We start from the raw sequence: 72,089 nt of genomic DNA on the forward strand, positions 1-72,089 counted from the left end.
TGTGTCTGCATCCGCCTGCAAGATGAAATCCTTTTTACCACAATTTAGGGGCCAAGCAGTGCAGTTACGAGAATTATAGCAGCACTTCATGTAGACCCGTCGTTACTCAAAAGCGGCGGGACAGCCTCCAAGTAGGTCCATCTTTTATACACAGAGGGGAAATTGCATATTGATTGCAATCTGTGTTCGCGTTTGCGAGTGTGTGTTTACTAGCATATGTGTGTAGAAGTGTTTGTTTGTGTGTGGGTGTGTGTGCGTGAGAGAGAGACAGAGTTGGAAGTTTAGATGACAGTCCAAAAATTAGTGTGAAAGAGCAAGAGGCAGGAAGAGAGACCGGGAGTAAAGAAATGAGGGAGGCGAAGAAGATAAACTTTTGCACTCTGGGACAGAGATTTGAAAGACTTTAACATTGACTAATGTGACAGAATTAAAGGGAGAGGTCTTTCTTGAGTTTACGATATCGCCAGGCGAGAGGGACCAAGGACCGCCTACCAGAAACAGGAATATAAAGGAGGAATGGCAGGAATGGCGCTGATGGGTTTTGCAGTGGGGTTAATCACTTATCCTCACATTACCTTGGATAAAACAACAAATTCTCCTAGTGACTGAGTTTGTTGCTTTTAGACCGGAATATTGGAATCCTAAAAGAGTACAAAGGGACATTTCCTTCCACATTAGCTTGTTTTTATTTCCTGAATAAATCCAGTAATACTCCAACTTGCATATAAAATGTCATAAAGGGTGGAGCCGAATGCAGACTCTAAGGCAGACTTGAGAAATAGAAAAATGCAACAAGAACCAAAGGCCCAAGAAATAACTGTGCATGTAAAAATCCAAACTTCAAATGCCAGAATATAAAAAATCCCGATGCTCACTCGTAACTCAAATGTACGACCCAAAGACTTGAACGGTCAGGCCCCGATATTTTTTAAAGACCTTTTTATCCTAATAGGACAGTTCAGATTGGAGGCTTACCTGTGGTAAGATTCAAAAAGCAGAACGGGAATACTCAAACCACCGTGTTTTACAGAAGACCCTCACTGTTTTACCTGACCTCATTCGCACATATTGTCAATGATTTAACCTGATATTTCACATGCAGATTCATCACTTCAGTCCACTTCACGTCTAACTTGGCATACCTCAACCTTTTCTCCCTGTTTCCCTTCCTTCAGAATGGCTTCTTGACTCTTATTTTGTTCTCCTTTGACTAGTTTCCTTTGTCTTTTTTAAGGACACATCAAGCTGCCAAGATGTAAAAATGAATGGTAAATGGCATGTACTTGTATAGCACTTTTTTTACTTGGTCCCTAAGGACCCCAAAGCGCTTCACACTACATCCAGTCATCCACCCATTCACACACACATTCACACACTGGTGATGGCAAGCTACATTGTAGCCACAGCTGCCCTGGGGCGCACTGACAGAGGCGAGGCTGCCGGACACTGGCGCCACCGGGCCCTCTGACCACCACCAGTAGGCAATGGGTGAAGTGTCTTGCCCAAGGACACAATGACCGAGACTGTCGGAGCCGGGACTCGAACCGGCAACCTTCCAATTACAAGACGAACCTCCAAAGTTTCGGCTAATAGCTCTTTGTGAATCACCTTGTTGGTGCAAAAATATTGATTTTATGCCTGGCAAATTGTGTTATCGTTGGCATTTTTTAAAGATTCAGCTAAAGAAACAAGTAAAAAATTCATAGAGATACAATTTAAAACTGATTCTTTTCCAAGTTTTGTGTTATGTGTAGACACAATGGAGTGTTCTTCCCATGTGTTAGGTGCCTTTTTATACTTGAATTATTCATGTATCAGTGACCTTCAGTAAACCTGACAACTATTGTTCAAGACTACTTTTAAAACATTACAAGAAAGTCTGGCCACATAGAAGTAAAACATACAGATATCATATGAAAATAATCAGCATAGGATGGATATTTACTAGCTTAATTAGCATTGTTGCAAGGCCTAACAAAAGACAAATAAGGATTATTTTTGAACTGTAAGTCATGGAAATCTACTCTAATAGAGCCCAATAATAAAAATATGGAGCTGGAGAGGACTGGAATAGGTCATTTTTTAATAAAAGTTGACTTTAATGTTAACAAACTATAACATCATTATCATTTATTACTCGTTTATGCCATCAAATTGATCCTTTAATGTGAAGGCTTGGCTGATGATAAGAGTATGACTGCACCTCAGTATTCAACATGGTAGCCTTGATTGTGGATCAACAAACACTTACAAGTAAGTTGAATCCAGTTCTGTGATTCAAGGGCCACCAAACTGCAAACTCTAGTGGATTTCTTTTCAAGAACTAATGCATAAAAAACCCTCTTTGTGTCCTGAAGTGAATCCACTGATCACACTGACAGAAAACTGATCGTCACCTGAAATGCAGCTGTTACAAATGCACACCGAGGGTGAGAGACAACGAGCAGCACAAAGGGAGAGAGAGAGAAAGGGACGGGGAGCTTGGCTGATGGAGTGATGGAGAGCTGGAGAGGTTTGAGGGGGTGGAAGAGTGGAGGAGTCTGTTTTCACTCTAATCTGTTTACTTTGCAATTTGTGTTTTCAGAGCGAGTCCATTCATTCTGCTTAACCTGACACTTCACTCACCAACAGGAAGAGTGTGTGTGTGGGTGTGTGTGTGGGTGTGTGTGTGCATGAGTGAGATGGAGAGAGACGAATCTCATTTAAACCTCCCTTTTATTGAGATGTGTTTGCCTGCATTTAAATGTGTGTGTGTGTATGTGTGTGTGTGTGTCAGACACCACATTTACGTCTTGTCTTTTTGTAATTGCATATGCCTGTGTGTGTGTGTGTGTGTGTGTGTGTGTGTGTCATGTGAGCATCCATTAGCTGAGCACGGTTGGACTGTAATTATTCAGCAGTGAAGCCATTAGCTGAGGCAACAAACAACAGGCCGTCCTTTGTATTATACTTCCTGTGTCTATATTCCAAATTATTCACTCATCAATGCTCAATACTCATTATGAGGGCAATTACTATTCTATAGTGTAGAATATACTACTGTACATCGTGTGAAACTGAAAATTAAGATGGGTATGTGTTTGTACAGTGTACAGAGTAATTAGCTCTGTGTTTTTATGTCCCACTGACAGATGAGACTAATATACAGGATAATTGATATGTGCATTTACACTATGCTGGCAAATGGAAGGAACAGGAAAATGTACCATTAGACCCTTTAATTACTACTGATGTATTTTTGTATGACATATTTAATATTCTATTAGTTTTTACTTTTTTTTTAAATTACAAGAAACTGTTGTGTTAGCCAAAAACCTTAACTTAAATAATAATGTTTAGCATTTTCTGTGTTTGTCTTGAGACAGACTGGCGATCAGTCCGGGGTGTACCCCGCCTCTGGTTCTATGATACCTGGGATATGCTCAAGCCCGTGCACCACCGTGAATTAGATAAGTGTAAGGGATATATTACTATTACTGCTATTACTTGTATTTACTTGTACTTAATTAAAGGATATGTGTATCACCACTTCCACTAATGAGTCAGAGTTCAGACACATAACAACACATAAGCCACATTTAAACCAAAGCATTCCATCATGGGGAAAATGACATTCCCACTGTTTTATCCACGCTTCAGCTGTTGGACAGACTAGAACTTCCTTTTTTTATAGAGATGCTCACCCTTGCTTATGATCAGTGAGCCAAGTGCATTTGATTATCAGCACCTGGCTGCTAGCTACTCTGTAAATTGCTGTTGAAGCAGCAAGTTGTTCACGGGACTGCACAGAGTCCTCTGAGAACTTGTCACAAGTGTACATCCACATGATAGTTTGTCTAAAAAGAAAAACAAACAGAACAATCTTATGAGGAGAAAATATAACAACAGAAGCTTTTATAAAAGATGGTGATGTAACAAGAGATGTTTCTTATGAATGGCATTAACTAGTTCATGTAATAAAGACTACTGGTTAACATGGATGGAAGAAGTCTGTGAAGGTTCTCAGTCATCCAGGTCATTGATGTGGACTTCTTTCAGTTTCTTGAAGACGTTTCATCCGAGAAGCTTCTTCAGTTCTAAGAGTCCCAGTCTTTTAAGTCCTATGGGAGTGTCCCTAAGAGGGTCATGGACCCCCTATTGATCCTCTGCCTAATCACACAAGCCGAGGTATTAAAACGGGTGTGGGTCACAATCAGCCATGTTTTCAGGTCTTTTTGTAAACCCATCCCACCCTATCATGTGACTTACTGAGATCAAATGACCCAAGATGTGAGTGGGCCCAGACGCCATAACGCCCACTCACAAGCTTCTCGGATGAGAGGTGAAAGGTCTTCAAGAAACTGGAAGAAGTCCAGATGCTTTACTGTCCAAGCTCCTTAGACATGGGTGGAAGAGTTTAAAATGACTCAAAGAGAACAGATTCAACATGTTTTGTGTTTGTAGAAGCTGTGGTCTTCTTCTCCACGACAGTGTTATCAGAGTACACTCACTGATGTAATCAAATATTTAGACTTCCAGTGTTAACTATTTAAAGGTGTACGGTACCTAAAGCATACACTGGGCAATTATGTGTTTAGTTAAGTGCTGTTAATGGATTTCTTGATGAAATACTTTGCTAGCAAAAAAATTGACTGTGTAAGCAATCTTAGCGTTACCGTTATTTAATATTTTGCACATTTTCCAAATGTGTATCATCATCTGACTGAAATTAAGATAAAAACCAGATAACTTTTTTTAACCTCCAGGCCATCAAATGAGCAGAAATAACCGTTCTTGAGGCCTGATGATTTTTTTCCTCACTGAGATGTCTGAACAGACTTGTGTAGCAGCTAAACTCCCCTTGAATCTTTCACATTATATATATTTCATGCTGCTGTCTGGCTGGACTTGCATGTTTCTCAGAGTTTCACAGGTACAGTAGACAACAGGACTCTCACCTAAGGCGGTGGACGTGTCGAGGAGCTATAATCTGAACACTTGCTGCCACGGGAATCAAAAGAAACCTGAGGGAAGGAAGAGACAAGGTGAAGGACACAGCAGAAGCAGATCTACCTCACCCCCCCCTCCAAAAAAAGAGAGGGGGGAAGAAAAGTAAAACCTCTGTTCTTTGAAAGCAGTGAGCGCTGTCAAAACAGAGGCCGGTCAAACAGCTGCTTTTGTCAACAGGCATTGTGGAGTGGAGCATCTTTCTGTCGAAACATCAGTCAGAGCAGCGAGGATAAACTCCGGCGTGACGCTGCTCGCGCTCAGCGTTACTCGCATGCAGCTCAGAGACTCTGACAGGCTGCTTTCTTCGCTTCACTCCGGTCCTCTTCACTCTGCTTCTTTACCATCACATGGCTGTTTGTTATATGGAGTGTGTCAACTCTGATGATGAAAACCTTGAGCTTTCTTTTTTTTTGTTGACAGGTGGCGGGAGGGCAGGCCGGAGTTTCATTTGACTGCTCTGCTGTTTGGTTTGGTATCTGACCAATCAACAGATCCTCTCTGACTGGTAATCCTTACTGTGTCTGGGTCATTCATAATCACAAATCAACACATAATCTTCAGCTGAAACTTTATCCTTTTTTAGTCAGTCTCAATGCTCCCACCATGTTTATGTTTAGAGACGGACACACAAACCTTGATCATCATGCTGTACGTTGGCTAGCTTGCTAATATGAGGAGAGAGAAACATCTAGCAGTTCAGCATTACGATACTTTTCATTGCACCGAGTGACGTCAGACCAAAGCCAAGTAGAGACAGACAGCCAAAGATAAGCATATCAGTTATTTGAGTTTTAAATAACACTTTGAAAGACAGCTGTTAGTTTTTTTAATATCATAGAAATATTTATAAAATATAATGAAAAAATAAGTAAAGATAACAGGATCAATGTCAGCACTTTCATAGAAAATTTGAAATATAAATCCAAGGATGCCAAATATAATAAATCGTGTTTGTTTTTATTTATCAGTGTTTATTTATTCATGTTTTTGAAAATGTCCAAGACAAAATGCCATCCTGAGGAAATGCCACCTTATTGTCAAGATTAATAATTAATATGAATGATAAGATAGCAAGTGGGGGGAAATGCACCTGGAAACTGAGAGGATGTTAAAGCACTGGTGTTTGCTGTGGTAAGGAGAGAGCTGAAAAAGAGAGACTGCTGAATCTGCCTTCTATGTACCTACACCATGACCATGAGCTGTGCGTGAGACCGGAGGCAAGAGATCATAGACACCACAGACGCAAGCAGCTGAAACTGGCTTCCTCCAAACAGTGTCTGGGCTCAGCTTTAGAGACAAGGTGAGGAGACACTTGAGCTGAGAGTAGACTCACTGCTCCTCCACACCAACAGGAGCCAGTTGAGTGGTTCCAGCATTTGACCGGGTTGCCTCTCAGGTGAGGAGTTTCAAGTATGTCCAGCTGAGAGGAGACCTCAGGGCAGAGCCAGGACAACCTGGATACGTGCTTCTTGGCTAGCCTGGGAAAACTTTGGCATTCCTCTGGAAATGCTGTAGGAGGTGGCTGAGGGAAGTCTGAGCATCCCTGCTTAGACTGCTGCCCTCCCCAACTTGGACTCAGATGATCAGGAGAAATGAACAGACGTATTGTGAAGACTCTTAATGTTAGTGTCATTCATGACTTTTTGCACTGGCGCAGCAATCTGGGTTCGTTCAGAAAGAAATGTCCGCTCACCTTTCTGACATAACATTAGAGATAAACCAAGGGTTCCCTGTCTTCATCACTGCTACTTGACATGTATCATAAACTGCTTACTTACTGCACAGCTAGGGGCTTTTGCTAATAGGCAGAAAGCAAACGACAGCCACTTTGGCTCTTTTTGAGTAGTGGATAACCAACAAGTTAGCATATTGCAAGGTGTATAATCAACCACTGTAACCTGTTAATTTAATATCAGCCAGTCGATACTATTTCATCACCAATAGTTGTTCACACTAGTTCCACTCTGTTCAGTTTTTTGTGTTTTTGTTCTGGAGAAAAAGGACAAGAAGTATGTTTGCAGTGAAGGTAAAGAAAAGGTGCTGAAATTTGTTTAGAGCAAAATCTGACCATGCACCAAGGAAACAAAAAAACTCCTGCAGGTAACAACTTTTTGTTGCTGTAGTATATTTCATCTTTGAGTGCTTTGAACTGGTTTACTGTGAGTCCGATGGGCTGTGCAGAAGCTATGAAACCACCCGATTCTGTTGACGTGTTTCTTCCTGCTGGAGTGGAAGCGCTATGTCAGACCCGAGACAGGAGCCGGGCCTCAGATCTGAACACAAATCCTTCAACGGGACATGAACAGATGGATATTCAGCTTAAGGCGGCACTCCGAGCTGAAGGTCTCTCAGAATGAAGCGCACTGTCACCTCTAGAGAAATGTTGATGCGAACTGTTTGAGAGTTGCAGCAGGTGAAGGATTCGAGCATCTGTCAGGACGAAGCTTCCCTCTGACTGACAAGTCGACTCGCGCTTAGTTCAAAAGACCGAATGAATAAAAAACAACTTTCGAATTTGAATTTTGTTCTCTCAATTGCAAATGATTATTTTTTGCCCAAGATTACGTTACACGAGCAGTGCCTGCAAAAGTGCACACATCTTAAAACTTTGATAGGTGAGGGTTATGAGGGCTAAGAAAGTAATTTCTAAAAACTAAGATAAAAAAAGGTTTCAGGAAATATAAAGTTAGTCTCCAAATAAATAAAATCAGCTGATCCTGAAGCAGTGGGAGGGACTGATTTTACAAGGAATGACTCATCTGGCAGTGGGGTGATGGATTTTAGCTGATAGAGCCCGGGCTGTGGCCTCTTACAGCTACTTTCTTTTTGGTGTTGCTGTCATTGTTGTGCATGTATACAAGAGACTAATCAGAGTTAAATCTGGCGAGGCTTTAAATATATTTGCATCAAGCCTCTTTATATGCTGGTGTAGGTCCATTACGGTGTCTTTGGGGCCCTGGCATATACGCTCTTATTCTTTTGCCAGCTCTGCATAAATCCACAAAGCGAAATGAGTGTGTGCGTCTGTTTGTGTGTGTCTGTATTCACTGAAATTCAAATGTTGAATCCCCCTGTACTGCCTCTGTAAAGTTCCCTCTATGGGTCTGATAGCAGCCTCCGATCTCTGTTTGTCCTTTCCTGTGCCGCCCAGTGAAATGTCAGCCAGGCCAGATTGGATTGCTTTTATTTAAACCATAAAATTTATGTTTTTCACTTTCACTTCAATCACTCCAGTAGACATCCTGATTTTCTTTCTTTTTTTTCTCGCCTTCATTGTCAGGTGGACACTTTGGGGAAAAAGGCTGTCGAGCAGCTGAAAGAATCCACGGCCTTGAGCCAGAGAGTCAGTGGTAACAACAGCGCCTGATTGGCTGACAGCCGCGTCCTCCAGCCACTGTGCTTATCCATGCTCATGAAGGGAGGAAAACACCCCCCCACTCCGTCCCACCCCTCCAACACCACGCTGTGACAGGCTTAGTGGTGATATGAGAGGATGTGTTATCTGCTGACTTCCAAATTCATAAATCTTTGAGATCAGACGAAATTGAAGCGGCTTGAAAAGCTCGAAGGGGAGATTGACACGTCTGAGTGGCTCTGTGGGCGCGCCGCTGCAAACTGAATGCTAATGTGCCATCATTCATATGTTTGTATGTACTCGATGTGTGTCTGAGTATGTGTTTTCATAACTCACATGCATTGAGTTTCATACTGCCTACATATGCATGCATATGTATTAGGGTTAACTCTCCACTTGTACACACACCAGAAACTTTGCATTTTTACACACTCATTTGTGAGTGAGTGCTAAAAATCAAAAAACAGCTTGATGTGAATATTTTGCCTTATTACAGCCCACTAGTTTCTCTCTTCCTTGAGGTGTCAGAACACACATAATCCAAAGAGTACTGAGGAGACTTTTTTGCTAAACTTTTCCTCTGTGCTGCCTGAATTTCTAATAGCAGTGCTAAGATGCTAGTTTTGTTTGTTTTTTGATCCCATACTGTAGAAGATTTAGGGGATAATCTTACTATAATGAATCATTATTCACTGGATCGTAATTCATTAGAAAAACACATTTTTTATAGCTTTGCATGATCCATGTTGAAAAAAGAAAAACAAATCGTATCTGTTACTGTGGTGAATCCCATTTGCTTGTCTAAAAGTGCCGCCATTTTGGATTGATAACTTGGGGTATGTTGGTCTGCTCCGGCTTTTTCAGTAGATAATCCGAGTTAAAGGGGTGTTTCACAAAAAATATCCAGCTGGAAGCTCAGAAATGCACCATTAAGGCTGAGTGAATACAGAGCCCAGCCCAGAGGCAGAGCCTGATCTTAAGCAGGTGGCAAAGGACAAGCAGTATTACAGCCTCCACTTATTCCCGCACATGTAGAATCACTTTGGAAAGACCTTTGGGATTTCTTTGGAATTGGAGTTTCCTTGATGTGCAATAGTAACAAGTGCAATTTTTCCTACTATAACAAAGCATTTTATTCTATTTTGTATAGCATGTTATCCTATAATATTGTGTTTTTCTTAATTTTTACTGCTCTTAACTTTCTGCCGTGACCCAAAAAATTCCCACACGTGAGACTAATAAAGGTTTATCTTATCTTATCTTTGGACTTGTTTTCAACTTTGCTTTATGATCATATTTAAAAATCAAAGGAAACACTGCTTGTACATACTCATTAGGACAGAGATTTACATCAGGGTTGTGGCTGGTAATTATATGACAGTGCATTTCAGACCATGTTAGTAACACTTTGTCTATTATCCTGTCTTTTTTCTCTCACCCCGACCAGTCGCAACAGATGGCCCCGCCCCTCCCTGAGCCTGGTTCTGCTGGAGGTTTCTTCCTGTTAAAAGGGAGTTGTTCCTTCCCACTGTCACCAAAGTGCTTGCTCATAGGGAGTCATATGATTGTTTGGTTTTTCCTGTGTAGGGTAGGGTCTACCTTACAATGCAAAGAGCGACTGTTGTTGTAATTCTATTTAAAATTGAATTGAATTGAATAAAAAATGCCACAAGTGGTGAACTGTAACAAAATACTTTCTCCACAAACAAAATAATGTAATGCATGCAATTAAAAAGTAACGAGGGATGTGTAATACATTACTTCTGAGAAGTAACCCCAACACTGTGGTGCTATTACTTATTCACAGTTTTATTCATTATTCCTTGATGCAGATTTTTCCCTTCTATAATTCCCTGCTATTGTTCCTTTTCTTGGCCAGGGCACTCTTAAAAGAATCTCAAGTAGGTTGTCACTCAAAGTCTTTTCATTCCAGCTGGCGCTCTGGCATTCATCTACACTTAATTTTCTTACCGAGTGATTGACAGGTTGTTGCTTTTCACTATAAAATACTCACTAGAACCCAGGATTCAGTGTCCTGGTCAAACAGCAGGCAAATGAAAGGAAAAGGCACATGAGGCTGTCACGTGCCATCAGAGACAGCCTCAGCGTTCCTCTGCAGCAATTCTCCAAGTGTGTGGAGCTCTTGAATGTGAGAATATACACTGTATATGTGCATGCGTTGAGGCAGCAGCATGTTGGGTGAAGATTGAGTCTGAGATAGAGTGTGAGACGCGAGTGGTCTCTGCCTCCAGATAAATACAAACACGTACGCTTTCTCTCTAATTCATTTTCCTTCCTCTGATTTATCTTGGTTTCCTCCGTCTTGTCTGCTCATGCCCAGATAAAATCCCCCAAATTGCATCACCCTCCCCTCTGTAACTCTGCTGCCTCTTGTTTCCGGCCACAGTGTAGTGCAACAAAAATTAATAATACATCTGGTATCTCTTAGATTTGAGTTATAATACCATTTATACAGCCGACAATTCTTTTGATGTAATTATTTTGTGTGTCTGGGCTGAAACAACCAGAGATGACACACATATCACACACAGCTGCAGCGGCCGGGCGCTCTGCCACCGACACGACCGGAGAACGCACTCCAAGAAAGTCACCGCTTTGTAAAAGTTCCTGCACTTTAGTGAAACTGTTCGACACCGAACAGAAACGTGTTGTGTTACCTTTTATTTTCACTGCAACAACTAGAACATGTACCTGAAGAAGTGGAAGACATCAGTAACACCATTTTAAAATTACATTCACTGCTATATTAACAAAGTACAGATTAATAGAAAAGATCAATTTCCCAGACTTGGGGTGGATTTCCTGGTTGCATTTAGGGATGGGTACCGGTTCTGACATAAACGGTAGTAACCAGACCGAAAAGCAGCCACATTTCAGGGCTTTATTTTGGTGCTTTTTTTTTTTTTACTGAGATGTCATACACTTTGAATTCTAGCCAATCATTTTTCCTTTCCAAGCGTAGTAGGCGGGTCCAGGTACGTACGTTCTTTTAGAGCAGAGCTACAGATTAAAAATGCCCAAGGCGAAGCGGTCAAAAGTCTGGCTGTACTTCACAGCAAAAGATGCAAACTCAGCAGCCTGCAACAAGTGCTTTAAGGTGATACTGTGCAAAGGAGGTAACACCTCGAATCTGATGAAACACTTGGCGACGCATAATGTTTTTTTAAAAGCCGAGAAATGCGCCGTATTTGATACTTTGCTGTGAGACCTCACACCGAGCACATCTACTACGGGTGTGGTGCCTGTTATCGTACCCGGAGTTGGCAACATTCCCCAAGAACCCGAAGAGGAGAGTCCTGGCCCGTAGCCCTGACAGTGTAGCAGAAATGATGAGGATGATGATGGCAGCAGCAGCCGTTCTTCTCTGCGTGAGTAGCTTAATGTTGTTCGTGTGTAATTTACGTTAAGTATAGGGGTGGGTTCTGATTATCGATTAAAATCGATTCTATCTTGGATGACGTGATATTGATTCATTAAAATCCTGAATCGATTTTTTAATATAAATTTATTTTGCCCGAAATGCCAGAATCTCAGGTTAAACCTCACAAAATTTCAACAACCACCAAACAGCTAAAACAGTAAATGAGAGCAGTTACACGGATTCTGCACAAAGACATAAACACAAAGCGCGGACCTGCCGACGGATCAGAATCAGTGAGATGTCGCCTTTCTCACCCGACGGCACGGACACGGTCGGGGCTGAAAGCCGACAGCTCGCTGATTCTGATGTTTCGGCGGGTCCGCGCTTTGTGTTTACGTCCTTTTTGTGCTGATTCTGAAGCTGCAGGTTTTATCTCTCTCCAAACAATATTGACTGAACCAGCAGCAAAAGAAGATCCAAACTACGGTTCACATAAAAATCGCCATGAATTCCCTCTGACTTTTGCTGTTTTGCTTCCAACACGATAAAATCACACGTCATGCACAGCTCTCTCTCTCTCTCGTTTTTCTGTGTTTTATCTTCAGCTACTTTGACACAAAGGAATCTGCTGTGATGCTCACACCTTTGATAAAGTCTCGCAAGTGTCAGTTTTCTTTTTATAGATATAAAAATATGGAAATGTACTGATGCATGATCTGAAATATAATATTTCCGACTGTCTGAGGCAAAATTTCCCAGATTCAAATTGAATCAAATTGTGGATCGAATCGATTCGGGACCTTGTGAATCGGAATCGAATCAATTCTAGAAATCAGTGACGATACCCAGCCCTAGTTGAGTAGGCTAACCACGTTATTAAATTAATGCATGTAAGGTGAACTAGCAAACACTGACACTGTCTTCTTGTTTGATGGCAGATACTCCCTTCACCCTGGCCAAAAAGGCTAAAATGACATAAGAAAAAGTGGAAAACAATGTAAAAAAACACAAAAACCTCTCATGTTTAGACATGAGACGTTTTTGTGTTTTTTACATTGTTTAAGCACTGCTTCCAGCCAAGAGTGATATCATATATGCCCTATAGCTGCAGAAAAGGCTAACATCGTTATATTTTTACAAAAAAAACAACAAAACATGAGAGGTTTTTGGACGAAGTTTGTGTTCTCCATTCTTTAAGCCAGTGGTTCCCAAACTTTTTTCGCTGGGCCCCCCTTTGTTTTACAGAAAAATGTTCGCGCCCCCCCCCTCGCACGCACACACACTAACACATCCTCCAATCACACACACCCATATTTTGCTCAATTGCGGTTTATTTCACACCTCAAACATTTAGTAAACAATTAAGCAAAAACAAGTAATCTGCAGGTAGTAATAAAATAAACTACTAACTCTTTTACGCTACGTCCGCACCTACATGGGTATTTTTGAAAACGCAGCTGTTTCGTCCACACATAAACGGCGAAAATGGAGATTTTTTAAAACTATTTTTTTGCGTTTACGTGTGGACGAGGAATAGAGTTCATGTGCCTTTTTTCACGTCAGCTGTGCGCCACGTTATTGTTTACATGAGAGGAATTGCAGAATGGCAGATAGTCAGATTAACAGTATTTTGTCTCTATCTTCAGGTTTTACACGCTTACATATAAACACGCAGTTACTGTCTATTTAGAAAGGCAGAGGCGTCACGGTGTGATTATTTTACATGTAGTTGTTTTTTTCCTGTGTAATAATATTCAACATTGCTATCAATACATTTTTCAAAAAAAATGCCTCTCTGTGCAAAATGGGTTTAAAAACATGAACAACTGTGGGATACTGTTTGTCCGTGATTTAGACAGGGGGAACAAATCCTGGCAGGATCAGCCTGATATTATTTGTATCCCACAGTAACTTTACTGTATAAAGAGCTAACATCTTCAACATGTCAGGAGTAGTTAGTCATTACAACAAGTGTTTGTGAACTAAAAATCAAGAATGTTGGATACTGTTTGTCCGTGATTTGAACAGCCCGCGGAACGTGAAAAAACGTCGGCATGTTACGCCTCGGGAGTGAGAATGGGCTGGCTCCCGACAAAGGGAAAACCAATTCTGCAGGGGAGACCTACCTTGGCACTTGTGCAGGTGAAGCCAAAGGGAAGATGTGCTTCGCTATATTTTCTAGTCTTTGGCTTAGAATGAAGTTGATTTGGAAACATATTCAGCGATGCTTCATCTCCTGCTTTGCGTTTGTGTAGGCGCCCCATGCTAGCAGCATTGTTTTTTTTCCCTTTTCATGCCGCGCCCCCCCTGCAATGGCTCCCTAGGGGGCGGGCCCCACACTTTGGGAACGTCTGCTTTAAGCACTGGTTCGAGCACCGTTTAAGCACCGACACCGTTTCAAAAGTACCATTTTGGCACCGGTATCGGATAAAACCTAAACAATACCCATCCCTATTTGCATTGGTGTTTTGTGGGTCACGGTAGCAGAAAATAACAGGAAAGAGGTGGAAAAAGTGTAAGAAAACCTGCGAGATCTCCAGAAGAAGTTTAAATAAAAGGACACTTTTATAGAATATAATATTCCAACATAACACACATATAATATTGATACCCTATCCAGAGTGTGCTATGTAATGGTAGTTTCATAAAAACGCTGAGTACCTTCCTTTAAAGAGAAATATTTGAAATTGCTTCTTTTTTTTTTTATTTGTCAGAAGTACCTCAGTCACTTTGTTACAGAAGTGAATTTTTCAAGTTTCCATGAGGTTTGCAGCTTTCTATGTACCTGCAAAGTCAAAGTAGAGTCAAAGTGTTGATGTTTCACAAACGCTCTCTTCTATCGGCACATTTTACCATCTCAGATCTGCGATATATGATTGCTGTGAAAGGTTACACCCAAAAGGTGTGATTTATTATCGTAGAGCTGTATATATATTGTTTCCTGTTACCTTTACAACCAAGTATAAGCTATACCTCTGATACCATGCTGCCATAGTTTTGAAAGGAAAACATTGCAGTTCAAAGATTCAAACACTTTATTTAGATCAATAAAATTCAGTTGTATGGTGCCTTTTTTCAGGATATTTTCTATAACATCCAGAATAGCCATTTCTGTAGATCTTTCTGAAAAGTCTCTTACTCTTTCCTTTTCTGGATGGCTGTTTTTGCACCAGTGCAAACTAAATGTTATCAACAAGATCAACCTAAGTAGTGTAACTGAAATATGAATGAGGAAAATGTAATGAAATCAATGAAATGTAATCCAAAATGAGCCTGTACTGTGTTTAAATGTATAATACAGTTTCCTTCAATCCGTTAAAGATCTGATTTGTACACAGTGCTGTTACCCGTGCCAGTTCTAACCACTTAACAAAGACACCAGGCTGCTAAAAAGTGCAACGTGACATCACAGCAAAGTGTATAACATCCATTCTTCCTGGCTTAAAATATATTATCTCCCCCTGCTGGTAATGCAGCTTCTGCATGCGTGTCCATTTTTGCATGCGTGTTTTGGAGAGGGACCGTGTTGCCATGATACAGGGATGAAAGGTGACCACACAATTTCATCTTGACCGGTTGATTATATAAACCCAAATACAACACAGTTCATCCATATCGGTAAAATTCTTTCATTGCAAATACTTTATAGTTGATATGTTGTTTTGTGCTGCGACCAGTGTGTGTAGAACTGATAGAGAAACAGCATCAATGCAGTCATGAAACCATCTTCATCCACTTTTTAAATGTTTTAATTGCAGTAGAAGTGGAGGAAAAATCCACATCGTTTGTTTGTAACTGCAGATTTGAGAAGATGTTTGTTCACATTGTGCTTCATGACACAAACAAGATTATAATTTCCTAAAGTATATTTTTCCGTTTGTTGAGCTACGGCTTCGTGTTCTCCCTCAGACTGGCAAAGCTGTTTCAGAGCTCTGAGACCAGTCAGAGTGTATTTATTAACCAGCATGCCCTCCTGCCTGTGTTCCAGCCCATCTCTCCTTTTTCTGTGTAACTACACGCACCAAAGCGGTCGGTGTGATTGAACTGAAACAGTCTGCTCATCTGTCGTTGCACTCACATGGTTAAAACACGGCCCGGGGTATTTCTGCAGGTCTCCGTCCGATATCATCGTCGTCATCATCTATCTCCATGATTGTCACGTCACCCTTCACTGCCCTGATATTAGTCACGGACTGCTTTGTTTTAGAAAGACATTTTTCATCTTTCATTTTGCATCTCAGTTAACGCAGCACAGATCTTTTATTCATATATTTCTTTATCTGTCTGTGAATGATATCACATCAGGTTAAGACTGAAAATACCCTGCCGCCTTTGCTTCCTTATGTTTGAAAAATGTTGAGTTAAGCTCCGCAGTGCCAATCTTCTTTTGATGAATTGGTATTTTTTCCCAAAAACAACATATGAGCCCAACACACACCACAGGCCAAAGTCAAATATTTACAGCACGTTTGTGTAGTAGAGAAAGTTTCGTGACCCGATCAGTCAACCAATCAATGTCTTACACAATCTTCCTGTCTTTGCCTTTCATATAGACTGACAAACCGGAGAAATTGAAATAAATAAGAAAATGATGATATGAGAAGTTAAAAATATGCTCTTCGTGAATGTAAAATGTCCCGCGGTTTCAGCAGTGCAGGCCCAAACTATGCAAATGTACCTCTTGGATCTCCTGTTACATTTTTTTGATGCCAAAAATGAAACATACAGTTTACACGTAATCACATAAAAAGTTATTTGAAGTAGTTCTTCTAAACTTTAAGGGAAATTACCAGAAAACAGTCTGTGTTAGAGAAACTACAAGAAGGAAGGTTCAAGTTTCCAACCTGCTTTAGTTCTCCCCTGTGCCTGGTAGCTGCAGGTGCACTTTTCATTATTAGTAAGATAAGATAACATCACTTTATAGTCTCCCAAAGGAGAAAATCATCCAGGATTAGAAAATCGCTACATCAAAAACAGACAATATCAGACATCCCAATAAAACCTTAAACAGGTACAGGTTAGCAGATACACAACTCAGAATAATGGGAAAAAAACAACAATAAAAAATGCATCAGCGCCTCTTCTGGATAATTTTTTTTTTTTAACCAGGAAGTGAAAGCCTCAGGATCAAGAATCTCTTTTGTGACATTGAAACTCCCAAAGAAAACCTGCACAAATACAGAGGACATGAAACCTCACAGAAGGAGCCACTGTAGGTTCACACTCGGGGTCTATTCCTGGGGGGCTAACCACCAACCAATCATGCTGGTATTACACATAAAGTACATAAATCTTTATCTCGGCACTAAGGCTGGAAAAGTGCTGTACAAATCCCTCAAAAATTGTTCTTTTTCTACAGTTAGATTGAGGAACAAAACAGGCTTGAACACTTTAGTGTGAGTGTCCCTGTCATGGGGGTAACAGTGACCCTCCAAGCTGAAGCAAAAATAGTGGTACCACCCTGCTAACACCTAATGGTACATTATTTTCTGGGAGAGTGGCTTTACTCTGTTTGATTCACATCAGCACCTTAACCTGCTGATTTGGGCTGTTGTGTCTTTTCAGCAAACATCACTGAATTCACCTGAGATGTGTGAATTCTCTGATGCTTCCATCAGAGGTATCGAGGCATGGAGTTTTTGCACATGCCTTTTCACTTTTGCCAGAAGCGAAAGACTACGGGCTTGACTACTCCAGGGCAAAATAACTATGCCCTTTAAAATTTGAACTCGATTCATATTCTAAACAGATGTCCGATTAGTGAGACAAAATCACAGACTCCTAAAAATGGCGGTGGGCTAGTGTGTTTGTCTTTTAGTGAAGCTCATATGATGAAAAGTCCTCCAGGCGGGGTATTTCCTATCACACAGGCACACATCTGCCCCTTGATCTCTGAGTTTTCTGTAAGATTGACCTTCATTAGAATTAGGAGACTATATGTCCTTTGGCAGCAGCTTGGTTGGATTTTTAATAGCCTGAGCGCACTCATAAGTCAATCCTTCAGGTGCAGCTCACTTCATCTTGATCAAACCTTTCATTAAATTAGACATGTTTCACGAGAAGAGGAAAATTGCACCATTTTTGAGCAATCTTTTTAAAATCTGTTGTGGAGAGTCATCGCAAGGAGGCATTGCGTTGCTTGATTGACACATCCAAATGAATGAAAAGTCTATTGAGAGGTCTGCGGTATATCTTTTTCACATCATTACTGAGAGCATCAGTAATTTCCATCATGAATACCGCCGCGTCCCCTGACAACCTCTCATCGGGCTCCGACAGCCATCGGGGGAAATGATGGTATTAGACGGGAGGCAGACTCTCGGGGTGAGGCTCCGTGATGAGAGGGGGAAGGGAGGGAGCTAATTACCCTTTTATTACCGGGGACCGAACCCTAATCCCAGGAGGGCTCGCCTGGCCCTGTTTGAGACGAGGAGGATCCGGCACGCCACATTACCTCAGTTGCTCCGTCTTCTCTCTGTAATGCGTGTCACATTAAGAGTTGCATGTACATATTGAGTGTCTGTTTCTATCAGGCTTGTTTTTTAAGCGTGCACGTTTCGTTTAGGAGCCTCCTGTGCACGTACGGCATCACTGGTGTGAACACAGCTCTATCTTCGTTTGGTAGGCAGCAACTGTGGAAGCTTCTGCTGCTTGTAGATTGCTTTCACGCCAATCCCAGGGGGGTTACAGCCCACAATATACAGTAACAGTGGTGAAATAAAACATGCTACGAGCATGCATAAATGAGATGGTCTGGTGAATAAATAAGATCTAAAAAACAAACACAACCCTATAAGTAGGTCAAAAACTTGTTTCGTTTCTAGATAAAATCTATCCAAAGCTTAAAGAGAATTTCAGTAACGCTGACAATATTTATAAAAAATTGATACTTCATAACTTAATAATAAATGCTGTGGTATGAAAATCAATGAAAAATCAAATGAACGTTTTGAAACAAAACATTAATAAATTCACATTTGGATTTACTAAACTTTTTCTGTTAATTACTCACACTGACTTAACATGAAAGGAATTATTAGTCACAAAGCCACAATGTCAGTTTGTTTTAAAGATTTAGGCACGCTGTCCAGGCTGTGCAGTGTGTAAAGTAACCCTGCTGTAAACAGTACATGTGGAGGAGTCTGTTTTATAAGTGTAATTAGAATTTACAAAGCTTCAATCTCCCTGAACTCCCACTTGTGAAAGAAAATGAGGATGCTAAAAAAGCACTGAATAACAGGAACATAAGGAGACCTGTAAATCTGAACATATCCAGACTTTCAGCTCGTGTCATTGTAACTCTTACATGTTAGCCGTCCATGTGGATACATGGAAAACCAGAAGATGCAAGAGCAGCAAAACACACCTGAGAGCAGAGCTGGTATCAGTGTAATCAACACAGCCTGGAAGGAGAAACTGCAGGGCAGATGGGCTGTAAAGCGGCTTGCAGAAGCAGCAGCAATCATAAGCAGGCCAAAGCAACTTACTGTAAACAGAGAGCCCTATATGACGGGTTGTGCAGAAGTGCATCCACTAAGCCATCAGCTGCAGTCGGGCGCTGAGATCAGGAGAACCACTGGGATTGTGGATGAGCTTGAGTTTGTGGGTTATCATGTGTTCAAAAATCATGATTCAAACAGCCGTTTTCAGCAGCATCCAGACAAGCAGTCATTTCATTCTTCTGTGACCTTGCAGACTATCACGCACACTAACTCTTGAAGGGATCTTAGTGGAATGTCCACCATTTGTATGCAGTCTGACCGTCGGTTGGTGGTGTGCATTTTAGTCGCATCTTCTTTCCAGAATGATGAACTCTGATTGTTCTGTGATTGTTCTTTAAATAAACATCTGATCCTGCTTTTTCTAATCCTCGAAGTTCACCTACTGCAGGGGAGATGACCTGACAAATACCACTGGGATTGTGGATGAGCTTGAGTTTGTGGCCTACGAGAGCTCAGTCACTTTACGAGCTGACACGAAGACAGTCCTGACTGTGACGTCATCAGGGTTATTATATCATACAAATGTTTTCCCATTCTGAATTGTGCTGCCTGTGGTAGGTAAACTGACCTTTATGTGTAAAGAGGACGGCCGGTTAGGGAACAGTTAAATAATACAGCCATGTTCTAAAAACGCTGTCTGATGTGAGCCCAGAAAGGCACAAGGACAAAGGTATAAAAAGGAAGTGAATGGAATTAGATAGAAACATAATAAAGCTTTCAACAATTTAACAATATTTAACAAAGCAAAAACAATGAGGTCAGTTAAACAATAATTTAGAGGCAAAATAAACACAAGTGACCCTTCTGAAAATTACAGAGTTTCACCTACGACAGACAAAACCATTACTTCACTTTAGAAAGAAGAAAAATAAATGGATTAACCAAAACTATCAAAAAATACAAATAACCTCTCATCCCACTGACAGTTTCCTGTTTCCAGAAACAGTAAGTGTATGAAGGCAACCTAACAACCTAATTACTTTTTGAATAAAACAATAGTTTCACTAATCTGTAAGTGTGTTTTAAAAACGCCTCACCTCCTCCTGATTAGAAATCCACACCAGCTGTATTACAGTACAGTAAACCTGAACTTTACTGCTGTTTATTCATTTAATGAGATTTTATAAATCTAAGGATTACAACTGGAGATGAATCTGAGAAGGAACTGCAACAGAAACTATGTTCAGAATTACTGACCTGCATACCTCACCCACAATCAATAAATAAAATATGACACAGAAGTCTAGTTTTTAAAGCAGAGCTGAGCTTTTAGACATCCTTGAATTCTCTGCTCATTCAGCTCGAATCACAGATTAAAACAGTGTTAAAACTCCCTGCATGCGTGGCCAATGCTTTCACGCTGCTCCATGTACTGAGTGTTTCAATGTTCTGTTTAGCTTTGGAGCATCGGTAAATTCATCATTCAGATGAAGGATTTTTGCTGTTGGCTCATGTCTCCACAACAGCTGCTTCCTCCCAGGGTTTTTCATGGCGCAGCGGTGCCCGAGGCTTACTGGGAGAAAATAACGCAGAAGGAAAAAACAGCGTTCTGACCGGTGAGAGTCCTCTGGGCTCCAACACATCGCTGACGAGTGAAGCTGAAATGGGACCATTGCACAAAGCAGGTGAATAGAGGCCCGACTGCATGCAACATCCCTGTGCACAAAATAAAACAAAACAAATGCATCTCTGCTATAAGCTCATTTTAAGTCCACGCCTCATTAAAACACACCTTTGCAGGTCGAGAAGACCCCGGGCCTCATTCAGAAACAGCGTATACCAACAAGTTTGCGCTCAGGCAGGCTCAGGTATGAATGTTTCTCGAAAATAGCTTTAAACCAAAATTTGTGTCCGAATTTACAGTGTGCAAAAAAATAACGTGGCTAAAACGTGCTTATAGAATTAAATACATAACATTTAAATGTAAATGGAGAAAGTTCACCGATACACAAACCAAACATTTCACAGACTTTTGATCGGAACTCGGGATCTAGATCATTAAAATGTAAAAAACGTACATCCTCGCTGGATGTCATCCCAATAATCTCACAGCCCGAGGTATTCCAGTGTTCCTGTCTGTAGGGGAAATCATAAATCCACACCTGTATAGTTCCTGTACAGGAAATCTGCCTGCTTTGTTACTTCCGTGACCAAACAGTTCTTTTACAGCAGCGTCCCCCTGCCCTCCATGAAACATGGTTCCTTAAACAGATTTGCAGTGAATGAGATCCTCAGAGAGCATCGGCCAACAAACTCATGTGTAAACAATGAATCTCCATCTGGATTCGGGAAAAAGCTCAGAATAAGCGTCACAGTATAATACCGTGTATGGAAGATATTATTCAAAGCAGTACTCTTTAGCTCTAACCGCAATATTGTGAGATACGTCAATATATAAGATACATGTATTATATATTATTCTTTATAGTCTTTTCTTTTGTCCGGAGCCTCTTTTCATGTAACATTAGGTTTGAATTATTTCTGCACTTCATTTAATTCTGATCAAATATTCAGATTCACAGAAGCTGCAGCAGGTTTTGAGCGCCTCTATCGAGTTTTATGTCTCCTCAGCCAACAGTTAGGGAACTATTTCACTCGGGGCCAAAGTGTTAAACTAACAGACTCACACTGCCATCACTGTATCTGTTAACGTGTGCAAAAAGCGTATTTAAAAAGTGATTAGATCGTGTCCTGCCCTCAGTCTGACCACAACCTGTTGCACCTGCTCTGCACAGAGCCAGACTTTTTTAGCCCAGACCATTTATTCCACACCAACTTTGTAGTTGCAGAGCTAACTATGCAAAATCTGAAAATAAATAAATAAATGAAAGAATAGGAGCTAACAAGGCTTCATCTTGTCCAACTGTGTCATACTGGAGCCAAAGCCCCTAATAACTGTTTTTGTTTTTTTCCCTGCTCCAACACAATTCTTCCTACATACTTTGTGTTGCACAGAACGGTGCGAGCACGGTGTTGATGCTGTAGTACATGGCCCAGTCCTGATTCAACCCCCTCATTAGTGAACAAAAACACCATCCGTGGGGCGCGCCTGTCACTGTTCACATTATAAGTTCATAAGCCTATCTCTAATTCATGGAGGGGAGATTACTGTGTGTACAGTGTTTGGGAAGAGTTTCAAAGGGGCTGATTTCGTGCTTTCTGCTTTATATGGGTTAATGAGTCAGACACAGAGCGACGGCAAGAGTATGAGTCTTGTGTTCTGGAGCTGGAAGCATCCAGGAGAAGGCAATTTATTCTGTTATACCTCATTTCTATGTAAACAATAGGTACTGTCATCTACATTCTGATGGAACACATTCCTATTTCTCCTGCTTTTTGCTGTTATTATTCATTGTGGTAATATTTGAGGATTGCTATCTAGTTGCAGCAAACAGAGCTCTGTATGAGCGCGAGACGGTGTGGGTTTAGTTCTTTCACAGTATTTTTTAATGAGGCGTCCTTCAGGGTCTCCACATATAATTAATAGTAGTACTGGTAAAAATGTAATCAAGGACAGTAAAAAAAAAGACAGTATAGTCATATTTATAGTCATATTTTGGATTCTAAGTAAAGAAACAGAAAAGCAACTTGCAATTAAAAAATGTATGCATCCTTCAGTCAGTGTATTTGTATTCTAAAGCATGTGTTGGTGATAAAGTTATTGCTCCGTATATATGTATATACATGTACATATATGTTATATGTTATATATAATATATATTATATACTACTTTCTACATTGTAGCTTCATACTGAAGACACCTGGGATAGGTCCAGCTTTCCCACGACCCTGAAAAGGATAAGTGTAAGAAAATGGATGGATGGATGGATGTCTTGCCTTCTTAATGGCATTAGGACCATCAGTCGTGTTGTGCAGAAGTCAGGTTGGTACACAGCTGACAGCTCTACTTGACAACTTTTAGAATTCATATTATGTAAGAACCAATCAGCTAAGTAAAGAGCAACAACAGTCCATCATTACTTTAAGAACTGAAGGTCAGTCAGTCTGGAAAATTGCTAAAACTTTGAATGTGAAGATTAGGAAGCTTGGATGGTAAACAGCATCCATATACTGGAAGCAACACACAAATGGAGACACCTCCGTTTAACAATTTTCCTCCCACAGTCCAAAGACATGCATGTTAGGTTAACTGGTTATTCTCAGTTTGCCATGAATGTGAAGTAGATAAATCATGCACATCACGCTGTTTTATTTGATACCGCATCTGATTTTTTTTTAATGCTGGGGTTTTTTAATATGGGGTGACACCAACACCCCATACACCTCAGTTTAAGGGAGGTGTCAGCTATTTCGCTCAGACAGCTCTACAATTAAGGATTTTAACAGGGCTCCCAGGATTAACTCACTTTTAGAGACAACCTCAAGTGGACATTGAAGGAGCTCCAGTTTTTGTCACATCCTGTCTTTATTTTTCAGTCCTGGAGAACGCTGCATCTGTCCTCCATTTGTATACAGTCTGACCGTAGGTTGGTGGCGTGCGTTTTAGTCGCACCTTCTTCCCAGAATGATGATCACTAACTCCGACTGTTCTGTGATTGTTCTCTAAATCATCATCTGATCCTGCTTTTGCTAATCCTCGAGGTTTACCTACTTTAGTCACGTGGTTAGCCCCTGACAAGTTCAATTCAATTCAATTCAATTTTATTTATATAGCGCCAAATCACAACAAATGTCGCCTCAAGGCGCTTCATAGATACAGAGAAAAGCCCAACAATCATATGACCCCCTATGAGCAAGCACTTTGGCGACAGTGGGAAGGAAAAACTCCCTTTTAACAGGAAGAAACCTCCGGCAGAACCAGGCTCAGGGAGGGGCGGGGCCATCTGCTGCGACCGGTTGGGGTCAAGTAACTACAATACTGGAGAATATTCCATTATTCTCCAGTATTAATTAATAATTAATCCATTATTAATTATCAAATTTAATTGTTTTTGTCTGATTTGTTTAATATGTTTCTTTTGATCATTTTTTATTAGTTTTGTAAAAATCTGGTAACTGTATAGGATGAATGTACGCTCTAATCAGGCCTCAAAGCAGATAAAAATGGCCTGCACTTGAAATCACAATGAAAGTTCTCTGCTATGTTCTGGATATCAAAGGGGACTTATCCCTGCTCCCACTACTTTAGTGGTGTAAGATAGTGAAGACATAACCGAGCACTGCAAGCAACAAGCCGCAGGGATTAGCTTTGAAAGTTGTGCTTGGACTGCAGTTAGGCTGGAGTTTCTGACACCAAAAGGATGTGTAGTAATGCACTGTTTGGCTGTTTGGATCAGCCTTTCCAGTTAGCTCAAGGGCTTCAGTTTGCCAAGTGATTAGACTTTGTTCTTTCTTTTTTAAACCGGTTGCTATTTGCACTACAGCCCCGTTAAAAATATCCAGTATAATTATCCTTTTTAACACTCGTTCCTCAGTGGGCCTTTAAACATGTATCCAACATAGTAAGCCTATCAATGTCAAATAACTGACATCAGTAGGACAAAAAGTCCCAAAAGAATTGTGACGAGGGTGAGATAACAATAACCAGCCATTTAATTGCAGTGGAGTTTTTTTCCACGTACAGCAGTCGTGTGATTATTGAGCTGATGCTCAGTGGAGATGTGGTGCCTACAAAGGTTTTTATTAATACAGCAAATATAATTTATAAATAAACAAATACACTGACGTCAATTTAAAAATCCAAATCGACCTTGTAGTGCTGAAGGACGTTGAACTGTCAGTAATTTAAAAATATTAGTGATATGTCAAAGTTTGCCGTGCAGTATGTTTGACCAGCTTTCATAATAGCCTAAGAAATAAATCTAATTTGCTCTTTTATACTAAAAATGTAACATAATAGTGATGCAGCACATCCGGTAAAGAGAGCCACTGTAGTTGTGTGGTGATCTTTCTCCCTCCCAGTTATTATATATAGGTTATTAATAATAAAAAGAAAAAAAAAAGCCTCTGGTGTTCCACAGCTGGTACTGCAGGATTACATCACCCCACCCATAAAGCATGAGATGCATCCATCGTTTATCTTGTACCAAGTCTTTGAAGGTTTTTTTTATTATTATTATTTTACCTAATCTGTCAAAAATTCTTTTTCTTTTTTGTGTGTGTATTCCATTCATGTGAACTTGAGGCCAACAGGATATCAGGCTGCTAAGCCAGAAAAATGTTCATATGATTATGCTCAATGGGACTTTTAAACAGATCAAAGGAGCCCTCATTAAAGTCACGAGCTTCCACTGGAATGTACCGTGCGCAATCTTGGAGCACATATGCAATTAGCAGAAGTAGACAGAAGAAGAAAAAGTCACTCTCCTTGAAGAAACACCACAAATGTTATTTTATGTATTGTTCCTCATTTCTTTTCTGAATTCTTTGCTTAGCAAATTGTTAATTGAAAATGTTACACGCATCATTGCTACACAAAATAGAGACAAACCCACTTAATGCAGTCTCTAATGACTTGAGAATAAAGTTTTGTGAACACTGACAGTAGTAAAGATCACTTTGATCCTCTCTGGAATGAACTCACATGAAATCGATATCGATTTTCTCATCTGACTGTGAGCAGGACAAACAACATTTCCCAAAATGTCAGAGTGCTCCTTTAATTAGGCATTTGTTTCCTACTGGCAATCAGAACCATGCAGAAAACAGCTCTGATGTATTGACAGTGGTGGTGATGATGTACAGTTATACAACTGTGCCTGGACACTAGAGCTCTGAAGGTTTGGTCTAATGTGAAACTGAGCCCCTCTGGCTGCCATCTGCTGTAGAAAATACCTGATCCTCATAAACAAACACAGTCTGCTTTGGCCTGACGTGCTGCTGCTGCTGCTGCAGGCCCGTATTCACACACCAATCAATGAGGGGATCCCACACACTGATATATAGGCTCTGAAAATTGGCTTTCTTCTTCTTCTGAAGATTCTGGTGATTACCTATATAGTGCTGTTGATTGGAGATTGATCGCAGGTTGAAATTAAACAGCAGTGGGTCCAGTGGGTCCCCTTTTTTGTGATTTGTGCAAGGCTGAATGCACTGATGGGGATGATAGGTAGAAGAGGGAGAGATGGGGAAAAGATGGGTGAGCTGGGAGCACGCTTCCAAAAAAAATCTCCATCTTTAGCAGGCAGTCTGTAATGAAGTCCTAAATTACTTATTTAAATACGAGAAGAAAAATCAGAATGCTTTTTTAAAACATTCTGCTATCATTTCATGTCATGCGTCACAAACCTGCGAATGTAACACGTCGGCTCATATTGTGAACATAAAAGCATTTAAAATATTCATCTGCTGTGAAAACCAACAGCTGGCGGAGGCTCTCCTGCACATACACACAGTAAACTATAAGCAAAAACATTTTGTTGGGTCACAGAGACTGTTTTTCAGCAACCCCGCTAAAGAAAGCCTCACAAAAATCGAGTCATTCACTGAGCTCGCTCATTTCATTCAGTAATGATAACCTTAATAACCACGGAGATAAGGACATTTAAAACAGTATACCTTGGTTCTTTGTGCAATGTGTTTGAAAGGTCATCTTTAGATTTCTCAGTTCAGACGTCCACTGACCCCTGAACATTTAAATGCAAGGGCCTGATGATAAGGATGCGTGGATTACTGTACCTACCAAAGGTATACTGTGAGAGCAAACAAAAAGGCAAAGGCTATGCTAAAACCTGTTTTATGTTGTTTGTTGCAACACGCTGGCGTCAGCCTGCTTCTAAAACAACACGCTAATGTCTGACCTTCAACCTATGACCTTGAAGTATTACATACAACTGGGTATTTTATTATCTTTACCCTTATGATTGGAGCAGAAGTGGCTGAAATCTTCTATAAGCTGTAAAATCTTGAGATTTTAAGACATGTTTATGTAGTGTGTGATTTTGTGAGATGGGCAGTAACGCGTTACAAGTAATGCATTGCTGTAATCCGATTACTTTTTTCATGTAACGAGTAAAGTAAGGGATTGCTATCGCAAAAAAAAAAGGTAATTAGATTACTGTTGCTTTCCCGTAAGTATGCTGCGTTACTGCGTCACTAAACCGTGGTTTTGTTTGTGAGAGTGTCTCATGACAATGACATAAGCGTGTGCGACGTTCATGGCAACAGACGTGTGCAGATCAACAATGGAGTTTAAAGTGTGGAAGTACTGACCTTTGAGTTTGATTCCATAAAAAGGGACAAAAACATTAGCTTTCGGTGTACAGTCTGTGTGGGAAGAAAACTTCTTTTTACAGCAAAAAAAACCCCCCTAAACTTCTGAGCAAGCACGGAGCAAGCACGGAGCACGCTGTCACGGGAATGTGAAATTCACAGAGAAACCCCCGGATCCCCCCACCGACATGACCGCTACAACACACCTGCTAAGCAGGTGAAAATAGATTTGAGAACAACAGGACTTAGTGTTTTCAGTCTTTGATTTTATTTATTTTCTGCTGTGTTTTACTTGCATCTATTTGAAAGAGCGAGTGTAAAAACAAAAATTATGCAGAATATGCAGAAAATCGGTTTAAATGTTAAACAAATCTTTTCAAGTCAAACACTGTTGCATATAATTTAATTGTAGCTTAATGTAATGTGCATAAAATTAAAAGATTAACACTCATTAAACAAGTTTTAAAAAGAGACTTTTCCATTTGATTACATTTTATATGATGGATTACGCAGAAAAAGTAGAACTGGGCTGAAAGATCTTTTGCTTTATTACCTATTCAGGTTGTGGATCATGTTTTTAAAAAGTAACTAAGTAAATAATTACTTTTGAAAATAATTAATCAGTAAAGTAATGGGATTACTTTTTTAGAGAAGTAATCCTGTTACTTGTTACGAATTCATTTTTTCAAGTAACTTGATCAACACTGGTCCCGAGAAAGTATTACTACTACTACTACTACCGTAGGTAACTGGGAGTGCTGCTTTTGCACCAGTGGTTGGTGGTCGGTATCAAAGTAACATTTACATGAAGCCCAGGCTGTTTTGTTCTCCCAGCAGATTATTAAACTCATTCCTATTCTCAGGGTGACAAACACTGCTGATGTATCACATTTACACACAAGTTCCATGATGCGCCGTATTATGAAATGTCGTCACATACAGACGTATGGCGCTTCAATTCCTACTGACATCTTGACTCATGTGACCCAACTGCTCACAACTCACATCCTGTTTGGACTCATATGTCCAGAGGATATGAGCTGTGTCTCGTGACTCATAAATGTCTATAAATCTGTGATGTAAACCATAAGTATCTCTCCAACCTGCCAGTGGGACATCGTAAATGAGCACCATTATGTTGGTGTCCCATAATGCAACTACTGCTGCAAATGGACTTCTTGCAGAACAGTAATGGCTCTTCTTGCAGAACAGGAATATTTCACACAGTGTGAAGAAAATATTTTTAAGAAGGACCAGCTGGTTTATAAAAAAAATCTTCTGCTTACGCTGTCTGCGACTGATATGATGATCAACAGATCTCCTGTAGTCTGTTCTGCTAACTTCTAACTCTACATTCATATTGGTCATTTATTTATTTAGTTGCGCAGTTGCGCAGTTCAAGTGCAGCTGGATTTAGAAAGTGTGCACTGCAATAGCACGTAATGAGTAATATACTGTAACTGGTAAATCAGTGAAGGCTTGATGCTAATAGACGTGAAATCAATACAAGTAGATGTCTTTCTGCAGAGCCGACATAGCAATGGTGTGATATGAAGTGTGGAGTAAATGTAATGGGAAAAATGGGGCAAGCATGAATAAAATGTTCATTTATTTTAAACTAATGATCATGAACAGAAACGCTGTTTGAACATTAGTACCTGAACAATAACAATCTACCGTTGGGACTATTTGTCCCAGTTTCAAGTGGATAAAAAAAGCAGTCCTTATACAGGATTAGTGTTTTAGAATTTGAAGACGAATATTAATTTCAAAAGTTTCCTTCACTTTTTTCAAGTGTACACTCGTCTATCTCTTAAAGCGTGAACACTGCCGCAGCAGAAGAAGTTTCTGGACTCTATCTCCCTCTCAGTGATGAGCTGTGACATTGGAACGTGAACGCGAGCCGAGCGAGGTCACCGCTGCCGGGGAAAGAACATTTTCATTGTACCCCCAGAAGCAATTGTATTCAGCGAGGAGTTAGAGAGAGAGAGCTATTTTGTAAGAAAAAATGTTCTGAAGTGCTCTTTGAGAGACGGCCAGCTCCCCCTTTCATTATTTGCAGTATCTAAAGCAGCTAGAGATACCGCCATGTTAGCGGGAGGCTGACTGAGAGTTAAGTGCCCTGACTCTGACAGCTCTGCACAAATGCATATCAGCCAGTGCCGAGATGGGAACTACAGAGAGGTTTAACTCATAAAACATTTAAGGGCCTGCTTCAGATTGCACTTAGAAAGTATTTAGAGTGGTATACACAGCAAAAGATAATGAGAACAAAAATGTGGCCCCATGTGAACCCAGAATGTAGATGAATTAAAACAAAAAACCTTAAAGACATTTGGTGCTCCATTTAAGAATTCACATGATATACTCCTTGCTGAGGGCATTTTAATCAGTATCTCTGAACACAAGCAGAATCTAAAGAAACTACAGAAGCTCGAGTCGAAGACACGACCGCTTGTGGCAAAAGCTGCTCAATACACCAGTAGAAGGATGTTCTCAGGCTCATGTTTGGAGGTTTTACGCCCAAATAAACCCAATTTTACAACAGCGCTAACCTGATCTGAACCAGAAAATGGACCCATACGCCCGGAAAATCTCTCAGCAGGCTCTCACTGTCATTTCTCCCAGTCAGCCTCAGTGGATTTCTACAATAAAAGGAGAACAACAGATTCCTGCACAGTGCACGGGCTTGATTCTGCTACAGACAGAGGGATAGAAACAGCCCAAATTTGGGTTTGTTGTTCTCTTTTATTCCCAATAACAGAACATTTTCAGCTCATTTTGAACATAATAGCTTCACAGAGCAGTATTAGGCACAACACTCAGTACTGTTAATATAAATGAAATGTTGACAGTAAAATGGTCACATCTATATGACACGACCCTGCTGTACAAACATCACATGAATTTTACAGGAAACTGCCTTGAAGTCTTAAAGTGGACCTATTACACTTCATCATTTAATACTATTACAGTGAAGGAGGCTCATATTAAATATGACTACAAGAGGTCAGCACAAGCTCAGGGTTTTTTTTCCCCACACTCTTTGATCTGTATGATGTCAGAGAGAAGGGATATTCCTAATATGATCTTCTGTCGCCTATCACACAAACCTACTGTTTGAGAGTGGTAGCCAGTTGGAAGACAGTTGCCTTGTTTCAGACACAGACTATTTACTGTATAACAGATGGACATAGCTTCCAAGTCTGAAAAATGAAGCCGGGGGGGGGGGGGCTTTAAGCTTTTTAATGACCAGCACTGCTCCTCTGTGTTTAAAAAGACTTCAAGTGTGATGGATATCTATGGAAAACAGCTCTCAGTTCCTTCTCTCTGTGACCTCCATAAAAGAAGTCCTAACTTTATGATTTTAGTCGTTAGTTTCAACTTGTATTGAAGTGGTTTTTGTAAATTAGAGCAAGAAAGGTTGCAATAGTACAGAAAATGTATGGGACTGAAAATGAGATATTTCGTCCAGATAGATGTCGTTTATTTATATACGACAAAGAGGCAAAACATGTAACCCATATTCATGAGGACCTTTAAAAATAAATGAACTTAACATTTAAATGTAAATAGGCCAAATGAATGAATATGACCTGACTGCTGTGTTTTAGTGCAAGGGTGTGTAAAATACGAACCGCTGGATATACAAACTGGAGGGTAAGGACAAAGGGAAAACGTATCAGATGCCGAGACTCAGTTTCACCGCTTTTTAAAGCTTTTGCTCAAATGCACAAGAAAAGAAATTCAGTGGTGCAGTTGGGGGGAAATTCCCTGGGTGGGAGGTTAGCAGCATGTGGTTAAAAGCTGCACGTCTGCCTCAGTTTGCCCTCTTGTGAGAACAATTTCATCAACAGAAACTCAACAAGACTTCTCAGAAAATAAATTCAGCTCGGGTAATGAAGGAGCGGTATGCAGCGAGCGCAGGCACAGAACATTCGACTTTAAATCTCCATTATTTACACCGGGCCTGTCTTTGATATCTCGGCCCTCTGCAGAAATTCTCTCGTGTCGATCGTCCGGCCGAGCTCGTCTGAAGGTAAACCCATCGAACCGCAGGGGAGCGACACCGGCTTAATGCCGATGATGTCAACTTACTGAAACATTTTCATCATTCGGCAACAGTGGGGAATGTTTTCAATTAATTCTTTTCATGATTTAGTAATTCTGGATTCACTGAACTTAAACAGAGGGACAGAGGACCTATCCCTCCCCTTTTACCCTCCTCTCAATTTGTTTTTTTTTTATTTCTCAAGACATTATTTTGTTCACGCTCAAAAGGTGTCTCACGGCTTCAGTGTCATCATAAAGCCTCCCCCCCCCCCCCTTTTTTTTTTTCGTCTGGCAGTTCCAGACCTACAATTCAGAGCACTTGTGATTCTCTGCTCCTTCTGTCTGGCAATCCTATCACCCGACCATCTACCTCTCCAGCAGCCACTCCATTCTCTGCTTATGTTTGTTTAATACTCGGTGGAGTTGTCTGCCTGGGATTGGGTGTCTGATGTGTGATGCTGAGAGATTTCCAATTGATGGGATGGAGAGGAGGGGAAGGAGAGAGGGGAGAGTGAGTAGAGGTTATAGAATTGGAGGAGAAAAGAGAAGAGGGCGAACAAAGTGTTTTGGTCCAGAAAGCTTCGAGGTGGACTATTTACCACAGACAGAGATGGCCAAAGTCGAATGGAAACTGAAAAGACTTCAGTGGAGTGCTGGGAATTTATTTTTCATGAGAAATTGCAGTTTTGCACCGGTGTATTGAACCGCAGTACTTAAGTCCTTTTTACTACAAAAGGCAATAGAGTTCAGCATTAGAATGATGAGCTGAACTCTGTTTGGTTTCCATTAAATCCCTGCAACCGCTCCTTTGAGTCAAAGACAGTGTGATTTTTGGTAGATCCACTGGGTCTACATGGATAAAGTCATAAGACTAAGTCTGCCGTCGCTCGCTTTTGTGGATAAGACGATGAGGTTGGCAACAGAGACAAGTGAAAAAGATAAGTTTAAAAAGAACAGTTTTGTATATCCTCCCTAGGGCGTTACGCAGGTCCAGTGGTCATAACTGGATATCTTAATAGAAAAAACTGTGTGGTAATAAAGGCATAAGGAGATGCATTTAAAATCAAAATGCTAAATGGAGGGACTCTGCCCTATTAGTTAACATCATGCAGGAGGTTCAGATGTAGATATCTTTTTTCCAAACTGGCTAATTAGCTGACTGGCTCCAACTCATAAAAAAACAACTATTTTACTGCCTTACATCCTTGTTAAATGTTGGCCAGGCGTGTATACAGATTGTATCAAAAATAATCAGCTCATCAAAAGCCTAGATTTTTTTTGAAATATTGGACATAGAAGCTTCACTGCAGCCATTGCTTTAGTTTTGCTGTTAGCAACCACGTGAAACTCACAAAACTCCTTTTTTTAGCTGTGTGGAATTAAAGCACTTTGAATTCAGATGATTCTTTTTGATGAACCGTGCATTTGTATGAACTAGTAAGAAGAAGAGTTTAAAGGATAAAATAGAACTCAAACTTTTCAAGAAGTTTTGAGATATTTTGTCATGGGCTAAAACATTTGTCATGCTGGCTGAGTGCTGCTGATTGTGGCGCAAAAAAGGTCAGAGAGTCAAAAAATCTCCAAGAATTCATCCTCCGGGGACCATAAATGCTCATACTGTACACAACAATGCTAACGGTGTCGGTTGTCTGCATGGACCAAGGGACATTGCTATCCTTGGGCTTCACTATGAAGAGTTCTGCAAATGAGTCACATGACAGTGCTCAGCTGTCACCCCTGAAGGAACATCATTCAACTTGACAACATCTGTAACGTCCAAACAGACCGTCCCCAGTGTGATTGTACGACATCTCCGAGGTGCAGTCCAACTTTTACATCAGCGGCCACGGGGGGGGAACCCGAGGGGCGTTGTGTTACAGGAACGCCGCTTCTCCCTCGCCATCCATCACCATCAGTGGGGAGGTGCCATCTGATTGCTTTGCTCTTGCTGCCGTCCGCCTCCTCTTCCTTTCATTTAACGTTGGCACACGTCCAGACACTAATGAGGACAGGCTCTTGTCGTTTTTCTGCAGATGTGGCATCCCTCCCCCCTCCCCCCAATCATAAAGCAGAGGCCGGTTAACGGCGGTGACATGAGTCCTCAAAATGTCAATGAGAAGAAAAATTGCGAGGGAACTTACGGTCAGCAATTTGGAGAGAGAAGGAGGTAAGGCGACAAGGGAGGAGGGATAAGCTGTAGTAATTTAAGGTCCCAGTGTGGAAATGCAGGTCCTTCCCAAGCATGTTGGATGTGCCTCTGTTAATGAGCACTTTAAGTACCGCCAGCCCTCTTTAAACATCCCCATCGTGATACAAAGTGGAGAAAAGAGGCATCTTTTAAAAGGCAGCATATGGTTGCAGAGGATCTTCCACTGATGTATTGTCACAGGAGATTTCCCCTCCCCAGCTCTGCTGCCGAGGACAGGCTCTGAAACTGAGCCAGATGTCCGTGTCTTCACAGATACCGCCCCCCCCAACCTGATGTCTCGCTGCTTTATTGGCAACGGCGGTGGCAGCATGCAGTTGGTCCTGAATGTTAAGGCTGTTCTGACACAGTGCCTGTAATGATAATGACCCTGATTTTTATGGTTATGGTATTAAAACCAGATGATGACGGTGATTAAAAAAGTTGCAGGTACATGAGTTATATAGTTGGGAGAAAGACTGGAAACCAACTTTGATCTGCTTCTCTTTTCACTGGTTGGATTTTACGTTTGTGTGAAAACCCAGAGAAGCAAATTTTTAAAAAGTAAAGTGATGAAATAGCTTTGAACATGCCCACCTACAGGAACAAACTCTCATAAATTAATCATGTGAGCTGCTGAATGTGTGATTGCTCTTCCCGTCAGGCAGAGGGGATTTTTTTTTTCTCTGCATGCTTTTTTTTTTCAAGTGTCATACTTTTTTTATTTTTGCCATGTTACTGATAGGGCATTATTTAATCAGAGACCAGATTTCCTTATAAGTTATGTGTCTATGTACATGTGAATGGGTTTAGAGACCGCTGCAACATTCAGAGGTGAAAAATAAACCAAAGGGCAGGTGCCAAAAACATCTGGTGCTCAAATTCCCACTTAAGGCTGTTTCCAAAGGTGAGTCACCCGTGGACTCCCATGTTAAAATGTTCAACTTTACGAGAGAAAAAGGGGAAGACCTCAGTGGAGGATCTATGATATTGTGAATGAGGACATTTATCTGACAGAGATGAATCCTAGTGATGGGGTAAGGTGGAGGCAGATCTGTGACGTAAGTCCACAAACCAGTATGTTAGCATATCACGGAGGCTTTGTCTATCTTTTATACTCAACCTATAGAAGACTATGTGTTTGTATCAAAGAGTCAGTGTCATGAAGACTGATTACTAAAGCAATAGCCTTATTTAAAATCTAGAAATAGAGCAGAGCAGTGGTGTAAAGGACTTTATCACCATACCTGGGTCCATCAGGTCCTCCACAAGCATGAGCAGTTTGGTGAGTTTCACCACTTGCTCCAGGAGCTGCATCTGGATGACGGCCGCTTTCAGCGGTACCACTGTCTGTCCCTCGCCCAGTTTGAGGAGCTGCTGTCCCGCGTCGAGCGTTCCTGCCTTTTTAAAATTTTCTTAATAAATGGAGCTTGCCTCCACAGTAAACTAACCTCTCTTTATTCTCTTCAATAATTGGTCTTCACTTTGTTCCTATATAGTAGTATATTTTTTCATTAGTATAATATAAAATAAATTCTACATGTGTCAAGTTGTGTGCCAATATTTCCTGTGTAGTAGAACTGAGACATTAGTCATTACAAAAAATTATTTGAAATACTATTCAAATTCTCAAACAGAAAAACATTAAACATAAATATATAAAATATAACTATTTACAGAGAGACAGGAATAAAAAGGACTGAAGAATGAATGGCTGGACCTGCCCCTTTGAACTAGGTCAGAGCATCACGTCACCAGGCTCCTGATTGGTTGTCGTGGTGCGACTTGAAGCTGGAGTTCAGATTTTTCCAACTCGAGCGTAATAAGCGCGAATGCACAAAATATACCACACAAACTGCAGCCCGTATTTTACTTTGTGCTTCAGACGCGTCATATGCGCTACTTGGTCGCGCAAACGCAGAAAAGTGTTTTCGCAACGCAAACCTGTTTCTGAAGTTTCACGGGACCCCCAGTCGCGCTTCATCGCGCTCCTCCATTGACTTTACACATAAACCTGAAGCTCTGGTTGTGTCTATCGCATTCGCACCGTAACAGATTTCACTACTGAGCATCAGTTTGTCAGGAAGTACAAATTTTTACCCTTTCCTGAATTTAATATGTTCTATACAAACAGACTTCAAACGAATATTCATGTTTCACAAGGCCTCAGTCAAAGCTAAACATGGCTGTGCTTAGGCCTTCTACAAAACCCTAATTCATCACATCAGTAAAGAACCTCAAGGACCAAATATTTCAGCTGATTTTTATTTATTTACATTTCCTTCAATCTGAGTTTAAAAATCAAACAAACAAAAAAAATGTTTGTTTTCTTGAATTGTATTTTCTCAAGACCAAGTGTCAGAGCGATCTCCTACTTTAGAGAAGTAACAAAAACTTCTAATGCACTGCACAAAGAGTTAATGTGGCGATAAAGATTAATCTGTGCTCAGTCAACAGACAACAATCCACCGCTGTGAACACGAGTTTACAGCTGTACAAGTAGCTCAGAAAGCAACATGCTAACCTCTTTAAACACAGACTCTAATGTGAACAATAGCAACCTGAGTAATTATCAACAGGTATTAAAAGCAGACTCAGGTGCCTTGTAGGCCTGTCAGCTTTTTGGACAGTAGCAGTTTTTTCTAATTTTACCTCCAAACACCTCCAGAGTGGATCTTAAGCTGTTGAATTAAAGCTGAAAGTCTGTACTTTAGTCACATCTTAGCAACGGTATTGCATTTACAATGCAAGAACAGGAAGACAAGATTAGACTTTGTCAAAAAAGTCTTTGGACAGATGAAAACAAAATTAACTTCTACTGGAATGATGGGAAAGGAAAAGCTTGGACAAAAAACAGTATCAGTCACACGTGATGTTCTTGGACAACCGTCTCCAGGGAGGAAACACAGCATTTGGTGATACCCATGGGTTCTAGACTTCCAGCATGTGCTGGGTCACTGGTGCTCATTTATGATGTGACTGTTGATTGAAGGTGAAGGATGAATTGTGCAGTGCGCAGGGTGACGCTCTCTGCAAAGCCGATCAGACAAACCTCCAAAGCGCAAATGGATAATGAGCCAAAGCACACTGCAAAAGCAACCTAGGAGCTGCTCACAGAAATGGGATATTCTTCAGTAGTCAAGTCAGTCAACAGAGCAGCTTTTCAGTTATTAAATACAAAATTGAAGGCAAAGAGATCCACAAACAAGCAGCAACTGAACATGGCTGCACTAAAGGCCTAGGAGACAGTCTCTAGAGAGGAAACACAGCATTTGGTAATGTTCATGGATCCAACACTTCGGGCAGTCATTGACTGCAAAGGAGTTTCATCCAAATATTAAAAACTATCCTCATTAATGATTTTTAAACTTTATATAAAGTTGTGCTAGTTTCTGCAGTTAATTTGGAACCTCTGGAAATAAGAGACTGTGTATAATAGCGGTTGTTGCTCCTAAACAGTTAAAACCCCAAACATTAAAGCTGCATGTCAGTCATGTAAAAATCAAGTGTGTCAAAACCTGTGGTCCTCACTGTGACGAGGCTGTTAAAGACCTTTATGCTCTCCTTATTGTGTGCAAATGTGTGCACAAATGTGAACAGTGTTAGACTGTTGGACATATCCTACAGGAAGAAAAAGGGGAAATCTTTAATGCATTACTCTTGCATTACCAGTGACCAGTTCTGATATGATAGCAGAAACTTTTCTTATGATGGGGATGAATTCTGTTGCATACTCATAATGACAAAAACAAGCAAAGGGTTTGAAGGATCAGTGACAATAGAAGAAAAAGTCTTACAGAGACCCTTTACTGTGAAAAAAGTCTGCTCATCCTCACATTTTACCTCCAACATGACAAAGATGAGCAGGATCAGCTCACTTGTCCCATCAAACAACCAATATCACACAGCCTGAAGGTAAGATGGCGCATCAGTGATAGTGCACATCAAGGGAGATGACTCTTTGCCTGTTAATTGGCCCTAGCAGGTCATCTCCACTTGGCTCTTGTGTGACTGGGATAATATGCGAGCTGGATTTAATTCTCACACTTTTTGTTCATTTGATTTTGTGCCAAAGCCCAGAGAGGAGGAGAAGAAGCAGAAGAAGAAGGAGAAGAAGAAGGGGAGGATGAGGGGGAGGTTTTAATTGAGAGGGAGTGTTGGTTGAAAAAAGCCAGAGAATGACTGGAGGTGACACATGGAGAACAAGAGTGTGGATTTAGAACATGAAAGGCAGGAGGGAATGGGGGTGGGGTGTGAGGATGACTTGGGCCGACCCGTCGGATTGAAACACCAAGAGATGAAGAGTGACTCATCTGAGATAAAAGAGGGAAGAGGAGGCTGCTGCTGTGACAGCTAATGAAGAGAGCTCCTCCAGACGCTCTTCACATCCAGCGCTCATTGTTTATTGATGCCTTGCTCCAAGCTTCAGACCAGAGCAGACGATCGCTGCTCACCCATTTAGGGGCCTTTAGCATAAAGCAACGATTTTTAAAGGCTTTTCCTCTGCTGCACTTCAAAAGCGGCCTCGGTGGCCCTGGTGTTGCAGGAAACAAGACCTTCCATGTGTCCGGAGCTTAGGGGTAATACGACTCACTGCCACTGTCACCAAATGTTACGATGCGAGAGACTTTGATGCAGCAGAGAGCGATGAAGAGCCTCCTTCTGAGAGGACTAAACAAATACTCCCTCAATTGCCTGTGAAAGGGAGAAAATTAGGCCTGTCTGCTGAAGTGAGAGCAGTACATAATCAACTGGAAGAAGTGGGAAAGGAGGTAAATGAGTTCTTGGATGAATGGATATGCAAATGAGAGACATTTACATGACCTGCTCATACCAAGCGAAAATAAGACTTACACCACAAACAGACACTTTGTCCAAGAATTTTTCTGGGTCACTTCAGTGATTAAACACAGACAAGCTGCTCAGCTGCAAGAGGAATCACTTTAATATCTTTGTGTTTGTCACATCTACAAGCATGCAATTCATGTACAGTAACAAGGATTTGTAAAGGTTGCGGTTATCGTGACCAGGTGTTCCACCTTATATGGAACCGCTCAGTGTGTTTTTCTCCTGCTCCTTGCTCCACATTTTGATGTTGCAGATTCTGCCACTGTAATTTTGCTATACTGATATTTTTCATTTTGATATACTAATATGAACAAGGAACAAAGAGGGTGGAGTGCTTCATTACAGCCTGCATCCAAACCTGTATGGGTGCAACTTACAGACAAAAGTACGTGCTGAGTAGAGCTCAGTAACAAACTAATAAACCATTAGAACTGAAGGGTTACATTAGCTATTGATGAAGACATGTTTATTTCTGTTGTGAAGTTGAATAAACACAGCACCATTGCTGCCTGATGAGATCTCAGCCTGAACTTGAGGATTTGTTTGTAGCAAAGTAAAAAATCTTTCTGGCCTTAATATGAGGAAAAGTGCTTTTGTTTGAACACTCTTGAGTGTAATATGATTCCTTATCAGAAAACAAGGCCCATTGCTGGGAGAGTGGCTGTAGCTATTTAGCATCCCCAGAGAAAGAATCCACTTTTTGTTTGTGACATCAAGATTCTCACTTGGCACTAATAGCACCGCTAATCAGAGCCTGCATTTCTGTCCCAAAGCCCCCTTCTGGGTTAATCAAGACTTGTGCAGATTATGTTTTCATAAACTCTCTGACTGTTACAGCATGTTTGACAAATTATCAAATTAAATATTACAAATGTATGCAAGAAAGATTTTATGGGGTTTTTTTTGTTAATTTTTTTTTTTTCTTGAAGGCTTTGTTCAAATGAAATATAGACGAGATCTAAAACACTAATTTGGGAGGTTAGTGTCGGTTTTTGAACAGAAAAGGTCGTTTGTACTATAACATCTTTTAGACTCCAGTCACACAGGCCTAGAGATCGGTCAGTGACCTCCACCTCCTACCACCTGATCACCACCAGTTGCTAAGGAACCCATCATTTCTTGCAACATTCTGCTAGCTAGCTAGAAATAACGTGACCGTTTTTGGTCCAGCACCTTTCTTTGTAAGGTGCAGCGACAGTCGGCAACTACTCACCAACTGGTTGAAGATTTTCCCTAGCAACCAGATGTTGTGACAAAGGTCTTAGCAACAAACCACCCACAGTTCAGGCTAACTCAAGTATGTAAAGGTAACCTTTCCAGGCGACCTATTCTGCTTCCGTTTTGTTATATTTATATAATGTCATGTACCGTAGGAGTGCATGGGTGGTGCCCCTGTTTGTGAGAGGAGTTTCAGGTTTTCATCCCCCGGGGTGGAGCCTTCAGTGCCTCATCTGTTCCTTGTTTCCAGGGCAATCAGCAGGGTCCTTAAGCCAGCGCTGCCTACCATGCTCGGCCAGTTTGTCCTGCTACCGTTGGTGGTAGCTAGGCCTCGTGTTCCTCGTTCTTGCTCGTCTGTCTCATGTGTAACTTTGCCCTGTTGATTCTTCAAATCCATCTCTTGTTGTGCTACTCAGCAGCGCTGGTCTGGTTTTGTGGAACTACACCAATCAGTCTATTAACCAAAGGTTTCCTACTAACCTGGTTTGTCCTGCTCGCGTGTCTCTCTTGGATCTCTCCTCCGTCTGGGCCCCTCCGTGCAAGCTGGTTTTCACTTGCTACAGAGTTTTGCTTCTTTCTATAAATAAACCTCGTTCATAAACGTTTTTGAGTCTGCTTTTGGGTCCTAACCTCTCTCGAGCCTCCAGTCTGTGACACATAGGTGCGTTAGGTGTGTAGTTGTAGTTTTTGGATAGTGAATTATTCGTGTTGTATTTTTGCCTCTGTACACCACCACTGAGAATTTCAAATCAAATAATCACAGTCCAAGAATGAAAAAAATAATATGGAAATGGTCATTTGCAAATCAGTCCCACTTTACCAAAACAGTTCCTCATTGGTTTGTTGAACGATACTAAACATTTGTAAATCCAATATCATAACTATTTATTTGATAGTTTCCTATATTCAGTTTGAAATTTTACAGGCTAAACCTACTCTATGATGTTTAGAACATTATAACATTTAGTTGTAGATGAAGCTGTCAGCACACCGAGCTGTCAGCAACAGGTTCTCTGAGCAGAAACGTTGGCAAACTTAACATATCTCCTGAAAACGGCAGCGTGGGGAAACAGTCCAGAAGTGGTGGCTCGTCATTTGCGACCTCTCGAAAACTCAGAAGTTGATGTTTTTGAACCGTAGCGGTGAGAGAGAGGAAGGACGCTAGCCGGTCGTCACGGCAACGCTACAAGCATGGGCCCGAAAAAAGTTCTGTCAGCTGAGGAAGGTGACGATATTAAGAAGTTGCTGGAGTTTATGACAGAGGAGATTTCTACTGTCAAACTGCAGCAGAAAGCCATCCAGGACCTGGTCGAAGAAGTTAAGGCTCTCCGCATCCAGAACACCGAGAAGGATCGGTGGCTGGCGTACCTGGAGAACAGAGTGGCGGATTTGGAGCAGTACACCCGGATGAACGATGTCATCACCACGGGGCTTCGCATCAAACCCCGGTCATACGCCCGGGCGGTCGCCGCTGACAATGTAGGAGGGCCAGGAGAAGAAGATGTCAACTCCACGGAGCATCAAGTGGTTACCTTTCTACGGTCCAAAGGTGTGGAAGTGTATTATAACAACATTGAGGCTTGCCACCCTCTACCCTGAAAAAATGACAGTGATAAACCAGCCATCATTGTGAGATTTGCAAACAGAAAACACAAAACAGCACTGTTAAAACAAGGAAAGAAACTGAAAGGATCCGATGTCTTCATGAATGAACATCTGATAAAAAGAAATGCGGACGTTGCCAGGAAGGCACGTTACTTGAAGAAACAGGGAACAATTCAAAATACATGGACCACCAACTGCAAAATATTTATTAAACTCAATGGAACACCGGAACAAGCCAAAGTGTTGGTCATCAGAAATATGGAGGAGGTGGACAAATACTGAGGTTCAACTTACTCTGGAGGTATGAATACACATGTGACATGACACACAACACATGGCACAGTCCAAAAGAACTTCATCTGCATCCGACAACAATATCAATATAACTCATTGGAATTCTCTTTATGATAATCTGGAACTGAGAACATTTCGATACACAGACCATAATGTTCTAGACTTAGAAAAGGATATAGACCCGGAAAATAATTTCTTCTACAACATCAGCAGTAACTGCTGCTACTTCACTGATGAACAGTTTAAGCACACCATCAACACGGACAATAAATTATCAATAATCCATTTTAATAGCAGAAGTCTGTATGCCAACTTCAACAATATAAAGGAATATCTAAATGAGTTGACAAATCCATTTGGAATTATTGCCATTTCTGAAACATGGATCAATGCGGAGAAAGGACTGGACTTTGGACTGGAGGGATATGAAGTGAATTTTGTAAATAGAAGGAACAAGAGTGGAGGGGGACTAGCTGTGTATGTGGATAAAAACCTAAATTACAAGGTGGTAGAAAGCATGACAACTGTAATTGATAATTTATTGGAATGTATAACAATTGAAATTTATAAGGAAAAAGAGAAAAATGTAATAATTAGCTGTATATATAGAACACCTGGCTCTAGTATTCAAGTATTTAATGACTTCATAGAGGAAATATTCTCTAAAACAAATCAAAAAGTTATGTTTATCTGTGGTGATTTTAATATTGACCTGTTGAATCCGAAAAAGCATAAAATGACCGACGAATTCTTAAACACTATGTACAGTTTGAGTTTACATCCTAAAATAACCAGGCCTAGCAGAATTACACCACATTGTGCCACCTTACTTGACAATATTTTCACTAACAATATGGAAAACAACATTGTGAGCGGAATATTAATTAATGACATCAGTGATCACCTACCAGTTTTTGCAGTTTATGACACTAATTATAAGAAAAATCAGCATGAAGAACAACTGTGATACAGACGTGTAAGGACAGAAGAAACTATGAATGCACTTAAGAATGATCTATTAAATCAGGACTGGGACAATGTGTACAAAGAAACTGATATTGATATTGCATATGGCATATTTTTAAGAATATTCATGGAATTGTACAATAAAAACTGTCCAACAATAAAATACAACAGAAAGCACAAATATTCAGACAGACCATGGATCACTAAGGGTTTACAAAATGCATGTAAAAAGAAAAATACACTCTATAGGGAATTCCTAAAACAACGAACAAAAGATGCTGAAAATAAATATAAAAAATACAAAAATAAGTTGACCAATATTATACGTGTATGTAGAAAGGAGTATTATAGTAAAATATTGAACAACAATAAACATAATAGGAAGGGAATATGGGATGTTTTAAACGGTATCATTAAAAATAATTCTGGACAACAAAGTTATCCTCAATACTTTATCGACAATGGCAATATTATGGAAAACACTGCTGATAAGGTCAACAGCTTTAATCATTATTTTGTAAATATTGGACCAAAACTGGCAGAACAAATTCCTGAGTCACTGCCATCAGTAGACTGTAGTGAAAACCTGATTGATAGGAACCCTAACTCAATGTTCCTCACATCAGTGGAGGAAAAAGAAATAATTGACATTGTACACATGTGTAAATATAAAACATCTACTGATTGTAATGATATTGACATGAAAATCGTCAAGAAGGTCATTGAAGGAATTGTAGGACCTCTAACATATATTTGCAACTTATCATTTCAGACGTGAAAAGTGCCAAACAAAATGAAAATAGCTAAAGTTGTGCCGCTGTATAAAACTGGGGATAGACGCCACTTCACAAATTACAGGCCTGTTTCTTTACTACCACAATTCTCCAAAATCCTAGAAAACCTGTTTAATAAACGATTAGACAAATTCTTAGATAAATATAAATTACTCTCTGACAGTCAATATGGATTCAGATCAAAAAGATCAACATCTCTGGCATTAATCGAATCAATTGAGGAGATTACGAATGCTATAGATCAGAAACAGTATGCAGCTGGAGTATTTCTGGATCTCAAGAAAGCATTCGACACAATCAATCATGACATATTAATTAATAAACTGGAACGGTACGGGATCAGGGGGGTTGTATGACAATGGGTGAAAAATTATTTAAGTGACAGGAAACAATTTGTGAAGCTGGGTGTCCATTCCTCATCATGCTTGGACATTGCTTGTGGTGTTACACAAGGCTCTGTACTGGGTCCAAAATTATTTATTATTTATATAAATGATATTTGTAAGGCATCTGATATATTAAAATTAGTATTATTTGCAGATGACACAAATATTTTTTGTTCTGGGGGGAATCTAAAGGAGCTGCTGGATACAATTACTTCAGAAATGTGCAAAATTAAAAAAAATGGTTTAACAGGAACAAACTATCGCTAAATCTAAGTAAAACTAAAATAATCTTATTTGGGAATTCCCTTAGAAATGCGCAAGTGCAGATTCATATAGATGGTGAGGAAATTGAAAGAGTACTTGAACATAATTTTCTTGGTGTGATTATAGATGATAAATTAAACTGGAAGTCTCATATAAATCATATACATAACAAAATTTCAAGAAGTGTCTCAATCTTGAGTAAAGTAAAACACATTCTGGACCACAAATCACTCCACATTCTCTATTGTTCCCTGATTGCACCGTATTTGAATTACTGTGCAGAGGTGTGGGGCAATACTTACAAAAGTTCGCTATCATCAATCTTTATATTACAAAAAAGGGCCATAAGGATAATCCATAAAACTGGTTACAGAGATCATACAAATCCAATATTCTTAAAATCAAAAATTCTAAAATTCACAGATCTGGTTCATTTTCTCACTGCACAAATTATATATAAAGCAATAAATAACCTGCTTCCTGACAATATTCTAAAAATGTTTTCTAAAAGGGAACGGGGATACAATTTGAGGGGGGAATTAAATTTAAAACATCCTCGTATCCGTACAACATTAAAAAGTTTTTGCATCTCTGTGTGTGGAGTGAAGCTGTGGAACAGACTAAGTAAAGATATAAAGCAATGTCCGAGCATGGCGCAGTTTAAAAAGCGGTTTAAGGAGATGGTTTTTACAGGGTACAGGAAGAGGTAGAGATTTGATAGGATGTTCTTGTCTAATATTTTCATGTGTGTGCGGGTGCACAGGTATGTTGGTATGGGTATATATATATTTGTAGGTTGTGTATCCTTTGAGGTGTTAATGGGGTTATTGAAAATGTGTATATGTGCGTATGTGTATATACGTATGTATGGATAGATAGAAACATATATGTGTATATAGAATAATAATAAAAAAAAATACACATGATTGCAAGGAGGTATTTCTATTGATTACTAGATAGTGGAAAAGGGGTGGGATTAAATAAGATTATGCTTCTTCCTGCTCCTTTTTGAACATGAAAGTTATTTGTAGTTGTGGTTGCTCGTTTTCTTTTTGTTTTGTTTTGTTTATTTGTCTCCTGTTGTACTTTTTTTTAACATGTTCAAAATAAAGATTCAATCAATCAATCAAGTATAATCCCAGCTCAACAACTTGTATTAATAATAATAATAATAATAAGTGGATGACATACAGTCATAGGACTAATAATGGCCACTGTTCTGCTCTAGTTTTACTTTTAATACAGTTGGGCAGGAGTGCAGACTTATAAGCAACATGTACTTAGAGTGGCCATTATGGATAGCAGGTCTGGCAAAACCTTTATTGTTGTTTGTTTTTACTGTATTCCATAAATATACCATCCATAATTCATCAGAAGAAAAAAAAAACTATTTTGGTGTTTTAAAGGTCTACAGGGATGTCTGAATAAATATATAGCTAATAGATGTATATGCATAAACACGCCTACGCACCGGCTCACTATATGCATATTTGTTTAAGCACATAACACTCGTGATGTGAGGGCTTTGAGAATGTTATTCTCAAAGCCTTCTGCTCCACCTGCAACAATTTCTGCAGTAAATCTTCTCATAGACAGGTTACCTTACATAAATATCCCAGATAAGGCTCGCAGAAAAGGAAAGTGTTTCATGCCATAAAAAGCCTGAGACAAAAAGAAAAGTCTATAAAAATGATGGTTGGGTGACCTGAGATAGTTTATTCTCACACACAGTCATCTGAGCACACTTACTGCTAAGTCTGGAGTTCTAATTAAAATCTAGAGCTGTTCATAGTTTTTGCTGTATAGGAGAGGAAGCTGCTTTTTATGGAAAATCATCTGCAGCGAAAAAAAGTTCCCAAAAAGTCAAACTGAGCCCGACTTCCTCTTGTGTCACCTTTGCAGTTTTTCCAAGGTGGTGGAGCGCAGGTTAAAAAGTTAAAAACAGCACAACAAACAGTCGTCACTGGTGCAGCTAATTAGTAGGTTCCCCCCAAAAAAGGGCTGATATTGAATGAGACGAATGGCTGCCTGCAGGCCTGAAGTCAGGGGTGATAGATGGATGACACCAACTCCCTGTGGCAATGGCAGACACTGAGTTGAGCGGGGGGATGCTGCTGTCATTCTGAGGACAGCAGGATGGTAAACAGGTCTGTAGGACAGTGGTGGCCTCTGGATCTGCAGCTGTAAGTCCCCGCTGAGTCGGATATATGGAGCACGGAGTGGCTCTGAATCATTTGACTTTTGGGTATTCGTGATTTACCTTCAAAATAATGAAAGGACTTTTGTATAAGATGGTATTACCAGATCACTTCGCTGTTTCCTGCACCAACCTCATTGTGACCATACACACCCAGCGGATGTGCAGATTTACAATGAAAGTTAAGGGCCAAAGAAAATCTAACACCTGAATCTCAATTTTAAATATTAGAAGAACATTGAACCTTATGCAAATGTTAATAATTCACATATCACTAAACCGGTCATTAATGCTGACTTCATGCGTTGCACAGAGTCTGCATGTTGCCTTGAACAGCTCTAAAAATTTTAAACACAACAAAATGACTGTGACTTGTTCAATCCACAGAAACGCAGCTGAACAAAGAAGTGTGGAAGTCAGCAATTTTAGCCATGGCAACAATGCGCGTCAAAATTCTCATAGGACCAGGTGATCAGCCTCCATATTGCTTCCACTGTGTGATGCCGCAGTTTTCAATAATCTTTTACTTTAGCATTATGTTTCACTTTTTTGGTTATACTTGTTATTAATGGTGAAAGTATTTTCCAAACCCTCTGACTCTCATCACCTTGCGCCAAATACTGTCATCCTGTCAGAAGCGGCTGGCGTCACAAAGATAAGCAGCAGGTGTCCCTTGGCACTGGCTCCTTACAGACTGGGTGCAGCACATTTGAACGCAGAGATAACTGTAGCTCTTTGAAAGAGGACTAAGTCTGCATGGCAGGAGACTGCAGATCGTAGTCTGTTTGAGAGCTTTGTGCTCTTTTTTCACTGTTTTGCACTTGCTTCTTGCTTTTCCTTTTTCTTGGTGGTGAGGTTTAGACCTTTACCTCACAGTCTAATTCTATGGTTTCGCCATCATATTAAGCCTGCACAGTGAAAAGTGATGTTTAGTGCATTTAAATGTGACAGCAAGGAGACTTTTTCAAGCTGACAAACTGGAAGTGAGAGACCAGTTTTAGAGGTAACCTTTCTATATACAGTGGGGCAAAAAAGTATTTAGTCAGCCACCGATTGTGCAAGTTCCCCCACTTAAAATGATGACAGAGGTCAGTAATTTGCACCAGAGGTACACTTCAACTGTGAGAGACAGAATGTGAAAAAAATTCCATGAATTCACATGGTAGGATTTGTAAAGAATTTATTCGTAAATCAGGGTGGAAAATAAGTATTTGGTCAATAACAAAAATACAACTCAATACTTTGTAACATAACCTTTGTTGGCAATAACAGAGGTCAAACGTTTACTATAGGTCTTTACCAGGTTTGCACACACAGTAGCTGGTATTTTGGCCCATTCCTCCATGCAGATCTTCTCAAGAGCAGTGATGTTTTGGGGCTGTCGCCGAGCAACACGGACTTTCAACTCCCGCCACAGATTTTCTATGGGGTTGAGGTCTGGAGACTGGCTAGGCCACTCCAGGACTTTCAAATGCTTCTTACGGAGCCACTCCTTTGTTGCCCGGGCGGTGTGTTTTGGATCATTGTCATGTTGGAAGACCCAGCCTCGTTTCATCTTCAAAGTTCTCACTGATGGAAGGAGGTTTTGGCTCAAAATCTCACGATACTTGGCCCCATTCATTCTGTCCTTAACACGGATCAGTCGTCCTGTCCCCTTGGCAGAAAAACAGCCCCATAGCATGATGTTTCCACCCCCATGCTTCACAGTAGGTATGGTGTTCTTGGGATGCAACTCAGTATTCTTCTTCCAACAAACACGACGAGTTGAGTTTATACCAAAAAGTTCTACTTTGGTTTCATCTGACCACATGACATTCTCCCAATCCTCTGCTGTATCATCCATGTGCTCTCTGGCAAACTTCAGACGGGCCTGGACATGCACTGGCTTCAGCAGCGGAACACGTCTGGCACTGCGGGATTTGATTCCCTGCCGTTGTAGTGTGTTACTGATGGTGACCTTTGTTACTTTGGTCCCAGCTCTCTGCAGGTCATTCACCAGGTCCCCCCGTGTGGTTCTGGGATCTTTGCTCACCGTTCTCATGATCATTTTGACCCCACGGGATGAGATCTTGCATGGAGCCCCAGATCGAGGGAGATTATCAGTGGTCTTGTATGTCTTCCATTTTCTGATGATTGCTCCCACAGTTGATTTTTTCACACCAAGCTGCTTGCCTATTGTAGATTCACTCTTCCCAGTCTGGTGCAGGTCTACAATTCTTTTCCTGGTGTCCTTCGAAAGCTCTTTGGTCTTGGCCATGGCGGAGTTTGGAGTCTGACTGGTTGAGGCTGTGGACAGGTGTCTTTTATACAGATGATGAGGTCAAACAGGTGCCATTCATACAGGTAACGAGTGGGGGACAGAAAAGCTTCTTACAGAAGACGTTACAGGTCTGTGAGAGCCAGGGATTTTCCTTGTTTGAGGTGACCAAATACTTATTTTCCACCCTGATTTACGAATAAATTCTTTACAAATCCTACCATGTGAATTCATGGATTTTTTTTTCACATTCTGCCTCTCACAGTTGAAGTGTACCTCTGGTGCAAATTACTGACCTCTGTCATCATTTTAAGTGGGGGAACTTGCACAATCGGTGGCTGACTAAATACTTTTTTGCCCCACTGTATGAAAGTGGCAGTTTGTGAAATTCTTTTTCTTTAAAAAAATAGTTTCATTTTACTTTAAGTCTAAAAGCATTTCTGTTGCACCTCAGCATGATGGGGCGTCTTTAGCTTCTTCCATGTTCTTTCACACTTTCAGCAAGAGCAAAGTATTTTGAAAGAGGTCAGTCATGCAGAGTTAGCCATTTGTTAACTACAGCAGGACGACTTGTCTTCGTTAAATAAGACAAAATGTGAAGTGGGTGAGAGCAGAACAGAGACATGAAATGATTGTTGTCTATGTCAAAAGACAAACTTCCATTTTGATTGCATCATAACAAACTGGTGCATCAGCTTTCTCATTTGAAAGTGTCATTTGAAAGAATCAGAGAGGAAAGACACATGTCTAAGCTCCTCATTAAAAATGGAGCTGTCAAATAAATATATGAAGGGGAGGTACTCAATCATTAGGCAATAAACACAATGGTAAATCCACACACACACTGAGTCAGTCTCGGGGGGGGGGGGGGGGGGTGTCTTCCCTCAGCAACCTCTGACTGTAAAGCTCTTTTCATGGTGGTGAAGCTGAGAGCGGCAGGGTGGAGGTTTGGTTCATCCTCCCGTGGAATTGGATTATTTCTGGATGGGGAGAAAAATCCCTTTCCTCCCTCCTCCACCCACCGCCCCCTCCTCTCCGCAGAGACGGACATGTGCAGTTCATCATGGAGATACACCCCCGCTCTGCTGGCATCTGTGGGCAGGAGGGGAAATTCAACTGGTGCTATGACCTCTTTGTGATACCTGCAGGTTTAAAAAATCCGAGGTAGTAAAGAAAAGAAAGGTGTTGAGGATTTATACACACCCAGAAGCCTTCTATTCTTCTAGCCTTCAAGTATAATGAAAGAAAGAAGAAAATACAAGCTTACTCAATGAATTAAACTGGGAATTTGATTCATATTGTAACCCAGTAACTGCTGTAGCTCAGCATTTTCTGCTTGTTGCCATAATTTTACACACTGCATCAGGTCGCATCTGCAAGGTGAGCATTTACAGTTGACTTCAAGTATTCCTCGCCCTGTTTTTTTTAAATTACTTATCAGAACATTACTTATGTCGACTGGCCTGGAAACAGCTCAGAAGCTGGAGCTTGTTTTAACTGAGTTTTCATCGTTCGTGTGGTAGATTCATAAATAGTCGTCCATGAGAAAATCCATGAACGTACTAAGACTAAATATTGAATAACGTCAGACAAAAGTAGCACCATGTGTGCTTGTTCAGTGTCTGCAGCTTTGCTGCTGTTAGGGATAATTTTATTGTTTTGTAGCCACATGCTAAATAGCCACATTTGACATCACGTTTAAAGGAAAGTGTTGGGAGCTACAGTTTTTGTCTAAATGGTACAGTTTGGGTTCCAACCAGGTGAAAATCTAGAAAAATAAGGAGACATTAACTGAAATGAAACCTCAGATGGGTCAATAGTGACTGGATGTTAATGATTAGCGGTAGAACTAAAGGGGGGGTTACCCCTTTTGACCCCATGGTATTTCAAAAATTGTGAATCTCTTAAATTAAAACCCCATCATCTCATATTTCATGGCTTTTCCTAAAATGAGCTTCTTCATCAAATACTGAATTTGGGGGTGTGTGGGATCAAATACACACACACACACACACACGCACACACACATATATATATATAAATGAGCAAGGACTAAAAAGCTGAAATTAGGCTTTTTTTGTCACTGGTCATTTTGGGACAGCGTAATCTGTCTGTGGACTGGTGTGTAATAAAAAGACAAATAATACAGAAAATATCACCATCAGTTTTTGATGGGAAACTGATCTCACTGACAGATAGAGCTGTGCAGCAAAGTGTGACTTTATCATGGTGGAAGCAAGACAGTAAGACAAAATTCATGACAATGTTTTACAAACGTCTTCTTTTGCTGCTGGTTCAGTGAATTTTGGTCAGAGATGTGATGAATCCTGGAGTTTTGGAATAGCATGTCCATGTCTGCCATCGGGTGAACAAGGGCAACGTGGTGGTTGTTAAAATCGTTTTGTGAGCTTTTAGCTGAGATTCTGATGTATTTGTGGATACCACATGTGTCTATATTTAAATAACAGATCTGGCGATGCATCCTGTTAAACTCTCTCCCCTGGTACTGAGGCCACTGGAGTTCAACAGGTTCCAAAAATCCAGCAGCTGCTCTTCTCAGTTCACAGAGGTTTACGGACTCTTGTTAAAAAAAGAGGCGATGCTGCACAGCTGCAAACATGGACCTGTGAACTTTTTAAGAAATGTTGCTGCCATAAAATTCAAAATAAGCTAATATTTTCTTAAAAATAGTCGTCGAAGTTTTCTATGTTCTATTGTTAATAAAATATAGTTTTATGTTATATGCATATATATGCATATATATGCATATATAATTATAATTCCAAATACCTGCATTATATGCAGGTATTTGGAATTAAGGAATTAAGGGCGTTCAGCGTATGAATGAAAATGCAGTCAACTTTTATGTACCGTATCCTCTTTTAGACCATCGCTTAGATTCTCATTCAGGGCTCTATATGGATCAGTCCCTCAGCATCTGACATGCCAATTTGTTACTTGCTGGCAAAAATGAAAAGAAAAGAAAGAAAGAAGAAGAAGTATTCAATATCCAGCAGAGAAACACATATTAGCTCAGTTTTGGTCATATTAGTGTTAAAAGCTTCACAAAGTGATGGCTCAGGCTTTTAAATCAAATATCCTTAGCATTTCAAATGTTCTTCGTACTAGAATTATCATTTATAGCTTTATGATCTAACTGAGCGCACATCACCATATCTGATATTGGAAATGCTGTTGTGTAAACAACAGGCAAAACCTTCCTCTCAGCAGAGTTTTGAGCTGGGAAAAAAGAAACTCCTGAAGCCTTCCTCCTGTTGTTTATTCAGAGCACGTTGGAGTAAAATAAGTCAGACAAGTGTAAAATGTCACTGTACAGCTTTAATCTGAGGCTGAAAATGATCCTAACAAATGTCAGCATCAGCTAACCTTCATGCTGAGTGGAAACTGCCATCTGATCAATTACATCCTCAGGCCTGCTGACCTTTCCCATCATTTGTTTAAAGGAGAATGCCATTTGATTAGCCCTAATTGGTCTGCTTTAGCTGGCTGTCGTTACATCGCTGTTGTTAACGAGAACGTCCTTCGCTTTCTTTGTGCTGCGACTTGAACCAACAGGTGAAGACTGATTTCGGAGAAATGACCTTAAATGACCCCATCTGATTGGTCAATTCAGAGTATAATCAAAGTCAAACATGAGAGGAAACTGCGGCGCATTTTCCTCTCAAGCGAAAAATGATCATTTACAATTTAATTTAATTATATTAAACTAGCTTCAGCATATTGTGGAACTGTTATTGTATTATTACAATAGTTCTTATTTTTATGTAAATGTTTGTTTTTATGAAGTTTAGTTTCAGCGAGTTTGCAAAGGCAGATTTTTTTGTTCAGGTTCAGTTTTTGCTGTTTAAAAATGTTTGCTTTCAAGTTCACATATGCAAAAGTTTTTTATTGTTTTTTTATTGATATAATTATAATACGCTTGTTATTGTGCAGGGGCGATTTTAAGAAGTTCAGAATAGATATTACAACACAAACAACTAACTCATTTTCCAGTCTCAGTAAAAAAAGATAAAGAACTTCCCTGATACAACAAATCTGTGATTCACCAATGTTTTCAGACATAAATTTGTTACATTATGAACAACTTGTTCCTCAGAAAACCTGTAATGAGTAGTTGTGATAATAATATTTACAGTCCAAAAAAAGCTGAAAATTAAATTAATTAAATGTGTAACAGTATCAAATCACATGCAACCTTTTCACACTTTATCTGTTTTGTTTATGGTTTTTAATTCGGTGAGTTTCTCTTCTCCTGACTTTTTTCATCTTTTCTTAGTCTGTAACTCAATTTTTTTTTCATGTTGACTTTGATGTTCAGACTTGTCCCACAGTGACTGTCTCACATGAAACAGTATTAAGACTCTTTGTTATTTGTATTTATACTTCTGCTTCATCACTGTTTTCTCCACTTCACCTCCAGGTAGACATGTCGGAGCTTTCAGAATGTAACTAACAGACAGAAAATAGCAACAACTAGACTGACTGGTGCATGCATTTCATTTTGTGTGAGCACTCATTTTTTTGAGCACATTTTGAGTACATTTCTACACAAACATTTGTAAATGGGGGGAATAAACTTTCTAGTCTAGACTTTCCCAGCAGCCAAGTTTTCAAATGTTTGCTGGCTTTGCCCCAAAATAAGAATTCACTAGCTGGGCCCACGTCCTCATTTTAGGTTTGACAGTATTTTAGTAGGTAAAGTGAATGCTTTGACATGAATTGAGCTGTGGTTTGGGGAAGGCCTCGAAGGGGAGCGGCGGCTCCCAGGCCTGGCAGATTCCCATGCACTAAATAGAAATGAAGAAGTTAAAGAATTGTGAACAAGGAGGGAGGGTAATTCAATTCAATTCAATTCAATTTTATTTATATAGCGCCAAATCACAACAAATGTCGCCTCAAGGCGCTTCATAGATACAGAGAAAAGCCCAACAATCATATGACCCCCTATGAGCAAGCACTTTGGCGACAGTGGGAAGGAAAAACTCCCTTTTAACAGGAAGAAACCTCCGGCAGAACCAGGCTCAGGGAGGGGCGGCCATCTGCTGCGACCGGTTGGGGTGAGAGAAGGAAGACAGGATAAAGACATGCTGTGGAAGAGAGACAGAGATTAATAACAGATACGATTCAATACAGAGAGGTCTGTTAATACATAGTGAGTGAGAAAGGTGACTGGAAAGGAAAAACTCAATGCATCATGGGAATCCCCAGCAGCCTACATCTATTGCAGCATAACTAAGGGAGGATTCAGGGTCACCTGGTCCAGCCCTAACTATATGCTTTAGCAAAAAGGAAAGTTTTAAGCCTAATCTTAAAAGTAGAGATAGTGTCTGTCTCCTGAATCCAAACTGGAAGCTGGTTCCACAGAAGAGGGGCCTGAAAACTGAAGGCTCTCCCTCCCATTCTACTTTTAAATACTCTAGGAACAACAAGTAGGCCTGCAGAGCGAGAGCGAAGTGCTCTAATAGGGTGATATGGTACTACAAGGTCATTAAGATAAGATGGGGCCTGATTATTTAAGACCTTGTATGTGAGGAGCAGGATTTTGAATTCAATTCTGGATTTAACAGGAAGCCAATGAAGGGAAGCCAAAACAGGAGAAATATGCTCTCTCTTTCTAGTCCCTGTCAGTACTCTTGCTGCAGCATTTTGGATTAACTGAAGGCTTTTCAGTGAGTTTTTTGGACATCCTGATAATAATGAATTGCAGTCATCCAGCCTGGAAGTAATAAATGCATGAACTAGTTTTTCAGCGTCACTCTGAGACAGGATATTTCTAATTTTAGAGATGTTGCGCAAATGGAAGAACGCAGTCTTACATATTTGTTTAATATGTGCGTTGAAGGACATATCCTGGTCAAAAAGGACTCCAAGGTTCCTCACAGTGTTACTGGAGGCCAAGGTAATGCCATCCAGAGTAAGAATCTGGTTAGATACCATATTTCTAAGCTTTTCAGCGCCGAGTACAATGACCTCAGTTTTATCTGAGTTAAGAAGCAGAAAGTTAGTGGCCATCCAAGTCTTTATGTCTTTAAGACATTCCTGCAGTTTAACTAATTGATGTGTGTTATCTGGCTTCATGGACAGATAGAGCTGGGTGTCATCTGCATAGCAGTGAAAATGTATGCTATGTCTTCTAATGATGCTGCCTAGGGGAAGCATGTATAATGTAAACAGAATTGGTCCTAGCACCGAACCCTGTGGAACTCCATAATTAACCTCAATGTGTGAAGAGGACTCTCCATTTACATGCACAAATTGGAGTCTATTAGATAGATATGATACAAACCACTGCAGTGAAATACCTGTAATACCTACAGCATGTTCTAATCGCTCTAATAGAATATTATGGTCAACAGTATCGAATGCTGCACTAAGGTCAAGAAGGACAAGCACAGAGATGAGTCCACTGTCAGAGGCCATAAGAAGATCATTTGTAACCTTCACTAAAGCTGTTTCTGTGCTGTGATGAACTCTGAAACCTGACTGAAACTCTTCAAATAAACCATTCCTCTGCAGATGATCTGTTAGCTGTTTGACAACTACTCTTTCAAGGATTTTTGATATGAAAGGAAGGTTGGAGATTGGCCTATAATTAGCTAAGACTGCTGGGTCTAGAGATGGCTTTTTGAGTAAAGGTTTAACTGCAGCCACCTTGAAGGCCTGTGGTACATAGCCGATTATTAGAGATAGGTTGATCATATATAAGATCGAAGAATTAATCAATGGCAGGACTTCTTTGAGCAGTTTTGTAGGAATGGGGTCTAAAAGACACGTTGATGGTTTGGAGGAAGTAATTATGGAAGTTAACTCAGAAAGATCGATTGGAAAAAAAGAGTCTAACTTAACATCAATGGAACTAAGAGTAGCTGTAGATAATATTACATCTGTGGGATGATTATTGGTAATTTTTTCTCTAATGATAAAAATTTTATTTGTGAAGAAGTTCATGAAGTCATCACTAGTTAACGTTAAAGGGATGGTTGGCTCAAAAGAGCTCTGACTGGGTAGGGCACGTAAACAAGAATGAACATCTTGCAGAACTGGGGGAACCTATATAGATGACAACCGGAAGGAGCGTGTTTGGAGGCGTGGCCCTGCTCCTGAAATTCCGATACATAATCTCCATTTAAAAAGAGTTTTTCCTCTTTTTATATGGAGGGGTCGGTGCGTTGGTGGTTCTTGGTGTCCGGGGCTGGGCGCTATGTACCAGCTCACTCCCAGTGACTACTTGGCGGGGCCTGGTACCTGTTGTTAGGTCAGGCCTCTTCCGGGGCAAAGGGGGCCCTCGGGCCTCCAGCCTCTGGGCCTGCGGCTCAGTTCACTCTGGCACAGCTGCCACTGCAGCCCCCTCTGGCTTCTGCTCCGTGGCTACTGGGTGACCCCTCATCTGAGGCTCTCCTCAGCTCTTCCCAGGAGGATGGCATGGATGCCCCTCCGGTGGTCCTCCTTAGGCTCTCGCACTCTGGGGCCTCTGGATGTCTGGGGCCTAGATCTCCTCCATGCCTGCTTCATACCCTGGGGGACGGGGCTGTAGCTCTCTACATCCTTTAGCAGACCGTTACATGGGAAAACCTTTTGAATACAAGCGCACTGATCCACACAGGTGTGCACACGGGTGTTCACTGTTCATAGACATAAACTGCACCTTTATTGGCTGCTATTTCCAAGCACATTGTGCGCTGTCGGTCCTACGTGCTGCACAACAACATTCAACATTTTGTATTTACTGCTGTTTACACTTAGCTAGATTAACATGATGGTGTTGTGTTTAGTATGTTGCTCTGTTTTTTTGCTTGTTTTCTCTTCTTTTTCTCTCAACAGGTGATCCAGGAGATTTTTTTTCTCTTCTTTCTCTTTTTAAGTGCCCTTTCTCGCTGTCCCTCTTCCCTTCTGTTTTTCTTTTCCTTCCTCTTTCTTTCTCCCTTTCCTATCCCTCAGTCATGTCTGTCCCTGAAAATAAAATAAAATAAATAATAACAACAAAGGTTGATCAAATGGACCAATACGGCAAGGCCGTGATGATCCATTTGGCAAAGTAAATCCATTGGGTATCCTTGTTGGTGTTCAGACAACAATTTCTGACGGCTAAAGAACCAAATGGGACAGGCAAAAAAAAAGAAAAGAGTTTTTCCTCCATGTACATGTAAGCATGTACAGTTACACAACTTTTCCACTTTGTTACCCACTCAACATGATCAACTTCTCATGATCTATAAAAACCTAATTCACCGAATGCACACAGTAAGCCAAGAAAAAAAGACACCTGCCTACACCTTTATAAGATCGATAGTTAGATAGATAGCTTGGTTTTTGGCTCTTTTATAGTGTAGTAAGTGCCATGTCTGCCCCTTTTATAAGGTCTCTACTTCAGCAAATACAAAATCGCTGACACAGAACTAAAATCTAAACCAGGATCATCTTGGTCCGCAATGTCCTGCTTCCCACACTTGTCAGCTTTCTACTGTCTACAAACTGTTAAAAGCAAAAAACACTCCTCCAAATGCTCGAAAACGTCACGTACGTCTCGTGTGTCCTCTGCAATGAATGAATCCTACTGAAATACAAGCAAGAACCTCTGTGGGTTTACAGTGTCATGATGAAATTGGTTGAAAGACAACAAATTTACCCTTGTTTGTCCAACTGCCACGCATGATATCTCAAACGCTGATAGGATTAAGACTTTCATTTTTCTTCACTGTAGCGCAGTAATGCTATTCTGCCTTGTCTCCAGATGCTTCTCTTCAGAAATGTCGTGAAACAAGCTGACTTGATTTGGAAACAGGTTGAAATACTCGAGTGCAGAATAAATGAATGAGCCAAAATGTTCGCTTGTTTTATTAAACAAGAATTTTACAGTCTACGTTGGAAAAATTGACACGTTGAGATAAAGAATATGATTTGGTAAGATGCACATTTTCTCGCAGTGTCCCAGAGATCTGTGTTTGACAAATTTAGGGAGTTGATGCATCTCATTTCAGCTGAATTCCAACATCTAAAATGACTCTGATTGGCCCAGTGGGGAACACCAAATACAAGCTCAAAACAAGCGTCATATTTGTCAGTGATTGGCCCTGGTGGTGCTGGTGAGGGGTGGGCTTGTGCTCTCTGCATTTTTAAAGCCACCACGCTGCAGTTCATCCACATATCGCCAAAATAGAAATTATTCATGTGTTGTAGCATGAAATGTTCATGTATGCCCACAAAAGGTTCTGCATGTAATGGCACAGATGCCAAAAGCAGGGGTAAGAAAAGAGGGGTTCTTTACTTTGTACATAAAATCAAAAATATAACAGGGCCCTTTCACTCTGAAAAAGGAAAGGAAATGTCACTTTGTGGAGGGAAATGTGCAACTGCCAAAAGGAGAAAGTACACGCTCCTTAAATGGAAAAGAAAAGGTGTGAACTGAAAGACGAGCAGGCTGACATTTGCAAGTATTTATTATAATTTAGAAATAGATCAGAAGACGGTAGAAAGAGAAGAGGAACGGAAGCCTAAAAGTAAAGTAAATTATTATGAACAAGGGCCATAAGATGCCCGAGTACAAAGTAAAAGACTAAAAATAGGAAGCAGGAAGTAGTAACTGAGGAACACTATCAGTATACCCAGATGGAAGAAGATCCCATTCTCTCTCTCTCTGAGGGTAAATGTTTAAATTTTGTGTACATGCTCAATGTCAGCTCTGAGGTCACGAGGGCTAAAAATAAAATCTAAAGTCAAACACAACTGCATGAAAAAAAAAAATCACGAGTTTCCTCCAAGATGTCTGCATACTTATTTAGACTAAATGCTATTTATTGTCTGCTGTGTGTTTTATAACGTCACTCAGCGCTGGGGTCAGGACCAAACTATTTGTCCCGTAATCTGTCTGCAATCTACTTCAAGCAGTCAACTCTATGTCATACACACTAATGTGATTCTCTGTGATCATCTCAAATACTACATACGACCTCCCGAACTACCAGTAAAGCTGCTACATTTCCTCCCATCTCTCATTTTGATGCATTGCAGCCTCCCGTTTAAACTTCTCCAGCATCTTAACATCCAGCTGCATGCTTCAGGAGGACCATACACAGTGTAACAGGTAAACATAGATACCATAATAAAACTGACAACATCCATGACTACAGTTTCATTTTGATGCCTCGTATTTTGCCATCTTGGTTTTACATATGAGATGTGACAAGGAGGGGTGAATCTCCTGCTCACTGCACAATGATTTGTCAGTTACATGTTGTATTTGAAAAATATGATCATAACCAAGATTTATAAAATAGACAATTTCTTTTATTCGGTATGACCCAAAGTGAGTGACTAAAAAGGAAAGAGTTTGTAGAGATCGAGGCAGCGAGCAGTTTTCTTCTACACTTCTAAAGGAACAGAAGTTGGGTTTTTTTGTACTTCAAAAAGAATTCAGCTCAAGGGCACTTCAGCACTGGCTGCAGGCTTTCTCATTTCTCATTTCCAGAAGCAATGTCTGTATTTTATGATGTCTATGGAAAGGATGTTACTCATCATTCCTCAATTTCCATTTTCCATTTCAAGGAATTAAGGAACTGTATTTGTGAACATGAATTTCAAACTGGAACGTCACTTTGGGACTCGACTGGTGACATTTCACTGAACACATGAACAGATGAGAATGCAGACTGAAAAAAGCCTTAAGAGACCGAATGGAATAATGCAATAAAGAACGGGTGGAGGAAAGAAGCCAAAAGCAGGGAGATAACATAGGAGGAAAATGTGAAGTAAGGATGTTAAAACAAGAATAATGAAAAACGGAATGAGAGAAATAAGACAGAAGTAAACATGGTTAAAAACTGAAATGTATGGAATACATGCAGAGCTTGAACTCTCTGACTCAGCATGATAAATCACCCAGGATTCAATGGGACGTCAACAACGCGTCCCAGAGCCTCAGTGCTACGGCTGCAGCATTAACAGGAGATTGATGGAGATGTACAGAGTCCTGGTGTACACAGTCTCATGGTCTTTGCTCTTCACCCCACCATCCATCATGATTTGAAACCTATACACTGCTGCATGCATGTACACACATCCATCAGGGACGCAGTCAGGAAGAGTAAAAGCAGGAAATCAGTTATGGTTCATATGAAACAACCTCAAGCTGAGCATCAAAAAGAAGAAAAATAAATGAATATTTTAAGTCCCCGCCAGCCTTCGTCTGCTGATGAGAATCATTTCAACATCATCTTTGGATAAATTAAAAGTTTTCAATAAAAGGCTGCAAGGTTATGAAAAAAGTGTGGTTATACATATCTGCTCTGTTTTTTTTTTCTTCGATACATTCATGGTCAGTGTTAGCGCTGGTTGGTCACTCTCTCAAGATAATGCATCAGCTGGCTACTTATGAAACACAGGCCTGAGCACTAAAATGAAGAAAGTCATACTGACTGAACACAATACCTATAAAACATTTAAAATGCTCTCACACTTTTACAGCTATGTACTTCCAAATGGCGCAGTCACCTAGTTGTAGCTGCTAGCTTAATTAGTGCTTACATTCACTATCAGCTTCAAGCTACCTGACGCCTGAATCGTCAGCGTGGCTGCTTTTTGTTAAAATGGATAGCCCAAATGCTGAGTCTAAATTCTGCAGCAGTTTGCATGTCAGAGATCAATTACCAACAATGTGTATCCTAAAACTAGAAGATAACGTTTCTGTTAGGATGGTGCACCAACATTTTGTGCTTCAGGTTTGACTGCTAACATGTCAAGATTGGCATATTTTAATATGTTTGATCTAATTAAAGTTTTAGAACCACCAACAGCTTCGTCAGCTTCAGTGACTTTTTGTAGCAACAGCCAAGCTAGACATAAACTATACCTTTAATTACAAGCTAAAGTAATTAAAAAATCTCTGTTATGACTTCATTAAAAAGCTCACTCTGGACAGGTGGCCAGCCCATAAAAGGGTCCACACAGAGACACAGTCAGCCACACACTCACTTAATTGGTCCAAGCACCAATTAACCTGTAAAGCATGCATTTTGTTGTTGAAAGAACCCACATAGATAAAAGGAAAACATCCTCCACACAGAAGAAAGCCTTCAAGCTGTGAGTTGACAGTGCTAGCAAGCAGATGCACAGTGATGAGTAGAGGCAAAATTTTGTAAAAAGTCTGTAATTGTCCAAAAATGCATTAACCTAACTTTTCTAGTCTCTACCAGAAGATTCAGACCAAGAACCTTTCTGCTGTGAGTTGTTGATGCTAACCTTTACAACATCATGCCACCCAGTCTGTGGGTTAAACAAGCCAACAGTTAAGCAGACCAGTCAACCAAGATTTTCTTTGATTGACTGCAGACAGTAAATGTACAAGCAGGTTTCCAACAACAAACTTGCACCTATTTTGTCTTGGGATGCCAGTTGTTCTTTTTCTTTCATATTTGTGCCAACAACTTCTATGATATGTTTTTTAAACTATCAAACTCTCACAGTGCTTTGCTGAGATTTGAAAGATGTGTATTGACTATTTGGACCATCTCTGCAGCCTGTAGTTACCCAAAACACACTCTTCGGCATAGCTTTGCAGAAATCTTTCTGTCTTTTCAGGGGCATAATTCAAGTATAGGAAACAGCTTCTGAAATCATACAATCTATAAACACTTGTTGTTTGTGAGATGAAACTGTTACCTTGGACTGTTGTCATTTACTCTCGTTTCAGACCTTTGAATTGCTACCCACATCTCTGATTTGTTTAGGGATAGAAAGAGACCTTTGTGTAAGTTCAATAAGAAATATCCTGTACCTCACATCTGTTTCCAGTCCACAGTGTTTGATCAAGCCCTGCTGATCTTTCCTCTTCTACGCTTCCACCTTGTGAAACCCACCATATTCTCAAACTTGGATTCATTATTCTGATCCAGTGACCTCTTGTCTGCTTTGCCCAAATTCCCATAGATTAAAGGTCATTACTACTCTAAAGTTCTGCCTCTCAGACTCCCACACTCTACCTCTTCCAAGACGAGAGACATGTAATGCCTTCAAAGCTTTTAATTGACAGAGGATGAACTAAGGGTCTGTCGAATTCATTTAATATCATGGGCCACATGAGGCCAATTTGATCTTAAGTGGGCCAGACCACCAAAATAAAGTATTAGAAAAAATAGTGAAAAAACTGTTTCATATTTTTTCTACTACATACTACTGCATAACTGACAATGGGTGATGGCTTTGTAAGGAGACAAACCACAAAGCTGACCAATATACAGTCTGTCCTCACTAGAGGAACAATGGATAACAACATTAGATTATTAGGGCTAGGAAGAGAGGTGTTTTGGTTTGCTGTCTCTTACAGAGAAAGGAACAGACACCAGACGAGGTCACAGATATACGAGTCTCTGTGAAAGACACAGAGACTGGCGAGACACAAACTGGGTTCATGTGTCATGGCATTTGGGCTCTGATTAGTGACCTGGAGAGGATGGATCCCATAAACACAGCAATAACCATGAAGGGGTTGGCGGAAATCCAGGAACACCAGACCAACGAGGTTCGAGAGGCTCTTGGTCAAAAGGGGGACACGTTCCTGTTCCTTTCTCTGGGGGACACAGCTGTGACCCCAGAATACACAGATCGTTGTTTGAAATCGGGGCAGAATAATCCCCTGATCTGTGCAATGACTGAAGAGTGGTCTAACCCCTGAGGTTGAAGAAAGAAGAGCAGAGGATTACCTGACTAGAAGACACTGGTAGCTGCAGCAATAAAATAAAGGCTAAAAGCTCCTCGGACAGAGGTTCTAGTCTGAGTACGTTTGGAGGGTATAAGGTAGCACCAAAATAAAGCTGTGGGAGAACTGGGGAGTGATGGGAGTGTCATCTGTACCTACTATTATTGTTGTAATAATAATTTTTCTTGCATCTGAACTGCGCAAACACAGATGTCATCTCACATATGGTTCACCAAAAGGGGGTCAAAGGGCCTCAGGGGTAAGAAGAAATGAACCCAGCAACACTGGATTGCAGGGTGTAGGTGAGCTCTTTATTTTAAAGAGCTCAAAAGGGGGAGTGTGGGATTATAATATTATTTTATGCCATGTTAGACCCCTAATTAAAGATTGTGAATTATTATGTAGTTTTAGTTTGCATTATTCTCCTGAATTAGAAGGTGATAACTATTACATTTGTTAAACTGATTTGCATTAGACTGCTGATTTATTGTGAATGAATGATATTGTTTTATGATGCATTATACTGCTGAGTTATAAGAAATACTGTTCGCAGAAAGTCATCGCCTTATTTGTCTGGTTAGAAGAGAACAGAGCATTCTGCCCCATCTCAGCAGGAGCAGATGAACAGGGAGCCAAGGTCATAGCTTAGGCGCCGTGTGAGAGAAAGAATGTGAATGTTTAGGCTTTTATGATTAGGTGGGGGCCACTAGAGGCTATAAGAGTTTGATCAATGCTCCACCATTTTGAGATCTGATGCTGTCTGCATACGATGTCCATCTCCCACGCGTGTATTCATTAAATACCGTGGCTCAGGGGGTTGGGAAGCGTATCTGTCGCCGGTTCGATCCCTGGGCTCTCTGTCCTGGTCGTTGTGTCCTTGGGCAAGACACTTCACCTACCGCCTACTGGTGTTGGCCAGAGGGGCCGATGGCGCGATATGGCAGCCTCGCTTCTGTCAGTCTGCCCCAGGGCAGCTGTGGCTACAACTGTGGCTTGCTTCCACCAGTGTGTGAGTGTGAGAGTGAATGAATAGTGGCATTGTAAAGCGCTTTGGGTGCCTTGAAAAGCGCTATATAAATCCAATCCATTATAAATCATCGTTTGACTCAACCCGGCCGGACCAGTGTTGTTATTTTGGTTTTCCTCTTGTATCCATCCCCAATATTTGAATCCGTGACAAGTCCAAAGTTCGTTGGCAGGTTAAATCCTTTTGGAGGGGCTAGTTGTGGTCCCTGGGCCATATATTTGACACCACTGTTCTACACTGTCTCTGAATGTCTGAAATTTAGACAGCTCTTGCAACATTACCCACTTCACTAGTGCAAAGACTTGAGAGTTCTGCATTTCCAGTCTGTAGGATTGTAATCAAATCAGCCAGAATGCCTGGCAGTGTGTGTGTGTGTGTGTGTGTGTGTGTGTGTGTGTGTGAGGAGTCATACAGCGCAGTTCGAAATGTCAGGGCTCGATTGATTTCTTCTCCCTCTGATTAATTCATCTTGCACTCTAATGTTCTGCATAGAAAATTGTTGAATGGCATTCAGCAAGATTAAAACCACAAACAGCGCTTTTCATAATTTGACAGGTGATTGGCGGGAGGCAGACTCCTGGTTGATTGCATCATTAGGGGATTTCTTTCCCCCAAAGGGGAATTAAAAGCACCATCAGCCTTTGCTACATCCATGTGGCCTCGCTGAAACACTGCTGCTCTGCCTGTCAGTTCACTTAATAACTCTCTCACACACACTGTTTCAGAGTGTGAACATGGACTGTGAGTGCTGACTGATTGTTCTTTGGTCATTTCATCATCTGAAAGAACAGATACTCTTAAATTTAAAAAAAATAAATCATGAGAATCGTTAAATAACCCCATCTGTACTTCAATAAGTCATTTTTAGCCATCTTTGCAAGGTGGTCCAGATTAAAATCTCAGCAGCTGTTAAATGAATCACTATGCAACGTACACTTGATATACATAGCCCTCATGAATAAATCCTACTTACTTTTGTCAAACCATGATTGATTCACTGACTTATCAATACGGCAAAGTGATATTTTTAGAGAAACATTTAAATACTATTAAATCAATACTACTGGATTGATTCATTAATATGGCATTTAGGGCTGAGATTTATGTCCCCCTTTCTATCCATCCATGCACATACACAGAAAGCTGGACAGAGAGCAAGAGACAACAGATATCAACAGACATGAAAACAGATATGACACCAATTAAGTCATATAGAGCACGAAAGGATGCCCTGCAGTGTAGGTTGGTTGTAAAGCAGCTTACAGAGCTGGATGCACAGAAGGGTATCAGCTGAACATTCCTCTGTTTAGCCCCAGTTACAATGTTTTTGTAATAACTGAATATAATAACCCATTTAGAGACCTATGTACCCGGTCTCCTTTGGTGTCCATGAAATAATACTATTACATGACAGTGGTCGAGTCGTCTTTAAGACAACAGCAAAAGTCTGCGTTAGGTTGGAGAACAGTGGAATTAGCAGGCTAAAGTGGGGTAAAGACCTTTAATTTAACAATTATGGACACCTATTTTCATCCAGGACACTTTTTGTTACTTTCCCACATCCCCTTGACCTTTTAAGCAATTATAACAAGCGGGGGCTTGTCCAGGATCTCTGACAAAGGCAGTTTGGAATTAGCAGTATTTGGTTTTTGATTAGTTTGCTTGTAAGTGGTGACATAGTGTTACCTTTGGAAAACAAAATGTCCCAGTTAAGTTAGGTGAGTGCCCAGCTGGACTCTTAAGTTATTCCTTCGGGCACTCTTTTGTTGTTTTGCCTTTCTTATTTTTGGAATAATCCTGGGTGGGTATAAGGGTATAATATATCTTCACTGATTTAATGAAGGATTCATGCTTTGACCATCAAACTGCAAACTGCTCTGAAAACTGTAACCTGGCATACAACTCCCTAAACATGTTACTAAACATCACGTTGATGCAGTCCGCAAGGACTCTGATTGGCTTGACTGAATCTGTCATTTCCCCCACTACATATTTCTGGATACTTGGCATTATGGCTGAGGGGTAAAAACAGATCCATCAATTAAATAAAGCTTTTGCATATGTAATAACATTGTACATATGTTGTTTTCGCTGATGCATGTTTGCTGTGTTTTACCATCGTCCTTGTAAACTGATCATTTGCACTTTGTATTAATTTTTGCACGACTTCCAAATGAGTTCTGGAGTGATGGTGGTTGTATATCTAAAACACTAAAAAACATATATTCCTTCTGACTAAGCAGTACATTTAAATAGGGCCAAGTGGGTCCCCTAACAAGCACTCATCTGTAATAATTTGGGATCATGGGTAGTTAGTGGATAATCAGAAGACACTTAGTAGATAATAATAGGGCTGTTCGATATAACGATATATATCGGATGACGATATAAAAACGTCTATCGCTTCATTTTACGGTATTGTTTGTTTCGTGGTGTCGCAAAATAAACTGTTTACGGCAATATTTTTCATCGTTTTGATGGTCACTGTAGTGGCTATATTAATTTCTTAAAGTTCTCTCTTTCTCTTATATTTGATATAACCACACTACAGACGGACAAGCGCCTGTTTTCAGGGCTGGACTGGGACAAAAAATCGGCCCGGGCATTTTGACTAGAGACCGGCCCCCCAGGTATTATAGGAAAAATCATAAAGCCTTTGAATGAAAACAAACGCTGTTGTGACAGTGATGTACACTGTCTTGTTGGTATATGTATGATTTCTATACGTTGTACATCAGATAAAAACTTTGGTTGTAAGATTCAGATAATTATTTAATAAAAGCTAGATATTTTAAATGAGATGCCCCCCTCTCCCTGTTAATGCCCCACCTGCCCCCCTGGCAAAGCTTTGCTAGACCCGCCCCTGCAGTTACCAGCTACACAGAAAGGATCCTGGTGTTATTTGTCTCTCAGAAACAGTTCATAGCTTCCCTTCAACTCATCCATGTCACCTAAAATGTAAATCTGTTTCTCCATCACCTGTTCAGCTCTGATGACTCAGTAAGGACATCTCCTGGTTTCATCTTCATGTTTCCTTCTCACCACATATCCAAACCGATATCATGACCAGCAGCTTAACAGCTGTGGCTCCAGCAAACATCAGCTGATACTAGAAATTAATATTAAATAAATTCTAACAACAGCTGATCAAGCTTAAACGTGTTGCTGTTGTTTAGCGCGACAACCACTGGTTTCCTCTTTCTGGCGCAAAGTGGGCGATAAACAAGCAAGAGAGATCATTGATCAGTTTCGCGATTGAATGAGAGAAGAAAAGACAGCTGACAGCGTAAAGACAGAGAAAAACTCCAGCTTTGTGTCTTTTTCCATTCTAGCTGAAGTACGGGACAAACTGTTCCTTTTCACCTCCATACGGAACGCGTAATATTTTCTCTGAATACGGGACAATTCCATTTTTTAGGGGACGGTTGGCAACTCTACTAACAAACCTTATGAATAAAATAAAGTTCACTATCAGCAACATAGCACCCACTAGGGGTGGGTTTTTATAATTGATTTATCGATTAAAATCGATTCTGGCTTGGATAACATGAAATGATTCATTAAAATCCTGAATCAATTTTTTAATATAAATTTATTTTACCCGAAATCCCAGAATCTCAGGTTAAACCTCAAAATTTCAACAACCACCAAACAGCTAAGACAGTAAATGAGAGCAGGAACACGGATTCTGCACAAAGATGTAAAACACACATCAGAATCAGTGAGATATCGCCTTTCTAACTCGACCACACGGACACGGTTGGGGCTGAAAGCCGACAGCTCGCTGATTCTGATGTTTCGGCGGGTCGGCGCTTCGTGTTCACGCCCCTTTTGTGCTGATTCTAAAGCTGTTAGTTTGATCTCTCTCCAAACAATATTGACCGAACCAGCAGCAAAAGAAGATCCAAACTACGCTTCACATAAACATCGTCATGACGTTTACTGTTTTGCTTCCACCACACTTCATGCACAGCTCTCTCTCTCTCTCTGTCTGTCTGTTTTCTGCATTATTCGCTTGCTTGTTACGCACAAGTCTACCATTGTTTACAGCGCTGTCGGCCGCTGTTGTTTTTTCCTTTTACTTACTTCTGAAAAGAAAACCTAATTTCTGCTGTTCAATACTGAACAAATTTAAACTTTTTAAAATTATGCAAAACGCAAAACGCTTAGCCATGTCTCTAATAAAACCGCTGTAACTTCAGAGGTAACGTTTTTATGGGAATTTTTATAAAATCCCAGGCCAGGAAAATCACCTTCATGTTTTCCTGTGTTTTATCTTCAGCTACTTTGACACAAAGGCATCTGCTGTGACACTCACACCTTTGATAAAGTCTTGCGAGTGTCAGCTTCCTTTTTATAGATACAAAAATATGTAAATGTACTGATCTGAATTATAGTATTTCTGACTGTCAAAATTTCCCAGATTCAAATCGAATCAAATTGAATCGAATCGTGGATCAAATTGATTTGTTTCCGATTCAAAAGGTCCCGAATCGATTCTAGAAATCAGTGATGATACCCAGCCCTAGCACCCACCCAGCTGTGGAAACTCCGTCATGCTAGCTAGTACTCAGTAACTGATGGTAAAATGTCAGCACAACGAAAATAACCTACACCTAAACTTGGTTTATATATATATATATATATATATATATATATATATATATATATCGTGGTGGCCGCCTCGTGCTCTCGCTTCAGTATGCCACCCAAGAAAGGCCCAACACCAGAGGAGGTTGAGGACATTAAAACCTCCCTCGGAGCGCTGTGCGGAGACGTGGCCGCAATCAGGGGGCAGCAGGAGCTGCTTCTGGGGCTTCTGGAGGAGATAAAACAGCTACGCCTCCAAAATGCCGAGAAGGACAGACGGATCATGGATCTCGAGCGGCGGGTGGATGAGCTGGAGCAGTACACCTGTACGAACGACGTGGTCATCAGCGGCCAGGAATGTCGGGGAGCCCAGCGACGAGGAGACCCGCTCGGTGGAGCAACAGGTGGCGTCCAGTAGAAGAAATTACTGATACACTGGATAAAAGTAAATATGCAGTTGGTATTTTTGTTGATCTCAAAAAGGCCTTCGACACAATCAATCACTCAATTTTATTGGATAAATTGGAAAGATATGGTATTCGAGGGAAAGCTGGTAACTGGTTAAAAAGTTAACTAACGGGTCGGGAACAATATGTTAGCATAGGGCATTACCATTCAGAGAAACTTGGTATTACATGTGGTGTTCCCCAAGGGTCAGTGTTGGGACCAAAACTTTTCAATGTATACATAAATGATATTTTTGATGTTTCTCAAGTACTTAAGCTCATACTGTTCGCAGATGACACCAACATATTTTTCAGTAGCGATGATTATACTGATCTTGTAATAACCGTAAACAGGGAGCTAAAATTAATAAAAAAATGGATGGACATAAATAAACTAAAGCAATGTTTTTTGGTAATTTAAAATATAATATAGAATTACCAATTATCATTGAAGGTGTACCAATTGATAATGTGAGTGAAAACAAATTTTTGGGAGTTGTAATTGATAACAAAATTTCATGGAAACCCCACGTCAGACACATAAAACCCAAAATTTCCAGAAGCCTCGCAGTTTTGAACAAAGTGAAACCATACCTTGATAAAGATGCACCTCGTACTCTGTACTGTACCCTGGTTCTTCCATATCTTACATATTGTGTGGAAGTGTGGGACTGTGACTAATCCATTAGTCACAGTACAGAAACGAGCACTGCGTATTATTCACAAGGCTGGTTATCTAGATCATACTCACAAATTCTTTCTTCAGGCAAAGTTACTTAAATTCCAGGATCTGGTTAATTACAATACATCCATAATTTTGTATAAAGCTTTTACTAAACTTCTACCGGCAAATTTACAAATTAGATTTGAAATTTGAGAAAAGGTTTATAATGTGAGAGGCTCTGGAGAACAACCCGTAAAGGTTTTTGTGTGTCTGTATGTGGTGTGAAAATCTGGAACAGTCTGAGTTTACAATTGAAACAATGCAAAAATATTCATAGATTTAAATTCCTCTACAAACAGTTGGTCTGGTCACAGTATACTCAATGATGGTTTTTAGTGTGCTCTGTAATGTCTGTTCTCTTACCATTGCTGGTATGGATTCCAAGAGAAAAAAAAAGAAAAAAAAAGAAGAGTGTGCGTATGTATGTATATATACGTGCATGTGTGTGTAGATATATATGTATGTATATGTATGCGTGTTGTTACTTGTAATTATTACTGCCCGTTACCTGTGGTAATGCAATTTATAATTTATATATTCTGTATTCAGTTATGAAGGCTCTAATTGTTGTTTGCGAACTGCCGTTGAGATGCTTGTATGTGTCCGGGGCTGTTGATGGGTCTGTATGCAATGATGGTCGTAGCTGTGGGAAGTTTATTGTTTTTTGTTGATGAGTGAGTATAGGGGTGGGATTTAATAAGTTTTCTTCGTCCCACTCCTTTTTCAGGCAATTTTTGTTTTTTGTTTTGTGCACTTTATGTTCAATATAGGTATTTGTTGTGCCTGAAAATGAACAAATAAATGAAATGAAAATGAAAAAAAAAAAAAATATATATATATATATATATATATATATATAACTTCAGTTCACCTGATACTCGGACCGGCGGCCGCCTCGGGTCTCTGCTCCTCCTGCCTCACCTTTCCCTCATCCACCTGGCCTCTTGTGGCAGCTCCGCAATAGCCACCACCAAACAACTGAGTTATTTTTACACATCTGCCAGCATCTGGCCAATCCATTACCTTTAATTGTTTATACTGTTATAAAAATAAATAAATAAAAAAATAATAATCGGCCCATAAAAACGAAAAATCACCATCGGCCCACCGGGCAAATGCCCGGTATGCCCAATGGCTAGTGATGTGCGGATCGATCCTGAAATATCGATTCCTCCGATACCAATCATTTATGTTCTAGAATCGATTCTCACATTAAAATATCTATATTTTAGTAATTTAGAGTAAATTTGTAGTTTATCGTTAACAGGAACACAGTGGAAAGAAACTATAACATTCGGATTATCTACATTCAAAGGAACTACTTCCTCTTCCAGCTTTCATAGTCATGTGCGAAATACATCTGTCTGTCTCGCAGGCCCTTGGCGTGCACACTCATAACAATGGCTGAGGGTAATCGGAGTCATGTGCGGACTTATTTTACCTCCACAAACAGCTGAGACATGGTTTGCGATACATGTGGCAAAAAAGTGCTCCAAGAGTGAGGTGTTGTGGCCATACATTCAAAAGGGCTGTTGGGGGGGGAATACATTTTACAGTGTTTATTTATCGGATAAAATACGTTAAATGTCCGGAAACAGCGGGGGTGTCCAAATTCAGAGGCTGCTTCCACTTGAGGACCCGGCCTTCGCGGTCTAAAGAAAGCCGGGTAGTACGTCACAAGCTCCCTCGATGGAGTGAAACTCTGCCGTCTGCTCCTTGCTATCTAAAATATAACCGGGCGCTGGCGTAAACTCTTCTGTTTAATCATTTTCTGTTTGACGTTTATTCAGCTGTGTGAAAACCCCGGAGGAACCCTCCCAAGGGATTAATAACGTTAAATTTAATTTAATCTAATCTAATAACTTTAATCTCAGCCAAACTGATTTACTCACGAACAAAGAAAACACTGAAAAAGCCAAACAATAACATTTTTAAGTTATCAAAGTGACTTATATATCATGTTTAACCCGAGTAGCGAAGGACCGCGGGGGTCTGAAGACGATGTGTCGGCTCAGATATTTGAAGTTTACACAGCTACATTCTCACCTGAAAATATGTTAAAAGTTTTTTTGCGACCCAGAAAGAGAAATAAGAGTAATATTAAAACTCGATTTTCGGGAGGGGCACTGAAATTCGGGATTCTTCCGGAAAAATCGGGAGGGTTGGCATGTATGGTTGTGGCAACATCACTAACCTCGTCAAACACCTCAGAGTATCACAGAATATGCCGAGCGTATGTTGAGGCGAACTGAAGAGGAGGAGAGGGACAGGTGCTGCTAGGGCGAGACAGACGTCTCTCACGGAGTCCTTTAGTGCTGCAGGTAGGCAAGGTGTTCAAATAGTGCACAACTTCAGTTTTTTTATTTCTATATGATGAACTCTGCATTATTAAGTGATAAGAACAAGTAATCTGATGTCCTGTAATCATTATGATGCTATAATTTGAGATACAATAAATAAAATAAGTTTTTGTACAAAGTATCGGTATCAGATCAGTATCGTCAATACCACCCTGAATATTACTTGGTATTGGATCGGAAAGAAAATCAGTGGTATCGCACATCACTACCAATGGCCAGTCCAGCTATGCCTGTTTTTATGCGTTGTGGTTAGCAACAACGACGGTAACACCATCGCGTGTCCGCTTCTTTATGTTCCACATAATCCTTTCACAATAAAGCTCAAGATCCTGTTGAGACTTTTCAAAATAAACTGAATCACATGAAAGAGCAGATTATTTACGGATGAGAAGTAAAAAAGAGCCGCCAGGTGCTAATAAATAAACCTTAGACTCAAACGTTAGAACAGGCTGTTCCCCGCAGCACGCTGTGTAATAGATACAAAGAAAACGGCGGCTGTTACAACTTATGTCTAAAAATGTATAGTTTCATACATCGGTTAAAACACTGGAAACACTTCCCGCAAGTCAAGATTCACAGAATTTACAGAAAATGTCACATTTTTGTGATTTATATCGTTATCGGGATGATAGAATTCTTATATCGGGATATGAGACTTTGGTCATATCGCACAGCCCTAGATAATAACTAGACAGTTTATTCTCTTACAGTTGTTAAAAAAACATCATTTGGAAAAGAAAAACATTGACAGCAAAGGGACAAT

This window comes from Neolamprologus multifasciatus, chromosome 2 (assembly GCF_963576455.1).
Source record: "Neolamprologus multifasciatus chromosome 2, fNeoMul1.2, whole genome shotgun sequence".
NCBI lineage: Eukaryota > Metazoa > Chordata > Actinopteri > Cichliformes > Cichlidae > Neolamprologus > Neolamprologus multifasciatus.